The sequence below is a fragment of the Oreochromis aureus genome, linkage group 4, assembly GCF_013358895.1.
Source record: "Oreochromis aureus strain Israel breed Guangdong linkage group 4, ZZ_aureus, whole genome shotgun sequence".
NCBI classification, from domain to species: domain Eukaryota; kingdom Metazoa; phylum Chordata; class Actinopteri; order Cichliformes; family Cichlidae; genus Oreochromis; species Oreochromis aureus.
The window spans coordinates 1,335,586-1,404,976 of NC_052945.1; the positions used below are offsets into that span (position 1 = coordinate 1,335,586).

The 69,391-nt window shown below is 45.1% G+C and overlaps 5 protein-coding genes across 13 annotated transcripts; 1 reads left to right on the forward strand and 4 right to left on the reverse strand.

The window, feature by feature from the left end:
• Positions 1-4,024: 4,024 nt before the first annotated feature.
• thoc6 (THO complex 6) lies at positions 4,025-8,588 on the forward strand. Its single transcript, XM_031743609.2, has 13 exons — positions 4,025-4,182; positions 4,718-4,809; positions 4,897-4,961; positions 5,689-5,792; positions 5,873-5,910; positions 6,002-6,050; positions 6,461-6,532; positions 6,838-6,940; positions 7,108-7,157; positions 7,238-7,300; positions 7,655-7,765; positions 7,848-7,976; positions 8,332-8,588. The coding sequence occupies exons 1-13, from the start codon at positions 4,168-4,170 to the stop codon at positions 8,410-8,412; spliced, it is 972 nt and encodes a 323-aa protein (XP_031599469.1). The 5' UTR covers positions 4,025-4,167; the 3' UTR covers positions 8,413-8,588.
• A 1,687-nt stretch (positions 8,589-10,275) lies between these two features.
• On the reverse strand, positions 10,276-19,967 carry med15 (mediator complex subunit 15). 7 transcript variants are annotated; one of them, XM_031743575.2, is made up of 18 exons: positions 19,772-19,967; positions 17,723-17,816; positions 17,197-17,248; positions 16,626-16,649; positions 16,294-16,458; positions 15,809-16,089; positions 14,554-14,886; positions 14,082-14,189; positions 13,618-13,740; positions 13,314-13,414; positions 12,994-13,121; positions 12,623-12,757; positions 12,070-12,133; positions 11,710-11,776; positions 11,457-11,614; positions 11,217-11,383; positions 11,025-11,123; positions 10,276-10,629 (listed from the first exon to the last, which is right to left on the reverse strand). In XM_031743575.2, the coding sequence occupies exons 1-18, from the start codon at positions 19,837-19,839 to the stop codon at positions 10,493-10,495; spliced, it is 2,304 nt and encodes a 767-aa protein (XP_031599435.2). In that variant the 5' UTR covers positions 19,840-19,967; the 3' UTR covers positions 10,276-10,492. The 7 variants fall into 7 exon arrangements, with proteins under 7 accessions (XP_031599435.2, XP_031599434.2, XP_031599436.2 ...); XM_031743574.2 differs by having other exon boundaries at positions 13,314-13,417; XM_031743576.2 differs by lacking the exon at positions 16,294-16,458 and having other exon boundaries at positions 13,314-13,417; positions 19,772-19,966.
• Positions 19,968-21,503: 1,536 nt separating this feature from the next.
• On the reverse strand, positions 21,504-30,728 carry casc3 (casc3 exon junction complex subunit). Of its 2 annotated transcripts, none has more exons than XM_039611310.1 (12): positions 30,448-30,728; positions 27,967-27,991; positions 27,818-27,873; positions 27,496-27,726; positions 27,142-27,290; positions 26,671-26,844; positions 25,566-26,500; positions 24,955-25,128; positions 24,647-24,745; positions 24,402-24,568; positions 24,020-24,227; positions 21,504-23,357 (listed from the first exon to the last, which is right to left on the reverse strand). In XM_039611310.1, the coding sequence occupies exons 1-11, from the start codon at positions 30,631-30,633 to the stop codon at positions 24,081-24,083; spliced, it is 2,343 nt and encodes a 780-aa protein (XP_039467244.1). In that variant the 5' UTR covers positions 30,634-30,728; the 3' UTR covers positions 21,504-23,357; positions 24,020-24,080. The 2 variants fall into 2 exon arrangements, with proteins under 2 accessions (XP_039467244.1, XP_039467245.1); XM_039611311.1 differs by lacking the exon at positions 21,504-23,357 and adding an exon at positions 23,384-23,601.
• Positions 30,729-45,991: 15,263 nt separating this feature from the next.
• LOC120439932 (receptor-type tyrosine-protein phosphatase-like) lies at positions 45,992-50,527 on the reverse strand. The gene is made up of 4 exons (XM_039611319.1): positions 50,311-50,527; positions 49,565-49,927; positions 48,548-48,661; positions 45,992-46,150 (listed from the first exon to the last, which is right to left on the reverse strand). The coding sequence occupies exons 1-4, from the start codon at positions 50,366-50,368 to the stop codon at positions 46,065-46,067; spliced, it is 621 nt and encodes a 206-aa protein (XP_039467253.1). The 5' UTR covers positions 50,369-50,527; the 3' UTR covers positions 45,992-46,064.
• Positions 50,528-60,329: 9,802 nt separating this feature from the next.
• Positions 60,330-63,380, reverse strand: LOC116313209. Of its 2 annotated transcripts, none has more exons than XM_039611318.1 (4): positions 63,225-63,380; positions 62,559-62,921; positions 61,589-61,702; positions 60,330-60,948 (listed from the first exon to the last, which is right to left on the reverse strand). In XM_039611318.1, exons 2-4 carry the CDS (start codon positions 62,905-62,907, stop codon positions 60,857-60,859), a joined length of 555 nt encoding a protein of 184 aa, XP_039467252.1. In that variant the 5' UTR covers positions 62,908-62,921; positions 63,225-63,380; the 3' UTR covers positions 60,330-60,856. The 2 variants fall into 2 exon arrangements, with proteins under 2 accessions (XP_039467252.1, XP_031586684.1); XM_031730824.2 differs by having other exon boundaries at positions 63,160-63,238.
• Between the last annotated feature and the right edge of the window lie 6,011 nt (positions 63,381-69,391).

Genomic DNA, 69,391 nt, shown 5'->3' on the forward strand with positions numbered 1-69,391 from the left:
TTCCTGAGCCTTACCTGTGAATTTACACAGCAACATCACCCCCCCACACGTCTTGAGGCCACTGCAGTGCAGTTGCTATGCGTTCAAATACACTGAAAAAGCTTTGAACACTGGATTCACAGAAAATTGGAACCAGGTGGATGTTATTGCTCACGAATGAGCCTCTAGACACCTGTGCACTGATAGCTGTATCATCCGTTTTGGGGGCGGAGAAGGCTTAGCTAACACACCCTAATTAGGACACCACCACACCCCTCTGCCAACTCACTCAGAGACTACCCAACAATTAACGGTGAATTACACAACCTACTTTGACCAACTTACCTTTTGCTGCGCGCACACACACACACACACACCTTACCCAGTTTTCTAAGCACACCAAACTATACCTACCTATCTTCTGGAGCGTGCTGGGCTCGAGGCAACTTGAAAGGCACAACTTCAGTGACCGGGGCCCTGAATTGCCTACCCCCAACAGGGAACTTATCCCCGCCCAGGATTACTCCAAAAGTAAAAAAGGCAAAACAACAAAAGAGTGCCCAATGGGAGAACTTCAAAAGCTCTGCTGGACACTCACCTAACTTAACTGGGAAGTTGTGGTTCTCTAAAGGTGACAAAGCAAGATAATCAAAAACCAAATGCCACCAATTTGAAACTCCCTTTTCAAAGATCCCAGACGAGCCCCCACTTGTTACGTTCCCCTAAGGGGTCTAGACGGTGAGGGGGAAGTAACAAAAAGTGTCCGGGTAAGAAAAAGGAGACAAGGAGGCAAAAGGGTTCAATTAAAGAGTTTTATTAAAGTTTCTATTAATACTAACTAAAAGAGACGGACAAGCCACTATCACCATTTAAAGAAACAAAAGAAAAACCCAAGCGTTGGTCGATGAACTGAAAGGTAAGTCCAAAAAAAAAAAAGAGCAGCTCAGTAGCTGTAACCATTCACATGGCACTCTGGCCCAGAGCTCACCTGTTCCTGGGCTTAAATCCCCTTAATTACTGATGTGAGTCAGCAGTGTAAAAGAGAAAGGCAATCCTCAGCTGGTCCATTCATCAGTCAGCTGACTGTCAGAAAAAACAAACTTATACCAAAATAAAAGAAGATAAAGTAATCCCAAAAATCCCATCAAGTAATACTTCACAATAAAAGTCTAATCAGATCTAATCGACATGATTCAGCTGCACTGGTGAGATGGTGGCAAATACCAAAATGTTTTAAACTGAAACAACATTTTATCGGCACTTTTTCCCTTTTTTGTACAAAATTTCCCACATTATGAAGATTGAACACTGTTTATCTCCCTTTTGTTGTCTTATATTTATTATTTTTCAAAATATCACAATGTCTCCCAGCCACACGGGGACCACAAGCCAGTGTAGTCCTGGTTCAGATAAACTAGGAGGGTTTTATCAGGAAGTCCATCTGATGTCAGAGCAAACATGCACATCGTAAAGATGAGATGGTCAGGTTAACGAGCACCTGTGGTAAGGTGAAGATAGAGACGGAAAGATGGAAGGAGCTCTGTGTGGAGCTGATGAATGAAGCAAGAGAGCAGGATGGAGGAAGTGAGGTCAGCCGAGGTTATCACAGCTAACTGAAGCCAAGTGTGAAAAATCATTTTAATCAACTCAAGTAAAAATTGAATTATTTTGTAAACTTGCAAAACAAAATAAAACAATAATAGAGAAGAAATGTGTTTGTAAGTTTGGTAAAAAAAATAAATAAAAATCCTGTTTTATTTTAATACCTGCACTGACTCATGCCAATAATAATACTTAGAAAGACCAAAACTAAGAAAAACTTGAATTGAATTGAAAGCCTTTATTGTCATTATACATAGTATAATGAGATTAGAAACAGTGCTATAAAAGTGCACAAGTGCTTTAGCACATTATAAAAACTATACAATAATTTAACTATACACTTAATATAAATATAAATATGTGTATTTATATTTATATTAAGTGTATAGTTAAATTATTGTACAGTACTAGATGACAGAGACAGACAGGCAGAGAATTGATGATATTTCAGTGCAGATCACTTTTGTGCAAGTTTGAGTTGAGTATGCTGATGGCTGCCCCTGAGTCTGTTTGTCCTGGCCTGAATGGATCTGAAGCGCCTGCCAGACGGCAGTAGGTTGAAAAGATGGTAGCCGGATGGGTAGTGTCCTTTGAGATGTTTCTGGCCCTGCTGAGACAACAGGAGTTGTAGACAGCAGACAAGGAGGGCAGGGGGCAGCTCATGATTTTTTGTGCTGTGAACCGAACTGAACCGACACAAGAAAATGTGCTCTGGAAACTAAAGTGAATTAAAAACTCAAAATGAAATAAAAATACAAAATCATTTGAGAGTATAAAACTATGATAACTCTGAGAGCAGCTAAGACGAGGGTGGAGAGTGGAAAGAGACTGGTCCGGATGAGATCCATCGTTCTGCCATGAACTCCAGTGAATATGTCTGTGTGCAGCTGTGCGTCTCCTGGAAGGATTTCCTCAGGTTCAGGAGTGTTTATGGGAAGTGTTGATCGTTCTTCCAGAAGCACATGTGTGAGGTCACAGTGATGTTGGAGGAGAAGGCCTGGCTCACAGTCTCCGCTCTGATTGGTCCCAAAGGTGTTGGATCAGGCTGAGGTCAGGACTCTGTGCAGCCCAGTCCGGTTCTCCCACACCAAACCGGCTCGTCCATGTCTTTATGGACTTTTCTTCGTGCACTGGTGTGCAGTCATGTGGGAACAGGAAGGAGCCATCCCCACACTGTTCCCACATACTGGGAACATGAAGGTGTCCACAGTGTCTCGGTCTGCTGAAGCACGAAGACTGCTGAAGAACACCCCACACCATAACCCCCCCTCCACCAAACTTTACACAGTGCAGTCAGACAAGTACCGTTGTCCTGGCAACCGCCAAACCCAGACTCGTCCATCAGATGGCCAGATGGAGAAGCATGATTGGTCAGTCCGGGGAACACGCCGCCATTGTTCTAGAGTCCAGTAGTGGCGTGGTTTACACCACTGCATTCAGATGTTAAGCTCATCTGAAGGCCACATGACATTTGGAGGTCTGTAGTGACTGACTCTGCAGAGAGTCAGCGACCCCTGTGCGCTCTGCGCCTCGCATCCTCGCACCACGGTTGACCACTTCATGGCTGAGCTGTTGGTGTTCCCAGTTGTTTCCACTTTGTTATAATTCCACTAACAGCTGACTGTGGAATGTTAAGTTGTGAGGAAATTCCACAGCTGGACCTGTTGCACAGGTGGCATCCTATGATAGCGCCACGATGGAGTTCCCTGAGCTCCTGAGAGCGAGCCATGCTTTCACACATTCTTTCTGCATGCCTAGCTGCTGACTTTAAACACCTGTGGTCATGGAGGTGACTGGGACACCTGAATTCAATGATTTGGCGAGTGAATACTTTTGGCAGTACAGTGTACCTGTGCAGGTGTGGAGACGTCTAGGAGAGAGGATGACACTGGTGAGCCACACCACCAACATGTGCAACAGAGATGTTGAAGCTAGGTGATGATTGTCGAGCAGCAGTGTGGCTTCATGCTGAGGAAGAGCTGTGATGTTAGTGCTGATGGAGAATTTTAGATGAGAAGGAGCTTCTGTGTGTTTGTGGATCAGAGGAAGCAGATGATTGACGGTACTGCACGAGGAACCATGAAGAAGTATGTGAGGGTGGTGCAGCACACGTATGAGGACAGCGGTGAGGCGGTTGAAGGTGGAGGTGAGAGTAGATCAGGGATCTGCTCTGACCCGCTGCTTGTTTGCAATGCTGATCGACGGGATGGCTGATGAGACCAGGCAGGCGTCTCTGTGATCTGCAGGAGGGAGGAGGGAGGCTGAGACAGTCTGTACGTGTGCAGAGGAGGGAGAACGATGATGATGAAGCTGATGACAGGAAGAGAAGAGGAAGAGCTCAGTGATGGTTCGTGGATGCAGTGAAGGAGGATGTGCAGAGGAGGACAAGCCGCTGAGGAGAAGAAGAGGCTTGTCGCTTCTAAAATACATCTCCCAGAATCCTCGGGGCTAGGGTTGGTGACGTCACATTCCTTCGCCCTGGTCCGCTCTTTCCCTCCTCTGTTTGAGTTTTGGTTCCTTTGCTTCTGTTTCGGTATTTTGTGCCGTGTTCGCCTTAAAGGAGCTCGGAGAGTTTGTGTGAGCAGCATGGGTCCCGTGGAGGTGAGGCTTACAACGTTTATCTCAGCGGAAACAGGAAATAGAGAAACCGGCTGATGTTTGAGAGTAAAGCGAGCTTCGTGCTGAACGATAGAAAAATCAACAAAGAAGTGAACGAGCTCGGATTAGTTTCAGGTTTTCTCTGTTTTACCGGAAAACGGACTCAAAACGAACTCCGTTTAAAATTCCACTGAACTTAAATTCGAGTCTTTAACTAAAATTTAAGAATTTAAATTTTAGTCGCTTTTTAAAAAGTTGAGGTGAATGTGATGTGCGATAGATTTACTGACCGGAAGTGATCAGTATTAGTAACAACCTTTGTTGCGAGTCATCTGTTTATAGATACATGCACGTTTATTCACAAACTGCTTATTTAAAGCTGATTGGAATGTTTACACTCAGGTGAATAAAGGTGACGTCACATGACTGAATGTCCTGTACCACGTGGTAACTTTAAGTTACCCAGATGTCCCTGCACAGGTGTGGTTGTTCACCTGTGTTGTGGTGCTTGGACTAACGCACCTGTCTGTGTCTGCAGCTGCTGCACATGTCCGTGTTCTCTCAGAGTTTCTCTCCCTGCGGTCGCTTCCTGGCAGCTGGAAACAACTACGGCGAGATCGCAGTGTTCAGGTGAGTCAAACGCATCTGGTTCGACTCGCCTGCGCTCACTCGCACTGAAGGGCCACACCTCTCATTTCTCAATGCTGTTTTTTCCAGTTTGTCTGCAGCTCTGAGTCCAGACTCCACCGCGCTCAACCAGAAACCCGTTCTGACCTTCACAGGTGAGTGTTCGGGTCAAAGGTCACCCTAAACCCACGAAGCCTCTGCAGGATGGCGAGGACATCACAGGCGTACCTGTTGGTGTTTACACCTGCACTTGAACAGTGGCAGAAAAAACAACAACGTGATTAGAACCGAGGAAGTCTGAGCTCACTCACATGAAAACACACTCACCTTTCCAGCCTTTTGTTTCTGCGATAGAACCAAACATTTATCTGTTTCCTGCACATGAGCGCTAAACGTCCTGTCACACTGGACGCTCTTGTGAGGTGCTGAAGCGTCGTTCAGTCCTTTTGGTGACAAACATCTGCGTCATGCTGAAGACACTAGAAATAAAGAATCAGTGAAAACGTGAAGGTTCCAGCTGATTTTAAACCAAAACTCAGGATTAAGCCTGCGTCTGACCAGGTGAGGGCTTCAGCATCAGTTACCATGGTGATTTAGACAGGTAGAAAGAGAAACCTCTGAGTCTAAGCTCGACGCAGCTCACCAACAGTAAAAATATGACACACTGTAAAAAATAATGCTGTAGTTCCTGTTTACACCACCAGGTGGAGTTCCAGGTGTGTTTGTGAGTCAATATTTTTGAGGCTCATTTTATTGTGATTTTTATTGCAGCTTTGTGGGGAGTTATGGTTTCATTGGGACTTTAGTGGCCGTTTATTGTGTCCGTGTTGATTTTGGACACACTGTCCTCACAGATTCCTTTTTGGTCTTGTTGTCCTGCAGCTCATGAGGGGCCGGTCTTTTCCCTTCTGTCCACTGACTGCCATCTGCTGAGCGCGGGAAATGGAGAGATCAGCGCCTGGAGCTGGAGCGAGCTCACCAAGAAGGTAACCTAGAACGCCTTCAGGGACACACAGACGGAGAGAAAAAACGAGTTTGCCTGATTATTGTGTTTCTGCTTCCTCAGAACGTCAAACCTCTGTGGACCCGAAGACCGAACTACAAGTGAGAACCAGCCTTCCACCCCTGCCTCCTGTCTGCTTCCCGTCTGCTTCCTGTCTCCTTCCTCACTCACACTTCTGCTGTCTCCTTACAGATCCAGCCTGGAGATCCCAGAGATCAACTCCATGACCATCAACCTCAGAGTGAGTACACCTCCACCTCTCTCCTCTGCTTTTCTTCATCGCATTAAAGCTGGCCCACCTTTACGAACAGAAAAGACTGGAACCTGAAGTAAAACACAAACCTGTGACAGTATGAAGAGTATCCTCCTCATTGTCATCGTCAGAGCCGCTGGTTTACTAAACCCCTTTGTTTGTTTTTGTATTTTTTATTGAAGTCCTTTTATTATTCTGACTTTTTAAACACTTCTTTTTACTCTTTACTCTTTTTTAAGTTTGAATGTTATTTAATTTGGTGTTTTTAGAAGGGATGGAGCATGCACTGGGGGGCTAGTTCCATTTTTGGGCCTTTTTTCTGATGATAATGAGGATATTTGTGTTTCTGTCAGACGTGTCACTCCAATGTGTCATAAGGAGTTGTGTTTCTGTGTCAGGATAACAGCCTGGTGGTTGGAGGAGGCGATAACAACATCCATGTCATGGACCTGGAAAACGGTGTGTTCAAGGTGAGTGGGGAACAAAACTGACTCCACGTTTCATGTTATAACTGCTGAGGTATTTTTCTCCTTACAGCATGTCACTGTCATCCGTGTGTGTGTGTGAATGATGACTTCTGCTGTTAACGTGTGAGTTTGTGGGGACCGATTCACTGCTGGAGCCTCTGCTGGACGTCAGAGGAACTGCAGTTTTTTTACTTGGACGTCCGTGTGTGCACTGAACTGTTTCACACCTGTTCAATCTGATTTTCATGGCAGCATCTGTTGGGGGAGTTCTGTGTTTCCATGGTGACGGGTTTGTGTTGTGTCTTCAGACCGTCCTTCAGGGTCACTCGGACTACGTCCACTGCGTGACTGTAAGAGAGAGGGAGGCGGAGATCCTGTCGGGGGGAGAGGACGGAGCAGTGAGGGTGTGGGGTGAGTTCACAGGAAACATGGGACTGTGAGGAGGATGGTGAGGATGGTGATGGTGAGGATGAGGACGATGATGGTGAGGATGATGGTGATGGTGATGTGATGACATTAGTGATGATGAGGATTATGGTGATGGAAGTGATGATGAAGGTGATGTGTTGCTGTTACAGACAGCAGGACGGGTCAGTGCGTTCACTGCATCGAGGTCTACAAGTACGAGGTGAGTGCCAGAAAGGACAGACGTCCTGTGGTGGTGTAATTTCCTGTTTATCTGAGGATAAACAGAGGTGTGTGTTTCAGGTGTGTGCGCGGCCTCAGTACGGTAAATGGATCAGCTGCGTGACCACCGACTCCGACTGGATGGTGAGAAAACGTTTCCTCGCATCACTGTGACTCCTCCCCCTCCTTCCCTCAAAGTTTACTTTGATGAAAACGATGTCATCTTTTATCTTTGAAACAGCGTCACAGCTTTAACCGTTTAAACCTCTAAAGATGAAAGTCTTCCTTATTTTTGAGTCAGACTCTGACTTTAGTCTGCGAGGAGTCGTGTTGCTGTGTTAGAAACAGGTGATGGACTCCAGGTGAGTTCAGGTGACGTTAAACTGCGAGATGAAACGTTCTCCTTCGTTCTGGTTCTGAGGTGTGTTGTTTTGCAGATGTTTCCTTTGATTCCAGATGTGCAGGATTCTGAACATGTCTGACTTCCTGTCCCCACAGCTGTGTGGTGGCGGACCGTCTCTGTCTCTGTGGCACCTCCGCTCGCTGTCACCGACCTCCATCTTTAACCTGAGCGGGTGCCAACGACAGGCCGCCTTCCACCAGGACTTGGTGAGTAAGACACTTCAGTCAGCGTTTGTCCATCCGTGCTGGTGCTCACTCTGGTTCACTTCCTGTGATGCATTTGCTGTAGATCCTAACGGTGGGTGAAGGTGCGTTCGTGTCGCACTGCCTGCTGGGTGGCGAGGTCAAAGCTCAGATTCCCTGCACGCCACAGAGCCTGAACACGCTGCAGCTCAACAACAACAGCACCGAGCACCGGGTGAGACCCTGAATGCAGCACGCACATCCTCACGCAAACACGGAGGTCACATGACACGATAGGTTCACGAGTGAAGTTAAACGCATTTCACAGATCGCTGGTTCAAAATCCGATTTCTAAAGTCCACATATCAGACCTGAGCCATGATAAACCGAGCGCGTGCAAACACGGCGGGACAGTACAATATGGCTCAGTGCTGATTGGTTAAAGCTGGAGAAAACAACCAGAACAATCAACAGATTAAAAGTAAAGTCAGAAAGGGGTGTGGCCAGAAGAGAGAGGATGTGAATGACAACAGAGCAACATCAGGTTTCTTTTTTCCAGTGTGTTAGTGAACGTGTCGTGTGTGTTTCAGGTGCTGACAGTCGGCGGCAGCAGCGACCACATCGACGTGTTCACCAACCTCTCCTACAGAGCCTTCTCCCTCAGATTCTGAACTTCATGAGACCCCCCCCCCACACACACACACACACACAATGAACTGTCTGTTCACATTTTCCATATTTTTATTCATTTCTGACATTTTGGGGGATTTTGTATCTGCTGTCTGTGAGCTTCTTTAAAGAATAAACGTATGAAAATAAAAGCACGCCACGTTGCGTCTTCACTGTTCTTCACCAGCTGAGCTCTGATTGGTTAAACCAGGGGTCTGCAACCTTTAACACTCAAAGAGCCACTTGGACCCGGTTTCCAAGCAAAAGAAAACACTGGGAGCCGCAAATACTTTTTGAAATCTAAAATGAAGATAACACTGTATATACTGTTTTTTGTGCTTTGTGTGAACAACTAAAGTAAGTAAAGTTTATTTATTAAGAGCTTTTCACAGACAGGCAGTCACAAAGCGCTGTACACAAAGATTAAAATAAACAATACAATCAATAGACATTATACACAATGTAAAAGATCAAAATGTGAATAATGTAAAGAATATAAAATTCGTAGATCAACAAAAGGCTTGTTTGAACAAAAGTTTTTAACTGCTTTTTAAAAGAATCCACAGAGAAACTAAAGTGTGTTGCTTATGAAATCCATGAAGTGCTACAGAGAAAATTACATTTATTACATCTATTTATTTAATTAACACATTTTGAACTCTTAAAGAAATATAACAAAAGCAAAGACACCCAGCTGAACTAAAATGATCCATGTAGCAAACAAAGACTGCTGTGAGCCGCCACCCTTATATCACCTTTGGGCTGTTGGAGCCTTGACCTGACTTTTAAAAAGTAATTGGAAAAAAGCACTATGCTGCTAAAAGATGAAAAATAGATATTTGCAAAATTCTGCCTAAATATGTATTTTACCTGGTTAATGTGTGTGGCGGGGGGTGGTCTGCAGTGCCGCTGCAGGGGAGTCGGACGCACCTGAGCGGCACCCGCAATCACGCGTCGCGCCCTTAAAGCCTGTGCTCTCTCTGCTGTTGTGGTGTCGGGCTGTGAGCTGAAAAGCAACCGTGTGTGAAAAGTGGTCAATAAAGAGATGCTGAAAAGCAGCGGGTCTGCCGTGGTATGAAGTCACTTTCATCTTTACGCAGGACTGTAAGCTGTCGTCTGTGAGGCGTGTTCACGGTGGAGAACAGCTGCTGACATAATGTGGATCCGAAGATCCATAACTGGCATATCTGGGGTTGAAAGTCTCGATAGATGCACAGCGTTTCGGCGGGTACACCAGCTTCCGCGAGTGTGACGCTTATTTTGAGCGATGGAAAATAAAGTATAATTTTATTTATATATTTTAATATCACAATAACTTTCCAATTTAAACTACAAGTTAAAAAAAGAACTAAACACAAATAAAATACACTTCTGCTAAATACTTCTAATTTATTTTCCCAAACCACCCAGAGCCGCAGGTTGCCGACCCCTGGGTTAAACCAACCAGCAAAGTGCCTCCCCTGTGGTGAACTTTGATGTTCTGATCACAGGTGTGTGCTCATGAAAGTGTTCCCAACTGAAACTGAAATCAGCTGATTTTAATGACTTGAGATGATTTTGACATGAAACGATGATTTTTATCATTTGAGGATTTGTTGGTGCTAAACAGCACTGTGACGCTCCTATGAAAGCTTTCAAATAAACTTTATTAACACAGCAGCTGTTCTCCAGTCTGAGTGAAACACACACATTGCTGTCATTTCACCTGTTTGTTTCTGATTGGTCACATGCTGGAAACTCCGCCTCTTTCACTGACACAGAGATGAACCTGTGAGTGAGACAGACTCCTGAACAGGAAGTAAACGGCTGATTGACAGGTGTGTGTTAACACCTGCAGCAGGTAAACAGGAAACAGCTGATCGGACTGAAGTGAACACATTTTATTTAATACAAAAAGACGTCATACAAAACAGGAACTAAAACTTTATTTAAACTAACAGAAACAGACTCATGACGCATTCAAGGAGCAGCAGAGAAATCGGTAATGGGTTTCGGCTCCGATGATGCCCATCTGCAGGTTTTACCCAGCATGCACAAGGAGTACAGTCCCACATGTCTGAGAGGGGAGCAGTGGGCGGGGTCTCAGGCCGCAGACAGGCAGGCCTGCTGGACGCTGCGAGCCCAGGTGTTGAGCAGCTCGGTCACCGAGTGTTTGTCGGGCAGCTGCAGCAGTTTGGACGTCATGTTCCTGTGAACCGTCTGAAGGAAGCTGTTCGCACCTGAAACACACACACAGTCGATGATGTCATCACTACACGCCCCCTTATCGTTTCCTCTTACAAAAGAAGTCACAGTTCCCAGATTTACGTTTGAAGACAAAATGTCCGACGGCCATCTGATGGAAACGTTTCTACTCTGACTCTATCCTCCCTCTTCAAGGCCACGCCTCCGTGTGGCATCCTGATTGGCTGCCCCTCACAAACGGTCTTATTTCCTGCTCTAATTTAGACTTTTATGAATTTATGCTTGTTTATGTTTATTTATGCTTATGAGTGTTTTCACCGACTCATCTGTGCATTTTGTTTATTAATATTTTTATTGAGCTTGTGGACGTCTCCGGTGGATGCGCAGCTCTATTGGGTGATAAAAGACGGCGGTGGTGGGCGCGTCTTACCGTACTGCTCTCCGTCGTCGGCCCAGTGCGGACTCTGGTCGGGATAATCAGCGGGAACACTGAGCTGCAGCGGAGGAACGCTGGGAAGGTTTTTATCGTCTGAAAGAGAAAAATCAAACACCAATCAAGTTTCACTGTGTGATCTGAAGTGGGCGGAGCTGTGGGCGGAGTAGTGGGCAGCGGCGCTCTCACCCAGCTTGCAGATGAGGTGCACGGTGCCGTTGTTGCTGCAGTACGAGGGGTCGAGGTTGACGAGGAACTTGACGTCGAGGCGCGCCACCTCGCCCTGCAGGATGTTGGGGATCGTCTGCCGCTCGTCCTCTTCGTGCTTCCTCTTGCGCCCGGAGATGTTCGGGCCCCTGAGGAGGACGTGAGGCTGTGAATATGACCTCTGACCTGTAAAGTGTAGCGTGACGTGTGTGTGGTACCTACATGATGGGTGGCCCGTGGATGGCACTCATGGCGGGGGCGAAGGATCGGTAGAGAGAGTGGTTGAAGACGGGCGAGCGGATGTTGGCCATGACGGCGTCCAGCAGCGGCTGACACAAGTACTGTTTGTTGGTGGCCACGGGCGGGGGAGGGGGCGTTGGCTGAAAGGACAGGAAACACAAACAGACGCTCAGACCGGCGTCGACCCTCTGAAGATTAGAAATGAGAGAGCAGGGGGAGGAGAAGCTCGCCTTACCACCGCCATGTCGTTCTTCAGCTTCTCCAAAGCGATCTCACATTTCTGCAGCGTCTTCAGGGGACACCTATAGGTCAAAGGTCAGGAAAAGGAGGTCAGGAAGTGTAGCGAGGAGCAGCAGCAGCTTCAGCTGTGAGCTTGGAGGCGTGCATCATGTCCATGTGGCTGACATCACTTCCCGTATCTACAGTGTTTGTGTTTTCCAGCTGTGATCATGTGACCACAGCTGGAAAATGCCGGACTCCTCGTGTCTGATGTGAAGACGTGGAGCAGGCTCTGGGTGGAGTTGGCTAACCACGTCAGCTGAGTTTGGATTGTTTCACGCAAAAATCGAAACTGAAAGGCTTAAATCAATCCCACCTGGTGCTGGGGTCGGTCAGGATGTTCAGCAAGCTCTTCATCTTACTCAGGTCCTTCTTCCTGTCTGAAAACACAGAAGAAAGCAGCTGAACTTTAACCCCGCGGACGCTTCGATGTGTTCAGGAGCAGAAGCGGTTTTTATTCTTTCAAGCGATCTGCTGATTCGGTGACTTTGAAGTGGACTCGTGTTTGAACGTCATCAACATGGATGACTTGATCATGTGTCTCGTCTTGTCCTCACTTCTTGTCACATGACTGCCGTTCCTGTGTTAGTTGTCTGTAATCATGAGCTCATCACCCCCGCCCCCCCCTTACCTCGACGTCGTCTTCCTGTTTATGTTTCCTATCAGAACATTTTTCCTTTCTGACTCTTTCAGCCATGATCATCGTGCTTTTGTTTCTTTAGTAAGAAGAGGAATTATCCTTTAAATCTCCAATTGTACCATTATCAATAAAAGACGACCAAAGATTAACTCCACGAGCCTCAGTTTGGGAACCTGTGCACGTGTGTGCTGTGGCGTCTCGTAAGGAGGTTGTGATGTCAGCGTCTCACCTTCGTTTTTGTCGATCTTGTTGATCATGCGGCGCAGCGGCTCGATGTACTTGGAGAGCTGTTTGAGCTTCTCCATGTACTGCTGGTCCTCCAGAGACGTGGGCCCCGCCGGACTCATCACCGAGTTCGGGTTCACTGAAACAGTTTCACAATAAAAGCTGAAACACTTTCACAATAAAAGCCGGTGAAACTGAGGAGGGAAAACAGACATGTGTTTCACCTTCTCTGACCTCAGCGTGTGTGTAGCTGTAAGCTGTGATCGAGGTGCACATGACTGTGCCGCTCAGCGGTGTAGTCAGTGAGTGTGACGGAGCTGCTGTGTTCACGTTATTCTGAGCTCTGTGAAAAGTTTCAGATGTTTGTGAGGTTACCTGGAGTACTGAGTGGCCCGGGGGAGGGCACGCCGTAGTTCTGGGGGGTTCTGGAGTTGGCGGGGCTCGGCGAGGGCTGAGGAGACGGGCTGGGCTGGAAACCCCCCGGAGACGGAGTGGGACCGGAGCTGTGGGAGGAGCCAGAAGGAGTTAGACTCGCTCACAGACATGTAAACAGCGCTGATTCTGTCCTGTGAAACTGAGCGGGTTAGAGACCAGACGCAGACGTGAATCTGAACTCGCCTCACCCAGCGGCTGACAACTGGCCGACCCACTGCTGTCCTGAAAGGTCAGCGGTGCAGTCTATTTACTGGACGTACCTGGCTGAGTTGGGCTGTGAGGTCGGGGGTTGGGGTGACGGCTGCGGAGGAGGCGGCATCGACTGAGGAGTCGGGACCTGCACCGGTGAGGGCGATGACATCTGCTGGAGGTGATTGGACAGACAAGGGAAGGCAAACTAGCCAATCAGAGCACAGAGAGGAAGGCACGATGTTTGTGTGTGTGAAGCAGCTCCATGAGGTCGTTAGAAACTGTCTCCACCTCATGAAGCTGCTTCAGACTGAATGGCTGAAGAAGCAGGAGGACGAGCAGGTGAAGGTCAGAGGTCACACTGGGGATAAATACCTGCGGTGTCATGGCCTGCACTCCCACCACGCCAGCTGCAGCAGTGGTGGCGTTTTGAGGAGGGATGGGGTTCAGAGGTGCTCGAGGTAGGCGGGCTGGAATCTGCATCCCAGGACGAACCAGCTTCAGAAGAAATAAAGCACAGGTGAGCAGACAGGACAGGTGAGACATCCGTCTTTCCACACCTGTGAGGACCAGGTCAGATGTTCCTGCAGGTTCAGTTTTGTGACTTGAGCAGTGAGAATGTCAGGTGTGGACAGTTTAACCTACAGTTAATATTTTGACCCGTTTCCACACAGAAGGTGGAAGCGGTCGCCCTGGAGCAGGCCAACCTGTCAGTTTAAGTTTCCTGTTTCTGCTGCAGTGAAGTGTACTCCGACACCTGCTCTACAATTTCCTGCCGTTTGTCTGATCGTCTAAATAACTCAGAGCTGATGAACCTGAGTTTGTGGCGGCGTCCTCACCTGTCCAGGCACGGCGGCTGCAGCGGCGGCTGCGTTGAGCTGTGCTTGCGCTGCGGCCTGCTGAGCTTGCTGCGCTGCCTGCTGCTGCTGCTGCAAGGCTGCACGGGCCTGTTCTCACACACACACACAGAGCAAAGCATGCAAGCAGAGGGAGGGAGCACTGAGCTGTGAAATCTCAGACCACTGGAGCAGGAACTGCAGACTGATCACAGCCTCTGGTCGGATTTTCATTGCAGACTTCCTGTTTTATTTTGAAAATCTGATTCGCTGCTTTTTCAGACGTCAGCGTGTCAGTCCAGTCCTTTAAATGACAGCACTGAGTGAAACTGTGCTGACTTATGTTATGAATTACAATCTTAAAAACAATTTCTCTGACTCAATTTGGACTTTCGTGCAGGAACGCTGAGATGCACCGACTGTCTGGCTGTGATTCAGTCGCAGTTACAGACCCAAACCTGCAGCTCTGTCTCACCTGGAAGGCCTGCAGCCTCTGCTGCTGCTGCTGCTGGTTCAGAGAGACGTGCTGGGATGGGATCTGTCCGGTCAGAGACTGAGGCACCATGCCCGACTGCTGCTGCTGCTGCTGCTGCTGCTGGGAGTGAGGAGGCATCTGAACCGGCTGCGTCTGAGCCTGGACCTGCTGCTGCTGCTGCTGCACCATCTGCTGGATGGACTGGGCCTGGGCCTGGGCCTGAGCCTGGGCCTGAGCCTGGGCCTGGGCCTGGGCCTGAGCCTGGGCCTGGGCCTGAGCCTGAGCCTGAGCGTGCTGCTGGAGCTGCATAAGCTGCAGCCTGGACTGGTGCATCTGTAAACATCAGACAAACACAGCTAATGAGTAATGAGAGGAAAGCCACTCGTCTCCCCTCACAGCCATCAGCGATCAGAGCGGTGGTTTCAGGGTGGACAGATCGCAGCTGTGAGCTCGGGGCATTAAACTTATCCTCTGTAAGGCAAGTTAAGGCACTGCTGGAAGGTTAGCTTTAAGTCGATTTTGCAGAAACTGTTGATCACTGAAAGTCAGATTATTTCTTTTGTCTTTAAGACATTCCTGCAGTTTAACTAATTGGTGTGTGTTACCTGGCTTCATGGACAGATAGAGCTGCGTGTCATCTGCATAGCAGTGAAAATGTATGCTATGTCTTCTAATGATGCTGCCTAAGGGAAGCATGTATAATGTAAACAGAATTGGTCCTAGCACTGAACCCTGTGGAACTCCATAATTGACCTTAGTGTGTGAAGAGGACTCTCCATTTACATGAACAAATTAGAGTCTATTAGATAGATATGATACAAACCACTGCAGTACAGTACCTGTAATACCTACAGCATGTTCTAATCGCTCTAATAGGATATTATGGTCAACAGTATCGAACGCTGCACTGAGGTCTAGCAGGACAAGCACAGAGATGAGTCCACTGTCAGAGGCCATAAGAAGATCATTTGTAACCTTCACTAAAGCTGTTTCTGTGCTGTGATGAGCTCTGAAACCTGACTGAAACTCTTCAAATAAGCCATTCCTCTGCAGATGATCTGTTAGCTGTTTATTTGCTCTTACAGTTTACAATAACTCATCCCATCTCTGGATAGAGCTGATTTATGCAGAGATCGTGCACACGCCTCACATCAGAACAAATGCTGCCGCTGAATTACTGCAGAGAGGATCAGACTTTAATCCCCGCACCTACGCAGCATTCACTCTGCCTGCAGGGTGTATGACCTGGTCTCACCTGGTTCTGCTGCTGCTGGTTCTGGGCCTGCTGCTGCTGCTGTTGGAGCTGCTGCTGCATCTGTTGCTGCTGTGCCCTCAGCTGTTGCTGCACCTGGAACTGCTGCTGCTGCTGCTGCTGGATGGCGTTCTGCTGCTGCTGCTGCTGTTGGATGGCGTTCTGCTGCTGCTGCATGGCGTTCTGCTGCTGTTGCTGGAACTGCTGGAACTGCATGGCATTCTGCTGCTGCTGTTGCTGCTGCTGCACCAACTGCTGCATGGGCATAGGTCCCGGTCCGCCGACTGCAGGGGGAAAGAGGGGGAGATGAAGCAGCGGGCCAGCGTCCGAGGCCAGCTCTGGACTCTCAGACACACACCGTGCTAAAGCAGAGACTGAAAATCAGGCCGGCTCTGACGCCGAAACGTGGCATGTAGACGCAGCCAGCCTCCACCGAACACTCGGAAGATGTGCATTTACAGCAAACACCACATGGAGGAAACACTCACTGGCTTGTGGGTTTCCAGCCACCCCTGCCATGGCATGCTGGCCTATCTGCATCGGCCCCATGGCCCCCATGCCACCCACTGGAGCACCGGCGGGGCGAGGCCCCATGCCAATGGCGCCAGGACCCCCTCCAACCCCTGTCAGGGTATTCAGGGCATTCATGGGATCTAGCAGAAGGGTAGACAACAGACCATATTAAGCAGCTCCAACATGCACAGCAGAAATCATGAACGCCATGAGCCCGGTACAGACCGGTCCAGCAGAGGACAGAACACAGCAAAGAAAACAAATGGGGTGGGGGAGGGGAGACCAGAGAGACACGAAGCCCACCTACCTGAACCTCCAAGAGCCTTCTTATCTGCAGAGAGGACACAGTCGTCAATAACTATGATCAAGGATTCACAACAGGGCTGAGCAGCAGATCCACTCAGCAAAATACACAAGCATCTCATTTATATGAATGTGGAGACAAGCTCCGCCCCCTCTCTGAACAGAACAGGTCTGAATAAAAAGCAGACATTTACAGGTTACTGTATGAGTGATCTGAGTCAAAGTCACGTTTGCTGATTTGAAAAACTGTTTGTACCCACAGGAACGAAACTTCCTGCTCACTCTGTTTTTGTGAATGGAATCTGTAAAGACTCACTTCCTGCCTGCCGGCAGGTAAAGCAGTGAGAGTGTTCTGCTCTCAGACCGACTGCTGAGCACATTTTCTTTCTAACATGAAATATAAAATTGCATTTCTTGTTTTTCCTGAATTTGATGCTCAAATGAATCAAAAGCAACAAATGACCAGATTAGGGCGTGACTGTGACCTGCAGTCCAACGCCAGCTTCACCCATAAGATCGGCGACAGGTCATTGATCTGAGATCAATAAGGCACAATGCGCTCCTCGGATACTCACGGATGTCTCTGAAGTGAATGATCAGCCGGGCCACCAGAGATAAATACTCCTCCTGAGGAAAAACCAGACACATGGTGCAGATTTTACATCGCAGTTTCTGCTGCATTCCCTGAACGACGTTCGAGGACATTTCAGGAGAACGGCGACACATTCACGGCTTCATTTAAATACTTCAGTGTCTGCATTAAACCTCTTTGTGCTTCTGTTATTATGCATTTTATCGTGATATAAAAATGCAGCTCTCTAGCTTCAAACAACCTCTAAAACCAGTGTGGAAGCAGATCATTTTGTCACAGGCTGATCAAATAACTCATAAACTCTCCCAGTTTGTAGTTTAATAACCAGTCTGCTGGTGCAATCTGGCTTTCCTGTGTTTGTTTTGTCCCCTCAAACCTCCCCAGCAGGTGGCGCTATCACTGATCAGTAACAACAACTTTCACTTCTTTTGTAAGCCAATCATTTTCAGAAAGCAGCGTCAGCAGCAACTGCAGTGAATCCAGACGCCGCGGCGGTGGGCGGGACTCACCCTGGATTTGGCTTTGACGTAGACGTGGTTCTCCATGTCCGTGCCCGACTTGTGCGTGGTGTTCGAGGTTCCTGCCTTCCTTATGGCTTCTTCGCTGCAGGAATCACACTCATCGTCACAAACACACTTTGATATCTTCATTGGTCTCTGCATCCACCCCCACCTCCCCAGTTACATTCATTCATTCACCGTGAGCATCACATACATAATTTAAAACCACGACGCTGCACATGAACCGAACCTCTGGGAAGACACGACAGAAACGACTCTAAGCAGCGAACACGTTAAATTAACACGGCTCAAATCAAATGTTTTCTGCAACGCTGAACCATTTTAACCTCCGGGAATCCTGGAACACCACAATGTGGATGTGGATAAGGATCATGACAGATAAAGACTGTATGGGGACCGTCAGGATCACTGAGCCGGGGGAAACGTAGCTGAACGGGACAGGTGTTTTACAATAAGTTATTAACGTATTAAAATGTGTTTATTTTGTTACAGCTGTGAGGTCAGGTTTTATATCTTCTTTATTTAAATAAAAGCACTTGTTATCCAAATAGCGATCTTCTTCTACAACAGTTAAATTAGTCACACGTGTCAGCTGTTTGCTGGAATCTTTGTATATTACAGGATTCTAATACCTAATAATGAAAAAAAAAAAATCAAAATCATTTCTAAAACTAAAACTTCATCTTCAATCCTTTTTATTATTTTAGTTCAAATCTTGATGAAAAATAACAACATAGCTTCTATAAATGACATGTTAACTGTTAATTCTGCTGCTGTAGGACAGGTGGAGGTTCCCATGCTCGTATATTTTGGTCCAATGTTACTTGTTTAAGACCTCACTAACTTTTTGATTATTGGCAGAAAGGAGATGTCACGTCTTTCCCTAAATGCAACAAAAGCTTTCAGATCTTTCCCACCGTCAACAATAACGTTCCCTGCTCTGCATAAAGGAAAAACGGCACAGGTGGAAAACAGCAGTGGACCTAAAGCAGAGCCTTGTGGTACACCACGAGGAGCTGTTGTTTACATCGACATACAGATTTCTTTCCACCAGAAATGACACGAACGACCTCACAGACTCCACAGCACTGAGTTTGGATGAAGACTATGATGTGATCTTTACTTACAGAGCCGCTCTGCTGAGCTCTATTGCTTCTGTTTTTACTTGGACAGTACATTGATGCACTGTATCAGAAGCCTTTGGAGGACAGTTCAAACAGTGTGCCCACTTTAAACCCTAATCTGAACCCAGGATCAGCAGAGTATCCGGATTCAAACTGATCATAACACCTCTTTCAGATTATTTAGATTCAGGTCTGCCTTTTTTCAGCGTCCCTGATGGACTGAATGGAACCTTGTGACAGTGGATTTAAACCCATTCAGCCTGATGAGCAGCATTTCTCTCTATAAAGACGGGAAGAGTTTAATCTTTATTAAAGGACCTCACTGCTGTAATATGCCGCTTTCAGGGATTAATCCGCACATTTGATATGACATATTCACGACCCTCCTGAAGAAATCCTCCGGTTTCGAACCAACGACCTTTCCCGTGTTAAACCAAAGCAGCACTGAGCTCATTTTTTTAATATAAACCGTTTACTTTCCTGACTGTGTACGGGCAGAAGAGCGGGAGCATCATGTGAACTCACGCTGACTGTATCCGCCTACTCACACTAGACAGCCTGACTTTCAGTCATGCAGGTTAACGTTCCCACAGCGCAGATAACTGTAACTCATTAGCTTCAGCAGCTAATGGTGCTAACAATGAAAGTTGACAGAAATTCTCTGTTAACGTCATTTTGTCCATTTTCTCTTCGCCGAATAGAAGCCACCATCCGGACCTTTCGTTCTCTGTGTCCCATCGTGTCATCAGATCCGAGCTCGCTTTGCTTTTTTACCGGTTTTTCTTAATTTAACGTTTTTTAAACGCTCGCTCAGACATGACGCATTTTCTAACAGCGCCGCCTTTAGCTTAGCCTGAGCGGCTAACACAAACCAAAACAGTGACTTTAAACAGAAAAACAGAGACATTCTCACATCTGAGCCACGACTTTCTGTCGGAACTGCGGGCTCCTCCAGTCGCTGTCCGCTCCCGACATTTCCATGGCGCAGAGGAGGTTTTTCAGGAGAACTGTGGCAGAATTCCTGGATGCTTCCCCTCTGTTCTTCCTCCTTCTGCTACGGGATAATGGCGGCTTGAGTCAATACGCGCTGCCGCCGCCTGCTGGACGGAATGGTTACTGCATCGAGGAAAACTGGGGCGGCCACGAGGACACAAAGAGCCCAACGAGAACCCCCAAACTCCCACTGAGGTGCCTGAACCCCAGACTGCAGAGGGACTGCTGTGATGTCCATTTTGATCATTTGTCATTTTGTCTTCATTTTTCACATTCTTTTGCTTCTATCTGAGATGTTTACCTCTTTACAGGTGCTGATTGACACCTGACTCACTGTATTGCTCTCATCATCATCATCGTTGTTATTCATAGAAAACAAAAATCTAATTAAATGAAACAAAATATGTGAATGTTGGCTGCAGCAAACAAAAGACAAACACTGAGGCTTCAGAATAATTAGAGTCAAAAACTGACAGCATGCTGGGTAATTTTTATATAGTCTGTGATTTTATGATTCTGTCTGCCTCATTGTGGCTCCGCCCATCAGTCACTCAGTGTCCTGAACACCTCAGTGACACCTGGTGACACCAGAGTGGAGCAACGGGATGTGAGCAGACGGCCCAGGAGGCGTCCTGCTCAGATGCTAAATGATGTGGTTTCAATACATCTGAAGAGCTGTTGGTGCTGAACCCAAATTCCTCCTGAAGCTTCTGCTTGATTTAAGGGGAAAAAAAAACTAAATAGTGAGCAAAAACATGTTTTAGGTTCTTTATTGACCCTCTGCGTGGACGACGATGTTCTCCACATAGAAACAGAACCAAATCAATGCAGTCATCATCATCATCACTGTAAAATAACAGCCCTGCGGTCACAAGGCATGTCCCCATTCATAGGCTGCATTTGTAGGCCGATTACATCACAGCCAGGTGACGAAGGCTGTCCCGATTCGAAGACCCCTCCAAATGCGTCCTCCTTTTCCCCAGATTTGAAGGATGGGTCGGGTGTATCCTTTGTGGCCCACCATATCCCAGAATTCATAGCGTGGCCCAGCCAATTCCAGTTTCCAACAATGGCGGCAGCCTTTAGCATTAATATTACTCTTATTACTCTTTCTGGGTCACAAAATAAACTTTTAACATATTTTCAGGCGAGAATGTAGCTGTGTAAACATCAAATATCTGCTCGGTTTATCAAGATATCACATATTTGTAAAAGTGCTCCCACGTTTTCGGAGACGTCTGTTACCCACCAGCTCGGCTTTTTTCAGTGTTTTATTTGTTCCTGAGTAAATCGGTTTGGCTGAGATTAAAGTTATAGTTTTCACACAGCTGAATAAACGTCAGAGAACTGATTAAACAGAAGCGTGAGACGGTCGAGTTTACACCAGTGTCCTGTTATATTTAGATAGCAAGGAGCAGACGGCTGAGTTTATTAAACTCCACCAAGACAGCGGTGACGCAAATCTGAAGGTTAGACCGTCCCATTTCACAGTGCTCACTTCCGGCCTCCTCCGAAGGATGCAGCCTATGAATTGGGACATAGCTACAGTGAACAGTGTGGGCGGCTCGGGTCAAAGGTCACACAGTAGTCAGCCCAACTCCAGCTCTGCAGGATTTATTTGAGAGAAGAAAACAAAGAGGAAGACCCAGAGAACAGGAAACGTCTTTAAACTTTATTGAAACATTAGTGGACATTAACGGTTGGAGCTGAAGTGAGCTGAAGCTACGGTCACAGCTGAAGGCCTCCTCTGATAAAGGTGAACGAAGATCAGAGCGGTGTCGTTTCTGATGGCGAGCACCAAAACCCCAACCTCCTCCCACTGAAGACGAGCCCCACCATCAGAGGAATCCCCCCAATCAAACATCAGCACGGGGATCAGGAACGATTAATGTTCCTGTTAAATTCAACCTGTTTTCTCCTGATGATTCTGCTAACGGGCTGAACGGCAGGCGTTTCTAACGGCAACGCGCTTCTGTCCTCACCCATCAGTCAAACAACTCCCCGACTTTAACGAGAGGAGGAGGAACGCTAACGTCCAACCACGAGCTCCCAGAACACAGAGCGCAAACAAACAAACATGACAGTCTGGTGTTCTTCATCAAGTTTTAGTTCGAGCTTCCTGCGTGCAGAAAACAAAGACACGAGGCGGCACGCACCAACAACAACAATGATAATAAACCCAAAGAAACAGACGTGAGAACAGAGGAAACCAAACCCACACGGCCGCTCTCCATCATCCATCCATCGATTCGCTCGAGGTCCCTGCCGAAGCTCCTCTATGCCTATTAGAATATGTTTCTACTCTGCAGCTTCTATTTACACATACGCCTGTACAGCAACATGAACCGCCTCCACCTGCCCCAACTCCCCATCTCAACAGGAAGTGACACGTGTACACTCAGGAGGGCAGACAGCCGCACGTTAAAGGGACGCGGCTGTTCAGCTTAATTCAACTTAAACTATCTGATGTTTAATCTGCTAATTATTCTCTTCATTTATCACAAAATACATAAAACTCTTCTTTTAATGCTGAACCCTAAACCCCGCCCCCTGTCACAGGTCTGCAGTTTGAATCTTTATGATTATAAGGAAAACCGAGAAGCTGGAAATTTTTTCCTGAAGTTGCTCAAAAACACTCAGAAATGTCAAAACAATCTGTTTAAACAGAAACAAGTCGTTACACTCAGTTTGTTCACGAGTTTCACACGTCTGTTTGTGTGTGTCGCACGTGTGAGACGGTTCTTCTGATGAAACAACACAGCAAAATATTCCGGATTAGGAACATTCAGGAATGTTTGAGTGCGTTTAGCTGCAGTGATGCTGTCAGAGAGAAGTACTCGCTCTGGATTTTATTTTAGTTGTTTTTGTTTCCTCCAGGTTTTAAGTCTTGTTTCATCTTTAAAGTTTGAACTGCAGTTTAACTGAACGCTGAAACAAACGTGACGTCTCGCTAAACTACGGCCGTCCGAACACGGAGGAAGCGATTTTTGCTCTACCTGCACCTCTGAGCGCCCACATGAGTTACCGCGCCTTTATAAAGTGTTATTAACCGTTTATTACATGTTTATCTGCTGATTACACATTTAGAGTTAGAGGAATGAGCACTGAGCAGAAGCCAAAACAAGCCGAGCTGCATTCAAACTCTGTAACTGCGACGGATGGATGACGACGTGTCCTCCTGCAGGAAGAGCGCCTGACGCAGAAAACCGTTTCCAGGATTCAACAGAAAATGTGAAAACAAATAAAAATACTCTGAGAGCACCGACGGCGCCGAGGTCAACTCCTCGTGAACTTGTCAGTCCCATTTTGCTCAAAGATACAGCATCGACCCGCTGGACTGCTACACGGGCTAAACAAAGAAAAGAAAAAAAAAAAAAAAGAAGGGGGAGAAAGTCTGAATCCACCAGTGATGCTGTGGGCGGAGCCCGTCTCCATCCCACCCTCCCTCCTTTACCATGGTGGTTGTTTTTGGACCGCAGCTCCTCACCGACCCGCCCACCCCGCTCCTGCGGACAGAGGGACACACAGAACATCAAAGAACAGCGAGTCCAGTTTTTGAGAAACAAAAATCATGTTTGTTTTTTTTTAAACGACTTCATTAGTTTCAAGTATGAAACTTTAATTATGAGTCCTGGATCAGTTCTGTGCCTGCAGATCGTTTCGCTCGTTTCTCCTCCATCAGCCGCAGAGTTCTTACTGAGGCTACGTCCACACGTACAGTTTGGGGAACAAAAAGATCTGCGTCCACATCTAAACACAAAAAACGAAGTCAAACGCTGTGAAGAACACGCCACAGCAACAGGTGGCGATATAATGCAAACCATGTCGAAATGTTGGCCAATCAGAAGGCTATGTAAATTTGATCTGAATCAGTGGCGCACATGTTTGACGATGTGTGACTAAATCTACGTTTTCCTCGTCAACACGTAAACGTAAAAACTGGCAGCAGTTTTGAAGACTCCAAAACGCCGTTTACGTGTGGACGAAAGGCCCAAATGCATAGAAAACGCTTTGTTTTCAGAAATACCTGTGTGGACGTAGCCTGAGCCTACAAAGAGCGACCTGTGCACTTCCTGCGTCCACCTGTAGGGGGCGGTGTTCCTCGTTCGCATTAGCCTCCTAAAAACACCCACTACAATCCTATCACTCCCCCTCAGCTGTTACTCACCTACAGTTTTTGGACCAGAGTGAGGCTGAGATGGAGTGGCAGGGAGGGGTGAGGGGCGGAGTCACTCTGAGGCAAAGGGCACCTCTGGAGGGGGGGGCTTGACGGTGACGGGCTGGGATGTGCGGCGGGGAGGCGAAGGCTTGGGCTGGGCCTGCTGCTGCACCGTGTCGTAGTACGTCACGCCTCCGTAGGTCACCTGAGTCTGACCCTGCAACCAATCAGAAAGCTCCTGGATCACACACTTTCAAACTGTCACTCTATTGTTCCTGCACAGAACACGACACTGTCCACAAACTGAGGCTCAAAGACAGGAAAACAAACAACAGAACCAATCAGAGTGAATTTCACGTGACCTTTTGACCTTTTAAACTGACATCAGTACCTGTGGGTTTGGGTACATGGTGGGGTAGGGGAAGGTCATGACCCCCGGTGGAGGGTAGAAAGGCGGTGGCAGCAGTTGCTGTGGTTGCCCTGGTGACAGAGACACTGGTGGGCCTCCGTATAGGGCAGGGTTAGCGATGGGGCCTCCTGATTGGTGGGGATGGAGACCTTAACAGAGACGAAGACATGAGGTCACTGCATGAAAACATCCATTAAACTCCAAAATTAAAACCAAACTCCACCCACCAGGATGCGGGATGTGCATCTCAGGCTGCACCAGCATGCCCTGTGGTGGCATGGGGGCGGGGCTATCCCCGTGGGCATAGATTGGTCCCTGGTACGACACTGAGACAGAAAATGACAGCAGGTTAATCACAGAGAGGTGACGTTTTCTTCTCCAGCAGCTCGTTTTCATAAAAGGACGCTGCGGTGTTCCAGAACAGCTGGAAACGTTTCAGTCACGAGAGCTCATTGAGCCTGGCGACTTCGTCCCAAACCGTGTCTAACTGATGTGATGTAGCCATGTGGTGCTGGTCATGTGATCTTAGGCTTACTGGGCTCATAGTAGTGTCCCTCCATCACTCCCAGGTGCATAGGCGGCGCCGGCTCGGGCACGGCTCTCTGTCGCTGGGAGGAGTAGCGTTTGGCCCGGTTGTTGCCGACACCCATCTCCTCGATGCCGGAGAACTGCGGCGGGCCGCTGGGCATGTGCAGGGGGTTAGGAAGGCCTGTGCACAGAGAGACTGGTTTAACGACAGACAATCACAGGGGCCAAATAACAGGAGCCACATTTATCATCAACAACATTCAAATGTTGATTTTTATGGAACACGTAAGATTTAGTCTGCATGAGAATGAACAATGAAAAAGTTAGAAAAAGCAAAACATCTGCAGAGAGCAGGCTTCATATGAGACGTCACATTAGGAAGCTTAACAGGTTTAGGCCCCTCTACACACAAACAAACTGGACTGCATGTGTTAAAGCCTCATAAGGACCAAAGATCACTGAGGTGGTAATAACGCTGTAGATATTTGGGTGTAGCTGCGCTTTACAGCCTCAGTTTTAGCTCCGCCTCAGGTGAACCTGTTCAGTCGACATTTAGCATGAACCACCTGACTCTGCTCGTGAGCGCCACCTGTGAGGTGATTTTGTAAAAGCCCTCACCTCTCATCTCAGACCGCATGTACGAGGTCGGGCTCCAGCTCTGCCTGGCCAGATTGAGCCGGGCCACGTCCTGGTCCAGCTCCGTCACGCCTCCTCCCGCCTGGCTCGGTGCGTCGCCTCCACCCGACCAGCTCTTTCCCCCCACATTGCTAGGAGAAGAGTTGTTGCCCCCAGCAACGGACTCCTCCACAGACGCCTGTTTACTGCCCAGGTCTGCGGGACGCGAGCGAGTCCTGCGAGCCAGTGAGTAAGACTTGCGCTCCACTGGCCGCTCGGCGGGAGGGGAAGCTTCCCGATTGGTCGCTCCTGCTGACGACTGAAGGGAAGGGTCGGAGCCAGAAGAGGAAGCGGCCAGTCCTGACGCAGATCTGTCCATGCCGCCTCGCTGCTCCTGCTGACGTCTCGGTGAAGTGGACTGGTAACCGCCCGGCTGTGGCGACGCTGCCGGCGTCACGGCGCCAACGCTCAATTCCTGCTCCGTGACCCCTCCCTGACTGACTGTAATGTCCTCAATGACCACAGAGGGCGCCCTTCCTCCTCGCCCTCCTCTGACACCTCCCTTTTCCCCTGTAGGCTCCGCCTGAGCCCGAGGACCCGTCCGCTCTCGGTGGTGCACCAGGGGTGCGTTTGATTCATTGTTCCTGTAGTGAGACGGAGGTGGGGGGTGCAGGTTACTCTGGGGTGGTCTGGTACGGGAGGGAGGCGGTCTGGAGGGGATGCCGCTTCGCTGTGCAGAGGATGACGACGAAGAGGAGGGGTGGACAGATGAAGAGGAGGGGTGGACAGATGAAGAGGAGGGGTGGACAGATGAAGGTGGAGGAGCTCCTCCTCGGTTCAGACCTCCTCCCCCTCCTCCCCTGTTCTGCCAGGACCGGACGGGCCGCTCTCCTCCTCCATCTCTCCACCGTTTGTCTCTGCTGGGAGACGAAGTCGGTCTGCAGGAGACACAGAGACGAAGGTTAAACATCAAACCAACAGCGGCTACGCTCGTTACAGGAAGTACGATGACCTCACTCAAAGTGACTTTATTTAGCGTGGTGACCCGCAGGCGTCCCAAAGCTCGCAGCTCCGGAGACGTTCAACGTTCAGCTGACACGCCGCTCACCTGGGCCTCCGCTGTCTGTACCCTCGGTCTCCGGGGCCGCCACCATTTCGGATGTCGTAACCATAGATTGCGATCAGCTCCTCGCGGCTCTTCGGCGCCTGCTCCTCCTCCCTGAACTTGTCGTGCTCCCAGCGGCCCTCGTCTTTCCACAACTTCCTGTTTCTGCCTTTTGGCCTGAAGACACAGACGGAGAGGAAATTCAAGGTCATAACAACAAGCACGTGCGCATCACATCGATGAGGTAAGAGCAGAGAGGCTTTAAAAACGAGCTCTAACCTGCTCAGAGTTTACGACTGACCCGTGCAAGCAGTGACGCAAATCTGTGGGCGCATTGTTTCAGCCCGTCTAACTCCTCCCTAAACTCTTATCGCTTCAGTTTGTCAGCGTGCAGCACGTAGCAGACACCTTCCTTCACTTTACTTTACTTTAAATGTCTCGGAGCTGATCTGGAGGCGGTGCTGTGACGGTTACCTCTCCTCCTCCTGAGCGTGCCCCCTGACGTCGTGTTCGAAGAACAGACCCTTCCTTGGGATGTACGCCGGGTTCTTCCTGTCCTCGTCGTCGTCCAGCTGCTGCCCCGGTTTGCCCCCCGCCTTCGTCTCCGGGTCGTCCGTCGACTCCTGTATGAAAGTTCAGATCAGACCAATCAGATGGCAGCAGGTACCATCTTTAAACCCTGTCTGCACTCCCCTCATTGCTTTGGATGGTTGACCTCAGGTATTCAAACTCATCCACCTGCTCTGATCACCTGTGTCAGCTCCGTCACATGTCTGAGCAGAGGCTCACTGTGGCACACGGACGACTCACTTCCTGTGCCTGTCTCACCTGTCCGTCTCCGCTCTGTCGCTCTCCTGCTAGGTTTCCCTTCTCCTCTGCTTTGCTCTCCTCTTTGCTCCGCCCTACAGCCTCTTCTTCCTCCTCAGCTTCTCCGCCCTCCTCCTCCTCTCCCTGCGCTCCCTCCACAGGGCCATCTGTAGTGGGGGGCTGGGGCTCGCTGGCTGCTGCTGGAGCTTCCTCGTCGCTGTACTGCTCTGCTTCCTCTTCCTCCTCCACTCCCTGAGGAGGACACAGTTTTAGGAGAAACACTCCCTAAAGAGGCTAAACAAGACGTCACAGCCGAGAGAAAGCATCGAGTCGGCGGTCGTACCTCTGAATGCGATCCGTTGTCCTCGGGGTCGGCGCTGTCGTAATCTGAGAGGACGGCTGAAAAACAAAGAGGAGGAGTGAAATCACCCAACAGCAGCCTGATTTCCCAGATTGTGACTTCAGTGTGGTGCTCACGAAGAAGCCGCTTACCTTCTCCAACGCCGTCTTCGCTCTCCTGCAACGACAAAGAAGAAAACCAGCGTTAAGCTCCTGCAGCTCCAAAGCGCCGAGGATCAGACGCGTCTGTGTGTCAGAGCCTGAGCTCTGCTGCGAGTATGTCACAGAGCGCCGTGCACATTATTCAGCTTCCACCTTTAACTGTACAGACCACCAACAGCACAGCTCGGATTACTTCAGCAGAGTCTGAACGCAGCTCAAAGATCCGAGTTTATCAAACGTCTCACTAGGGCTGTTCAATATAACGATATATATCGGATGACGATATAAAAACGTCTATCGTTTCATTTTACGCTATCGTTTGTTTCGTGGTGTCGCAAAATAAACTGTTTACGGCAATATTTTTTCATTATTTTGATGGTCACTGTAGTGGCTATATGAATTTCCTAAAGTTCTCTCTTTCTCTTATATTTAATATAACCACACTACAGACGGACAAGCGCTTGTTTTTATGCGTTGTCGTTAGCAACAACGACGGTAAAACCACCTCGTGTCTGCTTGTTTATTTTCCACATAAACCTTTCACAATAAAGCTCAAGATCCTGTTGAGACTTTTCAAAATAAACTGAATCACGTGAAAGATGCAGAGTATTTACGGATGAGAAGTAAAAAAGAGCCGTCAGGTGCTAAAAAATAAACCTTAGACTCAAACGTTAGAACAGCCTTTTCCCCGCAGCACGCTGTGTAATAAATACAAAGAAAACGGCGGCCATTACAACCTATGTCTAAAAATGTATCGTTTCATGCATCAGTTAAAACACTCGACTCCAGGTACGCGACGCCCAGCTGGAAACACTTCCCGCAAGTCGAGCTGCCCGACATTCACAGAATTTACAGAAAATGTTACATTTTTGTGATTTATATCGTTATCGGACGATAGATGTCTTAATATCGGGATATGAGATTTTGGTCATATCGCACAGCCCTACGTCTCACAGAGTCAGTCTCTTTAAACCTCTTTACAGATGAGCTCGGTCTGATCTCACGCTAACAGCTGGATTCACTTTGTGTCTGTGTTTTTCAGCAGCAGCGCTGATACAGCAGGGTGGAGCGTTCTCACCTGTAACACCAGCACAGCTCCTCTGGGAGTTTGAACAGTTAATTTACCTGCAAACGGTCGAGTGAGTTTATACCAGCGCAAAGAACCAATATTTAAAATATGTGAAGAAATCATGACGAGGTGCCGTCAGCTCGCCTGTGTGAGTGAGCGACTGAGACAGAAAGACTCTCACAGACCAAGAAAGATCAGCGTCTTCCTCACAGTGAAGACCAGCCACAGGCCACCGCCCTCCAAGTGCCGTCCCAAGCACAGACACATGGGAAGGGTCGTGTCAGGAAGTGCATCCGGATTAAAAACAGGATTTACAAGAGTGAAAAGGAAGGTTTATGAGAAGGTCGCGAGACCTGCTGTGATGTTTGATTTGTGGACAGCGACTGAGCGTCAGAAATGAGTGACAACTCTGAGTCACAGAGGGTCTGAGCATGTGCAGAGGAGGGAGGGCGGATGATAAAAAAAAGTGAGCTGCCAGGCAGGGGGAGACTAAGAGGACCTCAGAGGAGGTTCATGGATGTTGTGAAGGAGGACATACAGAGGGGTGGAGTGACAGAGGAGGATGCTGGGACAGGAGGAGGTGGAGGCAGATGAGCTGCCGTGACGACCCAAACAAGAGCAGAGATCAGATGAAGCAGAAGCCTGTAAACTGGGAACCAAAGTAACAGAGCTTAAACACAGCAAACGTCTGAAATCACAGGCAGGACTCACATTTCACTTCAGCACACTTATCAACAAGCCTGCTGCTGATTGGTTCTTACTAATCTGCCGTTTCATGTTTGTTGTCATGTAAACAGCCTGGAGCCAATAAACCCGCCTCAGCCTGCACTGCGGTCGGACCGAATCAGTCATGTTTCCCCACGCTGCGGGGACCAAAAACGGCAGCTAAACACCACCACAGGGGCCCAGGATGATCTCAGACAGATCCACGGCCACAAAATGGAGGCTCAGCCCAGAGCCTCTCTCAGACCTCGGGTCACGCGGAGGTGCGTGATGCAGCCAGCCCGGGGGTCCCGGACATCACTCTCACGCCTCGGTGTTGTGTCACGTTTGGTGTCCGTGTTAGTTTGAGCCTTTCCGGCTCGGACACAAGCGCTACAACGAGCTACTCGGTCTGTTCCAGCTCGAACCGCCAGGCTGGCCGGGGTCATGGACCAGAACCGTCCGACGGAGCCGTTACAGAGCGGAGCCGTTACCAGTTTCCTTCGAGCTAACGCCGAACAAACACCGAGCTGTCTGTGCGACTCGAACACGTCACCCGCTGTTTTATCCAGGGTTCATTTTACACAGTGACCCCGGGCCCGGAGCGGGTAATGCTCTAACGCCCGAAAGCTCGGCTCTGATCTCCCGCCCGGGACCGGGTGAGCTCTGGGAGCTAACGTTAGCTGCTAGCTGGTACTCACACACTCGGACTCCACGTCGCTCTTCGCCGGGACCCGGCTCGCGGTCGGCTCCGCCGGGTCGGGCTCCCGTCCCCGGGGCTTCGAGGACGGGGACCCGGACCTCCCGCTGTCCGAACCCGACCCGGACTCATCGTCATCCTCGCTGTCCTGGGACGCGCGCCTCCTCCTTCGCCGCCGGTCCGCCATCTTAGGACTCGAATGGTTGGAAACGGAAGAAGCAGAGGATTATGGGTATCCGAGTTCTTCTTCAGTGAGATGATTAAGAGCTCCTTTTTCTCTCTACCGCCATCTACTGTTTGTAAACTTTTACTAACACGCTTGAAAATGTGACAAAATAAATAAATAAATAGAAAATAAAACATAACTTGTACAACAGAAATGAAACAAAATGGGTAATAAAAATCAAAACAGAAACAATAAACAGAGTTTCTCCAAAAGTTGAATCTGTTCATCTGGACGTAGCGTTTTGTGGGAGAAACGTTTCGTCACTCATCCAAGTGACTTCTTCAGTCTCAGCTGACTGCAGGTTTCCCCAAACCTTATAAACAGTACATTTGCATAATGACTGAAACCAGCCCACTGAAGGAACAATGGGCTGTGAGGTCAGTTCCTTAATCATAATTATGCAAATTCCCATGACCATTGATCAACAATCACTGACCAAAACCCACTGATCAAAGAACACTGATCAATGGCCATGAGTACCATTCACAGAAATAAACAGAGTTCTGCAGGTCTGACTTTAGTAAAGTAAATGTCCTGACATGCAGAATGTATTCAGGTAAAAGTACTTAAAGTATTTAAAGTATCTGGATGTGCAGCTGATGGACGATGCACCAAAGCTTCAGCAGCATGTTTCTGCAGACAGGCGGTGGATCTGAAACGTGAGCGTCTCCCTCCAAACCAACAAAGAAGTCTGTTTTCATTTTATTTTATTTTATTTTATTTTATTTTATTTTATTTTATTTTATTTTATTTTATTTTATTTTATTTTATTTTAACGTTTTGGTCAAGCTTACATCACGTTTGGATTAATGCTGATCTCTGAGTTTCAGTGTGGTTGTATTGCAGTAAAAGCTACATGTTTGTAGTTCGACACAGCAACAGGTGACGAGAAAAAGGTGATATTTTACAGGTATGTACCTGAACCTGAGGAACAGGTAAGACGTCAGAGTAGCGCATTTCCGTCGGTCACCACTAGACGGCGCTGCTGACTACATTCAGAGCTGCAGAGATGCCGAGCTCAGAGCAGAATAACCTGTCTCCACAGTGAGTCTGAGGCCTCAGGTGAGCACCATCGGTTAAACCCTCCACCAAGTCGCTCTCTGAAGAGCCCAGCACTGCATCTGTGCTGTTTAAGGATCTGCCTGTTCCAGACAGCAGCTTTAAGTTTGTTTTAGTTTGACTTCCTGTATGTCTTCACCTGCGTGCTGTTCCCTGTCTGTTTCCATTTTGAAGCACCCCCAAAGATTTCTTACTTTTTTTTGGACAATATTTGCTGTTTGTGGGACACGCTACTAAAAATATAAAAAGCACACAGTACTTAATTGAGATGGAACATTTTAACAACACAAGTATAGATACCCCCCCCCCCTCCCAAAATGGTTTGTTCCAGCTCGCCTCTCCCCTACTCTGGCTCTGGCGCCTGAGACGCAGCGGAGCGGAGGTGTGAGTGCCTGGCTTAAAACAGGACATGTTAGCTGCATTTAACCTTCAGTTACTCTTTATATAGTTAGGTAGGAGTCAGGCCATGTTTCTTTTTAACTGAAAAACATTACACCCAGGTAACCTGCTGTGTTGAAAACGTGTTTTCCAATGATGTTTGCTACCCTACAATCCGTCCTGCTCTGTAGTAAAATCGGCGATATTTGACCGTCCTGTTGCTCTCATTGAAATGTATACAGCCTATTTAAAATCTAAAACTTAACATTGTCTGTAGCCTGCTGTTGTTACCACTGTCCTGTTTGAAATGTAATGAGAGAAACTGGTTATTTTGTCATATGTGCCGATATTGAACGCAAGGTACTAACAGCTGACTGACTGGATGCCCATTAACCTTATAACTCCTGCTGTGTGTGTGTGTGTGTGTGTGTGTGTGTGTGTGTGTGTGTGTTTGTGTACAGAGAGACAGCCAGGTTCATAATGGATATGAGGAACTTTTTTTTCCAAAAAAAAGGAGCCACATCCAGGTAAAAGTGTAAGATCAATAAAGGATAATGTTGGATCAGTGTTTCAATATTTATATCTTTTATTAGATGTACACGTGGTTTGGTTATTTGCCTTTTGGTTGAAAGTACACTGAGAGAGGAGTTTTTTATTAGTGATCTTTATAGTATTTTTTTTTTTTAAATCTAATTGAATACAATCTATTTGTGTATGATTGTCAGTCCAAAGAGGGAGAGAGGAAAGAGGAGAACATGAGGAGAAAGTACAAGGTCAGGAAGAATCAGGTAAGAAAACAGACAGGGAACAGTGACAGGCAAAACAAACTGTTAAACTGGCAAATAAAAAAACAACAACTAATTTTACTCATGCAATCTGAAAGCTGTGTTCTCCCTATATTAAAGCTGCTATACAGAATCTGCAAAACAAACTGGGTTGTCAGCCCTGGCACTGCATTACCATATTGAGCTTCAGTCAGAGGAAGTCACAGTTGCCAAAAATGTTTTGAAGCTCAAGAGTGAGGCTGGTGCCATCCCAGATATGTTAACATTGTACAATCTTCTGGATAAACAGTGATGTCATGTTTTGTGACGAGGACCCAGGCACAGAGAGACTTGATGAATTTAAGAATCTTATGATTTAATAAAGAAATTTGCAGACTTGCACACAGAGGGTAAAATTATGATGACTGATAATGGAGACAAAGACAACAGAGGACGAGGACAGGGAGGAACAGGTTTAAATGCACCAAGGAGACAGTCAGAGGGAACTCGGGACAACTGGAGACATTTAAGGATGCAGGGACTGACAGAGACGGGGAAGAAGTCTCATCGTGACGTGTAAAGTTTATCTTGCTTGGCTGGGCAGCTCTCTGGGTGCTCAGCACCCCCAAAGCTCTGATCCTAGAATCACCCCTGTGTAGGACACTTCTGCTGTTGTTTCTACAGTTGAGTTTATTAGGAGAGTAAACACATTTATCCTCATGCTAATAAGCTGAAGGGAGACAACAGTTTCACAGCTTTAGATCATTGATAACATCCAACAGGTAATCGAAGGCTATTGTTTTGCAAAAGTGTAGCGTTAAAGGATCCTGACCATTTCCTATAATTGCCTTTTCCCCATATGTAACAGAACCTTTACTTTGAAAATTAGGAATTTCCTGACACTCTGTTCCTCAATTAAGAAAATAATTGGCCCCCAGAATACATGTTGGTGTTTATCACCTGGTGTGGCCACAGACAGATACACAGACACTGACAGACTCGTGGATAACTGGCTTTAAATGTGAGCAAGTTAACTTCAGTCTGATAATCATAATTAACCACATATCTGAGAAAGAGACACGTTCCCGAAAACACATGAAAACTATCAACCAATCAGAGGGAGACAGAGGAGATGATGACCTTAGCAGCAGTTATTTGTTCTTTAACAGACAAACTGAGTGAAATCACGAATCAGGTGAACTCCGACACACTCAGGTGACCCCTCTGACTGACCAGCTGTGGCAGATCCTCTCTGACTTTGCTGAAGTGCTGCTCAATCTGCTTCTTCTGGCTGTCGTAATTTTCCTCATAATAAATCTTTAACCTTTTAGAAAGTGGGACAAGGCTAACAGCAATAGCTGTACGTGAACCCTCTTCTGAAATAAATTTGTTAAAACGTTCATTGTCCAGTTCGTATTTATTCTCCATCTTGTGCTTTTCGAACAGCAGCTCAAGCTCGCGTTCATACACAGAGATGAGTGTCCACAGGTCCGCAGGTCTGTAGCCCTCCCAGTCTCACCAGGTGGATCCGCACCTGGATGTGGAAGGCGGCTCCGTTCACCCAGGCCCTCAGAGCTCGTGACGACATCTGTCCGTCCCTCATCATGGAGCTCTTCAGCTTGGTGAGCACGGCGCCCAGCTGGTGCTCGATCCGTCTGATGTTGTTTATGAGCTCTGCATCATCATTTGTGTGCATCATGCATCTCTTCAGACACTCGTCAATCTGATGCCACACCTCAGAGGCCTTCTGCTCTGCAAAGACGCACCGCAGAGCCTCCTTTGTGCTCTCTGAGCTTGAAATGATGTCGATGAAGATGGTGAAGGCCAGCGCTCCAAGCCCCGCCAGCTTGACACTACCTGACAGATCAGCCAGCTTCTCAGCGAGATCCTTGAGCCAATCATCAACGGGATAGCTCTGCTGTTTGGTCTTGCTGAGGTGCTGGTCGAGGGCATCTGATGAAGACGTGCTGCAGAGCTTCACTATGGCTTCATTCACCGTCAAATCTGGACATTTCACGCACGTCTTCATCATTTTTCTCAGAGCCTCCTCTGTATTCTTCTTCTTCATCTCTCTAGACATTCTCAGATCCATTCTGCTGCTTCGCTCTGAAACATGCAAAAAGTGAGACTGGTGAAACATCTGTGAAATGTCTGAACCCTGGAGGCTTCTGGGTCGTCCCTGGGCCTCTGCAGGATTTGACCTCTAACAGCAAACACAGGAGCTCTGTGTCGTGAGCTAATGTGCTGTTTGATAAAAATCTTTTGGCTAGCTGTACGCTGTCCTGTCATAATGAGCTGCCTGATCCATGAAGCTCAGGTGGTTGTTTTTTAGATTTAGCTTCACCTTAAATAACAAATAAAGCTGCAGCAGCTTTGTGCTCTCGGCTTCCTGCGGATCTTTGTCTATTGCGAGTCTGAAACATGATCCATCTTTGAAAAAGGTCGTTAGAGACGGCTTGCTGCTTCTCTGCTCATTTTCATCTGAGTAAAATACACAGAGCTTCGATCAGATTATCAATATTACCTGAGAGGATGAGCAGACTGCTGCTCGGTGTTTATCAGGATCCTCGATGTGGACTCAGAGGTTTCAGCTGCTGAGTCAGACTCACAGAGGAGGAGCTGCTGCTCTCGTTCCCTCCTTGTTTCCTCTCCATCATCATATCCAGGACTGATACAGCACTGATCACAGGTCAGCTGAGTCTGTGCTTAAATATAGGCTTTGGATAACGTTCACATCACTGCATCTGTTACACCTGAAGGTCTGATTGTTGACCTCACTGACAGTAAATCTCTCATACCTGATTACAGATAAACATCCTATATGTTATTACATAATGATGTAAATGTGTCATCATTTAAAATAATGATTCATTTTAATGATTTCACTGTTTCATGACTCGACAGTCCAAACTGTACGAACAGTTCTGACGTGCTCGTGTGTGTGAATGTTGTGGCTTAAGTCAAATTTCTGGTCTGTTCAGTATCAAAAAGCCTCTTTGTAACATCGAGCTGATGTTTTCAGATGAGTCAGGTCCTGTTAGCCTAACAGCCAGCTCACCTCAGCAGCTGCCAGCAGAACCAGACCAGAGCTGGTTAGCTTATGTGCTATTTTCATCTTAAATATTAATCAGCCTCTTAAATGGACGGACTGCTGCTTTGCTGTACTGTTAGGGTTACACTCATGTGTACTCCTGTAATCACCTCCTTATGGGTGTCTGCCCTCCTGCTCTCAGCAGAGACTTTGACTTTAACCACACTTCTAATTTTCTTTGTCTTGGTTTAACTTAGCATCCAAATTGGACCCAGTCAGATTATTATTTTGTTGGTCTGTGCTGAAGTGATGCTGATTAATGGCCTCACTGTTGCTGAATAAGACTTTCTTTTAAATAACTTGTTCCATTGTGAGAAACTGGATTTCATGCTTAAAACTTGGCAGGGTGAGAATAAAGTTTCACATCTTTTAGAGAATTTGTTTGATGATCTGAAGCATTAATATGTAAAAATATTCACACCTTTTTATGTCCTGGAGACTTTATTTTTGCGCATGATCTCTCCCATCTTCAGTGACCATGACTCAGTCTTTTTCTCAACTTTGTATTTGTCATTTTCTTCTCAATTATTTTCAGTTTTCGTCTGACGTCAATGCTGAGCTCCGTGTTTCTTCTTCTAATCAGTACTGGACTGTAATAAGGGAGTGCACATTGCTAATATTTTATATTCTCCTAAATATATATTCATTTAAACATTCTCATGCTTATGTAAAGCACTACATGGGTTACAGTGTAAAATATTTCACTCTACAATCACAAATACATCAGCTTTGTGCTTTTCACGTGGCTCTGAAAAGGTTCCCGAACAACAAAGCTGAAGGTTGTGATACATCTTAACAGTAATAAGACAAAGCTGTGTGTTTGTCTGACTGATCTGATGTGGTCACAGAGCGTGGAGCTTATGCGCTGTCCATGGTGCTGAAATTATAACGCTTTATTCTGAGTGCAATATAACTTTCTGTTTTATGAAACTGTATTAAGACAAATGCATGATGAGAAAAAAACAAGCAGCTCATTCAGAGCAGTTCAAATCATCAAAATATCAAATGTCCCTGTGCCGGACATCCACGCCTGTATTTATACGACCTGTGGGGTTCAGAGTGTTTCAGTCTGTGGCACCAAGGCTGTGGACTTGAAAATGTTTCTGTTTAACGAGGCTTCCCGTTGATATTCTTATTGATTATAACTTTCTTTCTTTTTACCATCTGTTCTTTCATTGTTTTCTTGCGTGTTTAAACTCAGTTTGTATTGCTATCGATTGTATTTTCATGTTTTATGATCTTTTACTGTGATTATTCCTAGCCTTTATTTCTTTGTACAGTGCTTTGTTATGTAACAGTGTAAAAATACTTTATAAAAACTTTACTTAGTAAATGTGCTGAAATTGTTCTAAATATAATATAATATCAACAAATTTATGTCACTGACTCACTGAAGCTCATCTTTGGAAACGCACAGTTCTGATGTAGTTCAGCAAAAAAATATAATAAATATTAACCATAAAGATGAAAAACAAACCAGGTGATAGTGAAACAGGACTTTTACAGGTTTGTTCCCCTGAACCTGAAGAACAGGAGCACACAAAGACGTGACACTTAATTTTGGTCACCCACCACTAGAGCTGGGCGATAGAACGATAACGATATGTGTTGCAAAATAACTTTTTCTCGATAGAAAAATTAAACTATTGTGATAGACCTCATCTCTCTTGTCCTCTTAAAAAAAGAAGAAGAACAGCCAATCCAAATTAAGTAGCGCAGAGCCGAACCAATCACAGCCGCAGTGTCACGCCACGTGACTTGTTACGTACAGCACAAGTTCCAAGCCGCACATGTGTATTTGTTTGGGAAGCAGCCAGCAGCCGTGCAGCCCGGGTAATGGAGGAAATGAGTTTGCCGACTAGAGAAAAATCAACTGAGAGCGTGAGCGAAGGTTACCGAAGAAAAAACAGATGATGGTTCCAATGCCGGAGAGATTGTCGAACAGAAGGGCCACAGAAGTTCCGTAGTGTGAAGGTATTTCGGCTATTTCAAGTCTGACAAAAAACAGAGTAGCGCGCACTGTAAATTGTGCCGAAAGCAAGTCTGGAAATACAATAAAGCGGTGCACGCTCAGTCTCTGACTGAAAGCGCTAATTCGTCATTCGGCTTTTGTCAGACTAAAGTAACTGTTAAAACTGTTTGAAAAGCTAAGCTATACAACAAGGAGAGATTGAGAATTTCCTTTTAGTTCTCAGTTTATTTGATATTGACAAAAGTTAGTCAATTTTGTCTGTTCTTCTGTAAAACAAACTAAGATTTATTTTTAGAATTAATATTTTGTTTCTAAGTGGAATTGACAATTTAGTCTGTTTTGTTTGTTCTATTTTGAAACTTAAACGCTTTAGCGGCTGCCTTTTGTGTAGTTTGCAATATTTGCCTTTATTTATCTGAAACTGAAGTCTCATGTTCCTTAAGTACATCTGCCCTGTTGAACTTATTATGGGAAATAAATATTTTAATTAAAACAAGCTGCTGATTATTTCACATTTTACTTGTGAGCAACGGCACATTTAAATCTTACAAATATAGTTATTTGGCTTATATCGTGATATATATCGTTATCGCCTGAAATGAAAAAAACATATCGTGATATGAAAAAATCTTATATCGCCCAGCTCTACCCACCACTAGATGGTGCTGTGGCGGCACTGGTGCTATTTTAGACCGAATAAATCCATGAGAGCAGCAGAGAAGCTGCAGACTTCAGACAAACAGCTCAGAGTTCTGCAGTTTAGTGTAAAAGTCAGTTTGACATTTAACAGATTTTTTCTTTTAACTACTGATCAATTATTCTTTGTTCATTGCCCATTAAATCACCTGCTGAATAGAAAAGTGCAGCCCAGTTCAACCATCAATATTAAACAAAAACAGTTTAACACTGAAATTATCCAATAATTTTTGCAACATCTATATAAACTAACATTATGGTGCAATAGAGTCTCCTAACAAAAGCCTCAATATTCAGGAAAATGAAGAAGTGCTTTAAACTGTGCAGAAAAATGTTTGACAAACTCATCACAGTGTAACTTAGAGCACAGTGCTGGCTCTCACTGAGGGAAATTTGCAGCCAGCATTTTAAACTCTGGGTGAAATGGGGTCCATGCAGTTCTTACGCATGCATGCAAATGTTCGTTAGTCAGTTGTGAGCGAAGTTTGTTTTTAGATCATCCTAACAGTTGAGAAGGCTGATTCACAACTGCATGTGGATCAAGGTTTACACTGCAGCTTTGGTAAGTCCTGGAAACGTAGTCTTTGGCACAGTCTGCATCCAGAAGGATCAGACGCAACACATTGCTCCTGTATATCAGCTTGTAAATACACAAGTTCCATTTGCAGAGAACCTACATCCACCCAGACATGCACATCCTCCTGTGACAATGCAGTGATAAAAAGGGATTCTTCATGAAAAGGTGGAGCTGACCTTCCAAAGCGAAGCCATCAAAGTGATCCTTAAAGTTTTCAGTCAGTTTTTGTACAAATGCAGCATGTGAGGTAATGTTAGCACCCTGGATTTCTTTCAGTGAGGGAAAACGTGCACAGTCCTGCTGAAGATCCTGTTTTAAAATGTCAAGTTTTCTCTGAGAAGACTGGACAGCTGTTATCACCCACAGAGCTGTTCTTTCATGATAGTCACAAATGGAAATCATTGAGGTGTGATGTCGACAACAAGAAAATTCTATCCATGTTCTTCTTGTCCTCCAGAAACCGCACGAGCACACTGGCCTTGTGACTTTGTTGTTGTGACAAACATGGACTTTACATGTTTTACCTCTTTAGTAAACGTTTGCAACGTTACGGGTTGTGTGAACACTGTGTGTCATGTTTGATAAGCAGCAGTTGTTCAACTGGGCCTTGTATGGTTGACGAAGAGAAGGTGCATTAAAGGATACGCGGAGAATTCCCAATACCAGTGTGATCTTGCTCAGGATTTTCTACGAGTCTGTTGTGGCCAGTGCGATCCTCTCTGCTGTTGCATGCTGGGGGAGCAGGCTGAAGGTCGCAGATGCCAACAGACTCGATAAACTGATCCGTAAGGCCAGCAATTTAGAATTAGAATTAGAATTAGAATTCAACTTTATTGTCATTGCACATGCACAGGTACAGGGCAACGAAATGCAGTTTGCATCCATCCAGAAAGTGCTTTAGTCGTGATATAGATATATTACAATATAAATTAGCAATAATAGAGATGTGTAAGTATATTACAGAAATGGGTCTATTATGGTATGTTATAATGTACACAGTGTGAAGTATGTTATGAATATTCTATAACTATAAGTATGTACAGGCTGTAGTGAGTACAAGCTATGTACAGGCTATGAACAGGATATAAATATGAAATAAAAACTATACAGAAATCTGAGATATACAGTTACACAGAATGTGAACTATGTAAGTTATAAACAGTTGTGGGATTAAAAAAATTATCGTATGTACAGAATGATTATCTACACAGAACTATACAGTAGTGGTAAAGTGCTAGGTGGTTGTGGGTGTGTGTATGTTCAGTCCATGAGTTTAACGTGGGTCAGATGTCAGGAGGCAGAGTTCAGGAGTCTGACAGCTGTGGGGAAGAAGCTGTTCCGGTACCTGGTGGTCTTAGTCCGGAGGCTCCTGTAGCGCCTCCCAGAGGGCAGGAGGGTGAAGAGTCCATGTGATGGGTGACTGGGGTCTCTGATGATTTTCCCAGCCCTTTTCAGACACCGCTTCCTGTAGATGTCCTTTATGGCAGGAAGTGGTGCTCCGGCGATGCGCTGGGCAGTTTTCACAACCCTCTGCAACGCCTTCCGGTCCGAGGCAGAGCAGTTCCCGTACCAGACTGTTATACAGTTGGTCAGGATGCTCTCGATGGTGCAGCGATAGAAGTTCACCAGGATGTCTGAGGACAGGTGGTTCTTCCTCAGAGTCCTCAAGAAGAAGAGGCGCTGGTGAGCCTTCTTGACCAGCTTGGAGCAGTTGATCGTCTAGATGAGATCCTCGGAGATGTGGACTCCCAGGAACTTGAAGCTGCTCACACGCTCCACAGCCATCCCCTTAATGTGGATGGGTGGATGTGGGTCAGCATTCCTCCTGTAGTCCACGATGAGCTCCTTAGTCTTCTCGGTGTTAAGCAGCAGGTTGTTTGTGTCGCACCACTCAGCCAGACGATCCACCTCCTCCCTGTAGGCGGCCTCATCGTTGTCGCTGATGAGGCCAATCACCGTGGTGTCATCTGCAAACTTAATGATGGTGTTGGAACCATCAGCAGGTCTGCAGTCGTGGGTGAAGAGGGAGTAGAGGAAAGGGCTCATCACACAGCCCTGTGGTACACCGGTGTTCATTGTGATTGTTGATGAGCAGCGGTTATCCAGTCGGACATGTTGGGGGCGGTTGGTCAGGAAGTCCAGTAACCATTTGCAGATGAGGGAACTGATGCCCAGGTCTGTCAGTTTCCTGATGAGTTGTGAGGGGTGGATTGTATTGAACGCTGAACTGAAGTCTATAAACAGCATTCTGGCGTAGGTGTTGTTGTTGTCCAGGTGTGAGAGGACAGAGTGCAGTGCGATGGAGACTACATCCTCTGTGCTCCTGTTCTGGCGGTATGCAAATTGGTGGGGGTCCAGGGTGGGGGGGAGACAGGATTTGAAGTGTGCTAAGACCAGCTGCTCTAAGCACTTAGTGATGATGGGGGTGAGGGCTACTGGGCGGTAGTCATTGAGGCTAGATGGGTTGGAGTTTTTGGGTATCGGGACGATGGAGGTGGATTTGAAGCAGGCCGGTACCACAGCGTGGGCCAAGGAATATGGTTGAATATGTCTGTGAGCACTCCTGCAAGCTCCCCAGAACACGCTCTGAGAACACGCCCGGGGATACCATCAGGACCTGCAGCCTTGTGGACATTGATCCTGCTCAGCACCGCTCCTACATCGGTGGGGAGAGAGTCAGAGGTTGGTGGTCTGGCGTCACGTCTGCTTTGGTTGTGGTTGTGGGGTTCCCTCGCTCAAAACGAGCATAAAAGTTGTTGAGCTCGTTGAGGAAGGAGACATCAGAGGATGCGGGGGAGGGTTTGGTGGTCCTGTAGTCTGTAATGGTCTGGAGTCCTTGCCACATGCGTCGGGGGTTGGAGTTGGAGAAGTGTTCTTCTACCTTCTTTTTGTAATGGTGTTTGGCTTTTTTGATGCCCTTCTTTAGATTAGCCCTGGCTGTACTGTAGGCGTGTGCATCTCCTGACCTAAAGGCGGTGTTGCGGGCCTTCAGGAGGAGACGAACATCCCGGTTCATCCAAGGCTTCTGGTTGGGGTACATGGTGATCCGTTTCTGGGTGGTGACACTGTCTTCCTATTGTCAGGAGATTTCCTGTTTTGCAACTCAGGTCAGAATAAAAACGCTCAGACAGGTTTAACGTGTACACGGGTGAGACTCAGGGAGACTCGCACCCTGCAATAAAAGCAGCCTTTATTCATAGCTTTTTCATAGCACGTACAGGAAGAGATAAAATAGAACTGTGCTGCGTGCAGGCTTCCTGTGGAGTCTGCACAGAGTGTGACTTCCCCATTTAAGCTGAATACTGAAAGAGCAAACACATTTAGATAATGAAATGTACTTTTAAGCATAACATAATAAAAATCCCAAAATCCTGAAATCCCTTGACACCTAATGTTGTAAATCTGCTCAACATTTGGCATTAAAACCCTTTCTGATTCTGATTCTGATTCTAATGTTGTGGGGATGGAGCTGGACTCCCTCAAGGTGGTGTCGGAGAGGCGGATGTTGTCCAAGATAAAGACAATGTTGGATAACACCTCCCACCCACTCCATGACATGCTGGTCAGTCACAGGAGCACGGTGAGTGAGAGACTGAGATTACCCATAATGCACCACTGAACGACACAGGAAATCATTCCTGCGTGTGGCCATCTCCCTGTACAACTCATCCACTTAACACACTGTTTACTGCAACAGCTACACCCTTCTTGCACATGTTCTTTTTCAGCTATTTATTAATAAGTGACTTTTATGTATATATATGCCTGTATATATTGTGCTATTCTTAGTTAGTGTATTGTCTGTCTTTGTTAATGTTTGTTTATAATGGAGCACTGTAACCAAAAATAATTTCCCCTGGGGATCAATAAAGTATTCTGATTCTGATCGTGTATTCTTCCTACTATCCTGCTGAAGTTTCTACCGCCTCCTCTCAGCCACCGAACACAAGCCAACGTCACAAGACCACAAGCTGAAACGCGTTGGTCCTCTTTACTTTTAAGTGTTGCTGGAGTCCCTGCGTTGGAAACCTCCACCCGCCCCACTCCTGCTAAAAAGGGTTGTGTATCATGGTTTTAAAAAGTAACTAAGTAACTAATTACTTCTGAAAATAAGTAATCAGTAAAGTAATGGGATTACTTTTTTGGAGAAGTAATCAGTAATTACTAACTAATTACTTTTTTCAAGTAACTTGACCAACACTGGCTGTAGCCCCAGCACTCGGCCTTTGCTTAGTTACCTGACATTGCAGTGCAAGAGTAAGTCTGTACCTGTGCTAAAAATTCACGAAGCAGGCGAAGCTGATTGGATGAAGAAGCACAGAGAAAGTTAACAAGTTCAGTGACTGTATTCATTTCCTCTCTGTATTCCTCTGAGGGTGAGGAGCATAGAACAGGCTTGTGGATAACACAGTGATATGGTAACAGGTTCGGGTTGTCCTCTTTTAGTCGAGTAACTGCTCCTTTGCCCCATCAGTGGTAATAGAGACAACATTTTTCAGATTGATCTCTCTTTCAGTTAACATTTCTTTTGTGGCTGAGTAAATGTCCTCTCCTCTGCTGAGTGATGTGACGCTTAAAACATCCTCCACAAAAGCTTTACTCTCTTTAATCCGACATATACCAAAAGCTGGGCATTCACATCTGTTGATTCATCAGCTGCTAACGCTGTGCATGGAGCACTTTGAATAGCACAGTCCAGCTGGGTCTGTTCATTTTGGGATGACAGTTCTGCTCGCCATTTTGTGTTTGTGGCAGACACGGGAATTTGCTTCACCTTTTCCTAAAGTTGTTTTCTTACTTTTCCATCTAAAAGTGTTTCTGCTGCAGCTTCCATTCACTCTTTATCATTTTCGAGTCAGTGAAAGTCTTTTTGTGTTCTCCTAAAATCCACCGTACTCACAGTGAACACTCGTATGCTCACTGTTGTGCTGTAACAGACTGTGTTACAGCTCGCTCATACTGTCCCCTCAGTTCATTTATTCTTCTTGTTCTACCGTCAGACCCAGGCGGACAGCTTTGGTTGAAGTTCTTATGTTTGGTTTCATAACAGCTCTTCAGATTTCCACTCTTCATAACTTTATAAGTATTTTTGACAAATCCATCCACTCAGCAAGCGCAAGCTCCCACGCTAGTAACCTATCAACCCGCATACCCACATAGCTTGTTCTTCTTTGTCGTTTTATTGGCAGTGGGTGGTGCATTACCGCCAACAGCTGGCTGGGAGAGTGGACCAGCATGTCGCTAACCTGCATAGCTGCATGTCACGCCAGTTCAAAAGTCAGCCACGGCAGCCAGCAGGAATAAAATATCTAACTACACAGTAAATGAGAAACTGCTTTGTGGTCCGGACAAAATCCCCGATTTGGACCGGAGTCCAGGAGTTGGGGACCCCTGTTGTAGTACCATATCACCCTATTAGAGCACTTCGCTCTCACACTGCAGGCCTACTTGTTGTTCCCAGAGTATTTAAAAGTAGAATGGGAGGCAGAGCCTTCAGTTTTCATTTGCACTTACATTCATGGGTAGTTTAGAATCACCAATTAACCCAACTCTAATTACACACTGCAAACCAGCCAGATTGTGGATTTGAACCCAGACCCTTCTTGCTGTGAGGCAACAGCACTAACCACCACACCACCACACTGTCACTGCAGGCTTAACAAAACTAGGAAAGCTATGATTACCAGGCTTGATGCAGAATTTTCTGTACGTTTTAGTCCTTGACAGGTTAAACCACAATAAATAGCGATAGCAAACACGTGGTGTGGGTGCAGCTGTCTGCCTCTTATAACTCCAGCGATTTTCCTGCAATTCTAATGTGATCTTGTGAATTTCGTGAGTCCAGGCAACTAACCACTGTTACTAGATTGTATCCTGTCATCTCAACAAGAACAAATTAAGTTGCTGAATTTCATGCAGATGCTACATGATTTAATTATGTTCTCCATAGAAACATGAAATTATTTAGATCAAATTACAAGTTTGAATCTTGTACATGTAACAACCACCCAATTTCATTTTTTTGAGTGTATGCTGTAATAGGTGTAGGCTGCTGGGGGCCTCCCATGATGCACTGGGTGTTTATTCTTCACTCACTGTGTTAATATACCTCTAGGTGTTTAATCATTAGTTATTATTCATATATGTCTCTTCCACAGCACGTCTCTGATGTCTTCTTTCTCTCACCTGAACTGGTCACATGGCTGCCCCTCCCTGAGGCTTGGACGGCACATCCTGTGGCTGCAGAATGAGCAGCAGCTCAGGAAACAACACCTACAAAGTGTTTTCAGTTTTACCCACAGAGCTGCAGAGCATGATAGGACCCGGTGATACACTGGGGCAAAGGTCATGCTAATATCACACACAGCAAAGAGCACATGTTTAACAGGGAGGACGGTAACAGAGGGAATGATCAGGACAGTGAGCTGCGGTCATCACAGAAACACTGTTTACACAGACTCACAAACATTTTGTCAGTGTTGTGTAATCTGTGCCTAACACAGAACAGAGACGTGATAAGAAAACCTCTGATCAAACATGATGAATCCTCAAGAGTCAGTGAGAATAAAAGAAAGGGAAAAAGACATCATTTGTCATGAGAAGTGGGGCTCAGGAGGTGGAGCAGGTCACCTGACAACAGAAAGGTCGGTGGTTTGATCCCTGGCTGCTCCATCTACATGCCAAAGCATCTTTGCTGGTCATGTTGCTATGGTAACCCAGAGGAGTTTAATATGATAAGTATTCATTTATTTATTAAATGAGACAATCACTCAAAAGTCAGTCATTTTTAATTAGCAACCTTTTTGGAATCAATTTAAAACAAAACCAAAAACACTGAACAAGTCTGTAAAGTTTCTACAGCCGTGTTTCCACTTTTCCTCTCTCACTTCTTCCTCCTTCTTCTTCTCCTCTCTGGGCAGACATGCTTTCACTCCCAGCAGCTGAAACATGAATGAGGCCATGAGCTACACTTTGCATGTTCACAGTGATGCACCTGTTTGTAATCTTACAGGATTATAACTGATGATGCTGTGACAACATGTTCTGTTGTTGTAAAATAACTTCACCACAGAACAATAAAAACACGTATTTTAAAGCTAGAAGTTTATAACTGAATGTTATCAACAGTAACAGAGTTACAGTGTAAATGAAACACATTCACAGCGCTGTTTGCTACGATGAGTCACCGTCCTGTACTTCATGAGTGTTTAAGTTCTTTGAGTCGTTAAGTTTACGTCTCACGGATTATTCTGGAACTCCTGCAGGTCGACTCCTGGTCTTTGTGCACTGCTGCTTCCTGTTTTATTTTGGTGAGCTTGTGCTCCTTGTGTAGTGTCTTAAGTTTTACTTCCTTTGTCTCTTAATCAGTTCAGCTGTGTTCCAGTGTGTCTCCACTGCCTGTTTTCCTCTGTTCCTCGTCAGAGCATCTGTTGAGCTGTCCTTGTGTCTATATGGCATTATTTTTGTGCCTGTATTCTGAGTGCATGTAAAAAAAAATTTGCAAGCGCAAATGTTGAATTTTGAGGAGAAAATTATTTTGAGTGAAGAAAAGTTTAATTTGAGTGAAAAAAAAAATCATTTCTGCGTGCAAGAAATGCATTTCAGTGTTTGCTGTTATCCATATACACACACACACACACACACACACACACAATAACAGCCCCTCTCACTCAGGTCTCTACTCTGTGTGCTCACAGACATCTGCTGACCTGCTCTCAGTGCGTCGTTCGCACTCACAACATCTCTGCTCCCTGCACACTTAATAAATGTGCCACAGAACCAACCAATCACAGACTTGAATGCAAGAATTCTGATTGGCTGTTACGGTCTCCAATCAGCTTGCTAGCTACTGCATTCCGCAAACACGGTCCCGAATGTAGCTAAATCCATTGGAGTGGTTTGGTTTAAACTAGATTAAAACCAACAATGGTCTTAAAAAATGATATATTTTAAAATAAAATAAGGAAACATACTAACCAAAGATCTTTACCTTACAATACAAAAAACACCATTAGTACAACTACTAATGTTAGCCACCTTAAGCTAGCCTGTTACTGTCAGGTTAAGGCTGTGTGCAGGCAGGAGTGGTGGTAAGGAGGACCCAAAGTGCAGACGCACGGAGGCAAAGGTGTATTTCAAAACTCAGCTTTAATGCTGGAAGGCAAAAAGTAACAACCCCCCCCCCAAAATACAAAATAAACTTACACAGACAGGTAGACAGAACACACAGCAAAATGAACAGTAGACCACAACACAGACACGGAGAAACACAGGACTTAAATACATAGAGGGAGCAATCAGGGAATGGGTAACAGGAGGGAAACACAGCTGGGACAAATCAAGGCCTAACGAGACAAAGGAAGCAAAACCAGACGCATATACATGAGACACGGACTTTCAAAGTAAAACAGGAAACATAACACAGACTGAAGACACAGACTCACACGCAGGCACTGCAACCAGGGCAGACAGACACTGACTGGACACGGGGACATAGTAACTAAGGACACACAAAGAAGTCACTAATCAGAAGGTCGGTGGTTCGATCCCAGGCTGCCTCCTGGCTGCATGCCAAATATCCTTGGGCAAGATACTAGCCCCATGTTTGCCTATTGGTGGTGGTCAGAGGGCCCGGTGGCGCCAGTGTCCGGCAGCCTCGCCTCTGTCAGTGCGCCCCAGGGCAGCTGTGGCTACAATGTAGCTTGCCATTGCCAGTGTGTGAATGTGTGCGTGAATGGGTGAATGACTGAATGTAGTGTAAAGCGCTTTGGGGTCCTTAGGGACTGAGTAAAGCGCTATACAAATGCAGTCCATTTACAAAGACGCGAACTAGACAAGGGGATAGAGCCGACAGGGGAGACAGCAACTAAGGATCACACCGAGACATAAACCAAAAGACAGAACTCAAAGAAACCCAGAAATGATAAATCATATAATAAACTCAAAAACCCTGGGTCAACAACCCAGGCATCCTAACAGTTACCTTGGTAACATCTGTCTTGTCTTTAGTAATTAGCTTTAAACATGAATAAATTAAAGTTTGATGGTACCTTTAAGATATTTAGTCAAACGTTTCTCTATGAAGAAAAGTTTCAGACGATCTCATTGGGAACATAATCCGTAGTTTTCAGTACTAAAAGTTGTAGTCGTCACTAAAACCCCCCAAACCTCAGGGACAGGGTTATCCTCTGAGGAGCATGAATATAAAATCCCATTGTTGGTACCTCACTCTGCACCAAAGCCACACGCCAACAAACACCAACTCACACCTACAAACTACAAGAACCACAAAACACATGAACTGTAACAGAGTCTGGTTAAGATGTGTTGTAGTGCACCTGGGTCGTGATGCTGTGATGTGGTCCACTTGTTTCTAAAGCAGCAGAAGATGAGAACAAGAAGAATGAAGGGCAGACTCCTCAGGATGAAGATGACAGTCGATGATGAAGGAGCTGAAAGACGGAGGAGCACGGCTAAAGACTTTTAAATATTACTCTTTCTGGGTCACAAAATAAACTTTTAAGTTATTTTCAAGTGAGAATGTAGCTGTGTAAACTTCAAATATCTGCTCGATTTATCAAGATATCATATATTTCCAAACGCGCTCCGATGTTTTCGGAGACGTCTGTGACCCGCCAGCTCCATAGCAGGCAGCGAGGTCGAGGATTACTAGAGCCGGCGAGAACAGCGAACTCCCGGCACATAGTTTTCAAGCCCCCGCGGTCTTCTCACTACTCAGGTTAAAGAAACCCCAGCAGCTGTCTATAGTATTGAGTGTCCACTAAAATAAAAATAAAAGCGTTCTAACATCTCACCTGCTTGTTTTTATTAAGACATACATGTACACTATTTTTATTAATAGAGGTTTCACTACTGAGGTTAAAAATGATATATAAGTCACTTAGATCACTTCTAAATGTTAATGTTTGGTTTATTTCAGTGTTTTATTTGTTCCTGAGTAAACCGGTTTGGCTGTGATTACAGTTAAGCTTCATAACATGTTACTCACAGTTAAATTAGGAGGGGACGGCAGTAAAAACTCCGGACCTGTGACATCATCAAGTATGCTGGTGTTCCAATTGTACAAATCGGGAGTCCGTGCTCGCGTTCTTGGCAAGTCCGGTCTCGCTGAGAACGCGAGTACGGACTCGCGTACTTAGAATTGAGAAAGGGCCAAGGTTTATTAATCGTCCCGTCAGACGACCAAAGGCTGCCACATGTGCGGTAACAGCACAGACACGTAACAGACTAAACTTTTATGTGACAGTGTTTAATCTGTAAAAGGTGACACGTTCACATATTTTGGAGGCGTGTTGGTCACCAAACTGAACTTTGTGTATCAGCTGTTCACTTACTGGAGTCTGTGTGGTTGTTGTAGTCAGTGTCACTGGTCTTCTCTCTGACTGTGATGATGGTCCCACTTCCTTTAGACTCAAATAAAGATGGAATCTCCACAGTCACTTTACAGATGTATGTTCCTGAATCCTCTGTTCTGATGTTTGAAATGTTCAAAGATGAGCAAGTCTTCGCCTCCTTTTTCAGAGACCCGTGAGATTGAAAGAATTTGGCCTCTCTCTTAATGACTGTTTGATTTTTCAACCAGGCCACTCCAGCTCTTTCAAACATTCCTGTCCAGCAGCAGGTGATGTTTACTGTCTCTCCCTCCATGACAGAAACATCTGGACTCTGGGTCACAACAAACATGCCCGATGAAACAGCTGCAAGAGACACAAAACTGTGAGTCAGTACAAGAGAGTAGCATTTAAATGCATTACAGTGACTTAATGAGTGTTTTGTCATAAAAAAAAGAATTAAAGATCATAAATAAAGATGACCATGTCTTCAGGTTTTCTTTTAAACCAACATTTTTTTTTTTTAAAAAGCAGCTGTTGTCACGTCTGATTTCAAGTCATAAGTTCGTCCTGCTGCTTAGTGCTCTGAGCACTGACAAAATGAGGGGAGAATTACAGACTTCCTACATACATTAATTTATCACTTATCAATAAAAAGTTGCATTACTTTTCAGCAAAGAAATTAAAAAGAACATAAGTATGAATAATATAAATATGTTGTTAAGTTCTTAGGCTGTGTTTCGACTCACTCCAAGATGAGATGGTGCAGAACGAGGTGAGAAGCAGACTTCTTAGCACCAGCTTCATGTTTGTGGTTTCATTACCGTCACTTCATCTCTGAGTCCCACCCACTCAAACATACGTCCACAGCAGAAACATCCTGTGTGCTGTTATCTCTAAAACATGTCTGAAGACCCACAGCTTCTGTTCCTCCCACAGACAGCACTCAGCTATAGAGAAGTTGTGGTTTAAACCACAACTTCTCTCTTCTCACGGCTGATAGGTTTGTAGCATCAACCTATTCGCTGGAACGTTGAAGACAATGTAATTACACAGCAAAAGCATCGAACACCAAGTAGGCAAAGTTCGTACTCATGCATGAGGGAAACCAGACCGGAGCCAGATGTCGTTCCGCCCACTTGGCCTCCGTCAGACTCTCAGCCAGGTTCCCCATAGCACTCCTTTTATTGTGGTTACATGAATATGCATAGGGTCATTAGCATATAACATCTTACATAGGTATACATGTGAACAAAGAATACCCTGTGTGTGTGTGTGTGTGTGTGTGTGTGTGTGTGTGTGTGTGTGTGTGTGTGTGTGTGTGTATATGTGTATGTGTGGGGTCAAAGCATGACCCCATATATGACTTCCCTAAACCTGCTGGCCTGGAAGTCCAGCAGTTCATTTAAACAAAAGGCACTTAGACTAAAACAGTTTATCCTACCATAAAACAATAAGACAAGGTACGACCTCTCCCATGCTCCTAAAATGTGGGTGTGAAAGTCAGAGAGCTCTGGAATGCACACAAAGCCTTTTACAGCCTACTAAAGATCACACATCCTATCACTACACAATCGATTATACACCTCTAAGCATATATGGGTAGATATTTCTAAGCATAAATGACAATCACAATACAAAACCTAACAACGGCTGATGAAGGTGATTCAAAAATCCACTTTTATTCTGTTCCTAATACAGAACATAAAATCTGATCTCAGTAAAGTATAAGACCAGAAAAGAATGAGTAAAAATATATTTATGATAAAGAAGTCTCATTAAAGCTGACTGTGAGTTGGTCTTTGTAGGAGCAACAGCAGGAGATATGATCTTGGTTGATTCTGTTACCTTGGTCATTGATGGCTTCAGACACTATGAGTGACGTCATTCACCATTAATGAAGTGAGCCGGACTCTTTCAGACTCAGGACTCACCATCTGATCAGTGTCCCAAATAAGTGAGTTTCTCCAAAGCCCGCTGTCATCTTGCCTGCTTAAAAGAGAGCTGAAAATAAATCTATTCATCTCCTCTCTCCTCCATCTCTCTCTGATTTGGCCCAGATCACCATCTCCGTGTCTCAGATCTTCTTCCTCCCTGTCTCTCTCTGTCCCCTCCCCCCATCTTGCCACCATGGGGCGCATTCAGCTGCTCTGCTCCTTGACTCTGGATTTCCCTTCCTCCTGATATAAGGAATATCACTTCCTTCTCTCTTTTTTAAGTCTAGACTCAAAACTCACCTGTTCAAAATAGCTCATCCCACACAACCTCTGCACTCTGCTATTAGAAATCTGTTTTACGATTTTATGATTGTGTAAACTTCTTAGTTTGATGTTGCTTTTATTATTCTGCTGTGTACAGTGTCATCGAGTGTACTGAAAGGCGCTTCCAAATAAAATGTATAATAACAACAACAACAATAATAATAATGATACATCATAAACACAAAAAATATCACCCCTGCAGGAATGACACCTGACAGGTTTTCTTTAAGTGCACTGTTCCATAAATAAATAAATATTAGTCCTGGTTTAGCATATGTCCAAGCACAAAGGCCGTCTTTCTCTTAGAAAGACAAAACAAACAAAACTAACCGGCAGGATCAACCTAAGAACACAAGAAACCATCAGACAGATAAACAACGCTGAAGTTTCCCATCCTGGTGAAACAATATCAGAACTTCGGGTGTCATGACGGCGCTGCATTCACTGTTTCTGGCTTTAACTAGTTACTGATGTTTACTTGGTCTGAACTCAGACCTAAGAGTCACTACCCCCGCTCATTTCCCCCACATCATATCTACTGGTTGCCCACAAGCGCTCCGAGTATCATAGTAGATATCATACTTCCACCTGCTGAATGCACAGAGAAATGTTCTTGTTGGCAGCTGCACAGTTCACACAACACTAATGTTTCCTGTCAGATGAAACATCTCAGTGCTTTATTCCTGGAGTGTGAGTTTCTTCCTCAGGTCTGTACTGTTACTCTCAGTGTGTGTGTGTGTGTGTGTGTGTGTGTGTGTGTGTGTGTGTGTGTGTGTGTGTCTGTGTGTCCGTGTGTGTGTGTGTGTGTGTGTGTGTGTGTGTGTGTGTGTGTCTGTGTGTCCGTGTGTGTGTGTGTGTGTGTGTGTGTCTGTGTGTCCGTGTGTGTGTGTGTGTGTGTGTGTGTGTGTGTGTTTGTGTGTGTGTGAGAGTGTGAGTGTGTGTGTCTGTGTGTGTGTGTGTGTGTGCGCGTGTGTGCGTTTGTGTGTGTGTGTGTGCGCGTGTGTGTGCGTTTGTGTGTGTGTGTGCTTGTGTGTGAGTGTGTGTCTGTGTGTGTGAGTGTGTGTCTGTGTGTGTGAGTGTGTGTCTGTGTGTGAGTGTGTGTCTGTGTCTGTGTGTGTGTGTGTCTGTGCCTGTGTGTGTGTGTGTCTGTGTCTGTGTGTGTCTGTGTCTGTGTGTAAGTTTCACATACATCAGAAACAGGAAACTCAGTCTGTGGGAGTCTTCACTCATTTGCAGCATTTTGTTCACTTGTGTTATAATCAAGTGATCTTTCGCTGATATAAAAACAATCAGCTGGTCTACATATCAATTCATCACACACTAAGTTGACACGACAAGATGATGACAACTGGTTCGCAACCAGTTGTCATCATCCACATCATATTCAGACGAGGCCCACAGGCTGTCAGCACCTCTGTGAGCCTGGATGAGAGGAGTCTGCACGGGTGTGACCTGCACTAAACAATGATCAGCAGTGAGATCCACCAGTTTCATCTGAGCCAGGGGTGTCCAAACTCCGGCCCGCAACAATCCTCGTTTGGCACAATATGCTCCACTGTTTGTTTAGTTCAGGTCCACATACAGTCAGGTAAACGAGGTCCTTCACAACAGATACATTCACAAACTTTCTCCCAGAACATACAGGTCCTCCTGCACAGATGGAGAAAGAAGATGAGCTTCAGTCATGAGCACAAACTAAACCAAAGGTCAGCTACACTAACGCTGCTAATTCAACAATCAATGAAAGACGTACCTCCAGCAGAGGCAGTGGAATCAGAAAATGGTGCACAGGTGTGCTTATAAACTCCAGGTGTGCTGGAACGAAGGGCGGGAATCCTGGAGAGATCCCGCCCCTGCAAACAGAGGCGTGGTTAACATAAGCACACAGAGAAAGGTGAGTAGGACCAGGATGATGGTGACATGTTTATCAGCTGCAGGTGCAGGAACTTTTACCTGAAAATATTCTGCACTTCTTTACACATACTGCCAGGCATTCCCAGCACGCCTTCACAATATGTTTAGGTGTGCCAAACATCTTACCTGCTGTTAGAGTGAATTGTTAAATGTTTGTCATTTTTATTCTTACCATTTGTACTTTACAAACTTCCTGCCCTTTGTATGGCTTCACTGTGTTATCTAGGGTGAACCATAGATTGGGTGTGGGGAGATTACCCTCTTTATGACCTAGGATGTTGTTCCTGCTTTATGACCCTTTTGGTCAGCAGCTTCCACACACACACACACACACACACACACACACACACACACACACACACACACACACACACACACACACACACACACACACACACACACACACACACACGCACTTACAAAACCACAGGCAGTGTATTCCTTGTTCACATGTATACCCATGTAAGCCGTTATATGTTAATGACCCTATGCATATTCAAGTAACCACAATAAAAGGAGTGCTATGGGGAACCTGTCCGATGGAGGTCATGTAGGTGAAACGACACTTGGCTCCAGGCAGGCCTCCCTCATGCATGAGTAACACAAAGAACGTTGCCTACTTGTGTCTTGTTCTTGCTGTGTAGCAAATTGTCCTGAACGTTCCAGTGAATAGCTTTACGCTACAAACCTATCACCTGCCACCAGGTGGTGATCAGTTCACAGTTCAGCTCTTCTCTACCTGAATGTCCAGAATATGCAGCTGCAGATCTGACTCACACTATGGTGTGCTGGAGCTGCGTGCACTCACAGACGAACTTAGAGGACAACACGAAGTTCATTACAGACAAACTGTGATTTTCACAGAAGTCCAATAATCAAACACACTGGGGTTCAGATCAGGACGGTCATTCCCACCAATCGCGCCTCCAGGTGTCACTGTCATTGCCCATGTGAGTGTTGAAGTTTTCTAGTAGGACCACTGAGTTACCAGATGGGACACATTCGAGTACTCCTTATCAAGCCGAGGGCATACAAGGACACTACCTCAGCTGTCTCTCATGGACGGCATCTGTAGACTGGAACAGAGTCCAGGCCTTTTCCAGAAAACTGGTTCTGGGGCCCAGCATGCACTGGGGCCCGGGGTCAGCCTGACTGTATCTAGCTTCCATCTCTCCACCTCAGGCTCTTTCTCCAACATGGAGGTGACACATAGGGGTGGGTTTTGATTATTGATTTATCGATTAAAATCGATTCTAGCTTGGATAACGTAAAATTGATTCATTAAAATCCTGAATCGATTTTTTTTAAATATAAATTTATTTTTCCCGAAACGCCAGAATCTCAGGTTAAACATCACAACATTTCAACAACCACCAAAGAGCTAAAACAGTGAATGAGAGCAGGAACAGGGATTCTGCACAAAGACGTAAACACAAAGCGCAGACCCGCCAACGCATCAGAATCAGTGAGATGTGACTTTCTCACCCGACGGCACGGACACGGTCGGGGCTGAAAGCCGACAGCTCGCTGATTCTGATGTTTCGTGTTCACGCCCTTTTTGCGCTGATTCTAAAGCTGTTAGTTTGATCTCTCTCCAAACAATATTGACTGAACCAGCAGCAAAAGAAGATCCAAACTACGCTTCACATAAACATCGTCATGAATTCACTCTGACTTTTGCTGTTTTGCTTCCACCAGGATAAAATCACACTTCATGCACAGCTCTCTCTCTCTCTCTCTCTCTCTCTCTGTACTTCAAGAACAGTTTCCTGTCTAAAAATCTGTTTTCTGCATTATTCGCTTGCTTGTTACGCACAAGTCTACTGTTGTTTACAGCGCTGTCCGCTGCTGTTTTTTCCTTTTACTTACTTCCGAAAAGAAAATCTCATTTCTGCAGTTCAATACTGAACAAATGTAAACTTTAAATTTACATTTGTTCAGTATTGCAAAATACTTAGCTGTGTCTCTAATCAAACCTCTGTAACTTTGCTCTGCTTCACTTCAGCAGCATCAGGTAATGTTCAGATGTTGATTGATGATTTTCTTTTGTTTTTGATCGACTGCAGAATATTTTTATAAATCCCAGGCCAGGAAAATCTCCTTCATGTTTTTCTGTGTTTTATCCTCAGTTACTTTGACACAAAGGCATCTGCTGTGATGCTCACACCTTTGATAAAGTCTCACAAGTATCATATTTCTTTTTATAGATATAAAAATACGAAAATGTACTAATATGTGATCAGAATTATACAATTTCTGACTGTCTGAGGCAAAATTTCCACGATTCAAAACGAATCGAATTGAATTGAATCGTGGATCGAATCGATTCTAGAAATCAGTGATAGTACCCAGCCCTAGTGACACAGCCACGTCTCATAGTTGGCCTTGATAGCTGGGGATCAAACTGCCACGCCTCCATCCTTGACCACCATCGGGCACACATTGCACCAGACTGCTCCTGTGGGTGGGGGCCTACGGAAGGCTGGGCTCATCTCTCCTGATCACATGTCTGACTTTAGGGTGGGTGCTACTTACCCAAGCAGGGCATAGTGGTTCCCTCCATCATGGTAAGGTGGTTTTAACGTTTAAATAATTACAATTTGGACATATGTAATAATATATAGAATACATAAATTCATATATTATGTAAATAATATATGAATTTATATTGTGGATGGATGAAACAACATTACATATCCTATAGCTGCTATAGTACGAGTACATTTCACAATGTTTTAAGAGTACTTAGGAGAAGGTCCCAACAATCCAGTGGAAAGGACGACCCAGATATAACTGCTGCAAACGACACTTTATTTTCGTCTGCTTGTACTTTTCAGCGTCTCTCCGTCAGCTGATCCGATCCACTGCTCTCTCCTTCGGTGTGATTAGGTGATGCTCACTGGCTGTGACACCCTGAAACCACACCCTAAACTTGCTGCTTCACCCATCCAGGGGAATGTTGTCAATGTTCTCGAGCAGTTCAAATTTTATTTGTAAAGAAGTTCATGAAGTCATTACTAGTTAATGTTAAAGGGATGGTTGGCTCAACAGAGCTCTGACTGTTTGTCAGCCTGGCTACAGTGCTGAAGAGAAACCTGGGGTTGTTCTTCATTGCCCATCAGTGATTTATTATAAGATGTTCTAGTTTTATGGAGAGCTTTTTTATAGAGTAAGACACTCCTATTACCTGCTGCTCTATAAAAGCAACAGAAAACAGAGATTTTATTAATAAATTAAAGTCAACAGAAAGAACTTTGTATGAAAATGGAATATTGTTTGAATTTACGTCAGTTGTCACCACAAACCAACAGAGTTTGTTTAGTTCTCTTTTGGTACTTCTGCATATTTGATGAAGCTGAAATCTGTGGTTAGTTTTCATAATGGGACATTTGTGTAAACCTCTCCCACACAGGCCTTTTTCAAACATGTAGCCTGAAGCAGATAACTCGTAAGCTGGAGAGGAAATGGCGTGTCACAAATTTAGAGGATCATCATTTAGCCTGGAGAAATAGTTTGCTGCTTTATAAGAAAGCCCTCCACAAAGCCAGAACATGAGTTAACTTCAATAATTACTTCCTCCAAACCATCAACGTGTCTTTTAGACCCCATTCCTACAAAACTGCTCAAAGAAGTCCTGCCATTAATTAATTCTTCGATCTTAAATATGATCAACCTATCTCTAATAATTGGCTATGTACCACAGGCCTTCAAGCTGGCTGTAGTTAAACCTTTACTTAAAAAGCATCTCTAGACCCAGCTGTCTTAGCTAATTATAGGCCAATCTCCAACCTTCCTTTCATATCAAAAATCCTTGAAAGAGTAGTTGTCAAACAGCTAACAGATCATCTGCAGAGGAATGGCTTATTTGAAGAGTGTCAGTCAGGTTTCAGAGCTCATCACAGAAACAACACAACAAACTCATGACAAACATTTAGGAAGGACATTTCCAAGCTTGTTCCGTCTGTACCAGCTCCAACTTTACATTTTTATGCAGTTTTAAAAACTCTTCTGTTTGGTGGCACCCTGATGTTTCTCCTTGTGTGTTTTATCGTTCTATGATTTATGAAAGTTATGATGTTAATCTACTAATAAATGTTCTCAGTGTTGGAAAGGTTACTTTTCAAATGTATTCCACTACAGATTACAGATTACATGCCCCAAAATGTATTTTGTATCATATTCCATTATGTTACTCAATGAGAGTAACTATTCTGAATACTTTGGATTACTTAATATATTATCAAGCTTTTTACAACTACATCAATGTACTATTGCTGTGTGATTTATTACTATTACTGAAGGTTACTCACCATACCAACACCAACTAGATGTTTAAATCTTAATATAAATGAGTAACAGTAGGTGGACATTAGGTAAGGCTGCACGTTTTGCAGCGATCTCATAGAAAACTATTTCTGCATCAGTGATATGTTTTCTTTCTGCTTTTAGAACTTCACATGATTATTTGCTGCTAGCAGGTTGTAATGCAGCCTTCAGTAATAGTAATAAATCACACAGCAGTAGTTCATCGGAGATACTGAAGTGGCACATAACCCAGGTAGCTACCACAACTAAAACAAGCCATCTGCAGCAGGCTAACGTTAGTTTACAGCCTAACAGAAAATAGTTTTGATCTCTTCCTTAATAACAACTGTACCGGGGGGGAAGGTTTTTATAAACCCATTAAGGCTTAAAGTTTGCATTATTAGGGGCGTGGTCTCTTTGACTGACAGGATGGCAACACAGACGACTGTAGCTGCTACGTGCCTGCAGGAGGAGACGGAGGTGATCGAGCCCAACCCAGAAAGTGTGACAGTGTCGCTCCACCGTAAGGTTTACTGATCAAACATGTCCAGAGCTCCAGTCACTGAATAAAGCTTTTCTGTTCTTCTCATTATCCTGACCACAACCGTGACTGAGCCTAATTATGTCCGAGGTTTCTTCCTGTTAAAAGGGAGTTTTTCCTTCTCACTGTCGCCAAACCTCTTCCTCACCGGGGGGCGTCTGATTGTTGGGGTTTTGTCTGTATTATCGTAGAGCCTTTACTTTACAATGTAAAGTGCTTTGAGGTGACTGCTCTTGTTATTTGGTGCTATATGAATAAAACTGAATGGGCTGAGCTGCTGTTGCTGATTCACACCCCTAAAGCAGCACAAAGGTGGAATTCAGTGAGTGATTCAACAGCTTAAATTTAAATTTGATATCTGCTGACTGGTTACACTGACCATGAATAACATCACTGTAAACATCACCACGGTGCAGCAAACCGACCATTTTAGCATTAAACTACATGCATTTTCATGGAACCCTTTAATAACTCAGAGATAGTGTACATCAAAATGTTTAGCAGGATGTTTCACGATGTGAAACAACAACAGGATGCAGCATGTGTAGATCCAGTGTGTTCACAAAACTCTAAAAGACAGACATGTAAACTTTAATGTAAGCTTAAATTTTCAGTCTATTTAATGCTTCTTGCAGTCCTTATTTTCAAACATAACCTCTGTTCTTCCTCTCATGTCCGTCTTTCTCACGTCGTTCTTCATCTCCGAGTGATCTCAGTCTGCTCAGAGCGTTAAAAGAATCTGTGAAAACTTTAAACTCTGAACAGAACCTGCTCTGCACCAGCTGATGGGCCCAGCATGAGTTACCATGGCGATCTAACAAATCACAACAGGCAAAACACAAACAGGTCATCAGCAACATGTGGCTGCTGTACTCCATGCTGTTTTACTGTTTAAAGTTAAAGTTAGATGCCATGCTAAAACCTCACATCCTGTGTCTGCAGAACAAACAACAGCTACACAGTTTTACCACAGACCTGCAGAGTAGAGCTCCAAAGGTCACGCTAACATGACGCACAGCAAAGAGCACATGTTTAACAGGGGGGGCGGCAGCCAAGGGAAGGATCAGCACAGTTAGCTGGGGTCATCAAACACTGTTTACATAGAAGAAAACCGCTGATTGGACATGATACAGCAGCTTGTACACTCACAGTGTGAGAGATGCATTGAACTCTGGCCCAGGGATGCTTCAACAACACGGCTGGAGTACTTGGGGATCAAACCACCGACTCTTCAACCACCCGCTCCACCTCCTGAGCCGCAGCCGCCCAAAACACCTAAAGATCAACATCATCTAACAATGCCACCATGAAGTTGATCCAAACTGGCAGTGATAATTATCTGTAGTTTCAGTTATATTGTATTCATAAATGATACTTTGTAGACAAGTTCCTGCTAATTCAGTTCAGTTTTATTTATATAGTGCAAAATCACAACAACAGTCTCCCCAGGGCACTTTATACTGTGAGGTAAAGACCCAACAGTAATACAGAGGAAAACACAACAATCAGATGACCCTGTGTGAGCGAGCGCTTTGGCGACAGTGGGAAGGAAAAACTCTGTTTTAAACACTTTACGAGAACCACGCCATGAATAAGTGATCTGCAGTTAATAGATGATTTCTTACTTTTCTTTCTTTGTTAATACTGTCATGTCCTCGAGGGCATGAGGCAGGTAACAATAGTAAGACTGCAAAAGAAAAGGCCAAACAGAGTAGTTTGTGACATTAATACACATTTATTAAAAATGATGAACTCACAGAGAAAGCTACACAAACATATGAGCTAAACAAAAGGACACAAACTAAAATATCGTGAAAAAACAAAGAGATGGTTCAACAAACCAAAGGAAGAAACTTCTGCTGCCAGCTAACTGCTCAGTAGTAGAAACAGAAACACCACAAACCTCAAAGTCAACCCACACGAACAGCTCAACACTGACCAGGCAGCTCTTCATCAGCTCTTACACTTTGTTATATTTGCTGGGTGGAAAGTTTGTGTGTGTGCAGCACGGGGAACGGGTCAGAGTGAGGATGAGGTTAGAGCTGGAAATCAGGCGCTTTCTGTTCAGATGACTTAATGAGCAATCATTCAAACAAGCTCATATTTATTATTGAATTACACTCTGGATGTGTTTAAGTGAGTGAATAACCTGTTGTTGGGAACTATTTCAGCTTCAGTTTGACATTATGTGGGACAGTTGTTCATTATGTTTATGGAATAATCAAATATAAATTGAACACAAAACCAAAAACACTGAACAAGTTTGTAAAGTTTCTACAGCCGTGTTTCCACTTTTCCTCTCTCACTGCTTCCTTCTTCTTCTTCTTGGTCTCCTCTGTGGGCAGAAATGCTTTCACTCCCAGCAGCTGAAACATGAACGACACCATGAGCTACAAACACTTTGATACAGAACAATAAATGCCTGCATGTGTGTACACCGTCTCAGACGGCCTTCTTGTGCGTCCCGTGTAGTTTCCTCATTAATAAGTTCCTAATATCTGCCCATTGGTTTGTATTACTGATCCCTGTGAGTCCAGCGGTGTCGCTGTTTACTGAGTTCAGTGCTGCTTCCGAGTCCTGCATGTTGGATCCTAATCATGCCAGCCACACAGCAACATTTGACTGTTAGCTACCTTAAGCTAGCCTGTTACCTTGGTAACATCTGTCTTGTCTTTAGTAATTAGCTTTAAACATGAATAAATTAAAGTTTGATGGTACCTTTAAGATATTTAGTCAAACGTTTCTCTATGAAGAAAAGTTTCAGACGATCTCATTGGGAACATAATCCGTAGTTTTCAGTACTAAAAGTTGTAGTCGTCACTAAAACCCCCCAAACCTCAGGGACAGGGTTATCCTCTGAGGAGCATGAATATAAAATCCCATCGTTGGTACCTCACTCTGCACCAAAGCCACACGCCAACAAACACCAACTCACACCTACAAACTACAAGAACCACAAAACACATGAACTGTAACAGAGTCTGGTTAAGATGTGTTGTAGTGCACCTGGGTCGTGATGCTGTGATGTGGTCCACTTGTTTCTAAAGCAGCAGAAGATGAGAACAAGAAGAATGAAGGGCAGACTCCTCAGGATGAAGATGACAGTCGATGATGAAGGAGCTGAAATTCACACAAAACAAAGCTCAGCTCTTCATTTGTTGCACGGCAGCAATCAGAATTATTGTCTGAAGGCCAAGAAAAATGCCTAAAAGATTTTTGCATCGAGGAGCCTGCAGTCTCTGCTGGCAGCCAGTTATGCTAGAGTGGACTAAGCCCCCGGGCCCAGAGAAACTGAGGTCCGAGGGCCCTCCACGCCCCAGAAGGTGCCCTACCGAGCCATGTAGCCAACAAGCCTCTGCCAGATAACAGCTGGTGTCAGCACGGCCCCTTTCAGGACCCTCGATGTCGACATGTATTTAAAATGGAGATGTGGGCACCGGCACCAGAGGTGAGGCTGAGTGAACACGCTGTTCAGTCAGCCCAGCCCCAAGGCACAGTCCCAACTGAAGTTAATGTTTAGTGATGTCACAAGTGTGCACCACTGCCCTCTGTGGCGTGTGGGAGACACGCCACAGAGGGCGGTGTCCATGCTCACACACGGACTGAGATGGACCTCATATCTTTACCTCCCTAACTCAGAGTAATGTTATGGGTTGTATGAACACTGCTTGATTCATGTATGATAAGACAGCAGCCGTTCAGCCGAGCCTTGAAACGTTGGTGAAGAGTGTGTTCATTAAAGGATGAGCACTGTGGAGGTTCCAGTACCAGTGTGGTCGTGAGTGTGTCACCTCCTCTCAAACAGTCCAACCCACGTTACAGTGTGTTATGGCTTCATTCATTCTTTATCAGCACCGGCAAAGTTTCACTACAACAAATTTGTGACAGTGTTTAATCTGTAAAAGGTGACACGTTCATATATTTTGGAGGCGTGTTGGTCACCAAACTGAACTTTGTGTATCAGCTGTTCACTTACTGGAGTCTGTGTGGTTGTTGTAGTCAGTGTCATTGGTCTTCTCTCTGACTGTGATGATGGTCCCACTTCCTTTAGACTCAAATAAAGATGGAATCTCCACAGTCACTTTACAGATGTATGTTCCTGAATCCTCTGTTCTGATGTTTGAAATGTTGAAATATGAGAAGTTCTTCGCCTCCTTTTTCAGAGACCCGTGAGATTGAAAGATGTTGATCTCGCTCTTAATGACTGTTTGATTTTTCAGCCAGTTCACTCTGACTCTTTCAAACGTTCCTGTCCAGCAGCAGGTGATGTTTACTGTCTCTCCCTCCATGACAGAAACATCTGGACTCTGGGTCACAACAAACATGCCCGATGAAACAGCTGCAAGAGACACAAAACTGTGAGTCATTATCATAAATAAAGACGCCATGGTCTTTTACACTGATCATTTCACAAAATGTAGCATGAAAAATATCACACCCAAACTTACAGACATTAATTCATCACTCACGACCAAAGAAATTGATGAGAAAGAAATTTCAGAAACAACTTAGCTTTGCATGTTTTAGCGTAATGAGATAAATACGATATTAAATCAATAAGCTGTGTTTCTACTCACGCCAACATGAGGTGCAGACAGAGGTGAAAAGCAGACTTCTTAGTAAGAGCTTAATGTTTTCACACCTTTTCATTACCGTTGCTTCATCTCTCACAGCTCCTCTGTGGAGACCCACAGCTTCTGTTCCTCCCTCAGACAGCACTCAGCTGTAGAGAAGTTGTGGTTTAGATGACACATCTCTCTCTTCTCACGGCTGATGAAGGCGATTCAAACATCCACTTTTACATATATATAAGTATAACATCAGAAAAGAATGAGTACAAATATATTTATGATAAAAAAGCCTGATAAAAGCTGACTGTGAGTTGGCCTTTGTATCATACAGATTTGTGTCGTGGTTTCCAAACAGTCTGACACAGCGAGCTCCACAGCGGCACCTGCTGGCCACTTTTAATGCTATTCAGCGGCACAGACGAGCACTGCAGCGTTCTGAACAAGACTACTCGTTATACCACATTATCAATCATTATGATCAACACGTGTTGGAACAATCCCAAAGGAAGAAAGAAAGACGCTGAGATGAGGAACAGCGATGGCCAGATGGAGCTTTGAAGCATCGTAGCAAAAAAAGAAAAGAAAAAAAAAGCACCACCTACCGTTCTTTATGCAACTTCAAATGTCGGACAAAGTTGGAAGTTGTTCCATCTCCGTCTGTGATTCTCTTCTTGCATGTTTTGCATATTGCATTTCGTTTTTTGTTGACTACTTCGTAGTTTATGTACCCGAAAGAAATTACTCTTGGAAGCATTTTTGGCTCGAGCGTTTTTGTTCTTGTTTTTTTCAAATCTGGTTAATTTGATTGGCTGTGCTACAGCCCACGCTCACATACATACGGAGTGTGGTAAGAATGAATGAATGAATAAAGTGAATTAATGGTCCGCACTTTTTATATAATATGTATGTTAAATTTTAGATTTGGGTAAAATATCAAGTCTTTTCAAGTAAACAGGTTCAAGTCCAATTCAAGTCCCAAGTCACTGGTGTAAAAGTCCAAGTCAAGTCACAAGTCTTACAACCTTTTTTCAAGTCAAGTCTAAAGTCATAAAATTAATGACTCGAGTCTGACTCGAGTCCAAGTCATGTGACTCGAGTCCACACCTCTGCAAGTATCCCACAGCGAGCGTGTAGAGACCAGCATTCAAACCATTTCCTGAACCAGGGAGGCTTCAGGTGTCATCAGTGATGTCACTCACCATTAATGAAGCGAACCTCGATACGTGCATCATAAAAGACGTCCTGGATTTGATACAGGTTTCCAGTATAACCCAGCAGCTGAAACACTGAGGTGATGATATGTTACCTGAACCTGAAGAACCAAACCTCAGAGTACAGAGGTGCAATTCTACCACATTTTTTTGTCATTCACCACTAGATGGCGCTGCTGTTTTGGTCAAACTATGTTGACAGCAGAGAAGCTGCAGACTACACAGAGAGTAACAGGTGATTATTTTCTCAGTGTCATGTTAAACAGGTTCATTGGTTCTTCGGAGAACCTCTGATGCATCTTTGGATTTTCAGCCTAATGATCCTCTTCACTCTTCACTCGGGAAGCTATCAAAAGTGGTCCAAGGAAGAAACAGCAGGGAGAGGGTCATGGGTGGCCAAGGCTCAGTGATGTAGTTTGAGAGTGAAGGATGGCCAACAGATGAGCTACTATAGCTCAAACTACTGAAAAAGTTAATGTTGGTTCTCCCCAGTGAGACCCGACCAGCACACCTGACTCCTTTTTACAGCAGAATCGGCAACAATAAGCACATGAGCATCAGAACTGGACCAAGCAGCAACGAAAGAGGGTGGCCTGATCTGATGTATGTATGTAACCTTGCTCCAGCACATGCACTATAGGAAGAAGGAAAGCCAGTGGAGGCTTTGGGGAATGTCCTCGAGTGGTTCAAATTTTATTTGTGAAGAAGTTCATGAAGTCATGCTTAGCTCCACAGAGCTCTGACTCTTTGTGGGCCTGGCTACAGTGCTGAAGAGAAACCTGGGATTATTATTTTTTTGTGATCAGTGATTTATTATAAGACGTTCTAGTTTTATGGAGAGCTTTTTTATAGAGTAAGACACTCCTGTTACCTGCTGCTCTATAAAAGTGAAGGAAAACAGAGATTTTATTGATAAATTAAAGTCAACAGAAAGAACTTTGTATGAAAATGGAATATTGTTTGAATTTACGTCAGTTGTCACCACAAACCAACAGAGTTTGTTTAGTTCTCTTTTGGTACTTCTGCATATTTGATGAAGCTGAAATCTGTGGTTAGTTTTCATAATGGGACATTTGTGTAAACCTCTCCCACACAGGCCTTTTTCAAACACATATCTTAAAACAGATAACTTGTAAGGTGGAAAGAAATGGCATCTCACTAATTTAGATTTTGTTCATTCAGCCTAGAAAAGAAATTTGCTGCTTTATTCATAAAAAATTTGGGAATCCAAATCAATAAATGTAAAGAAACAAGCTTTAGTGAAGGTTACAAATGATCTTCTTATGGCCTCTGACAGTGGACTCATCTCTGTGCTTGTCCTGCTAGACCTCAGTGCTGCGTTCGATACTGTTGACCATAATATCCTATTAGAGCGATTAGAACATGCTGTAGGTATTACAGGTACTGCACTGCAGTGGTTTGTATCATATCTATCTAATAGACTCCAATTTGTGCATGTAAATGGAGAGTCCTCTTCACACACTGAGGTTAATTATGGTGTTCCACAGGGTTCAGTGCTAGGACCAATTCTGTTTACATTAAACATGCTTCCCTTAGGACAGGGGTGGGAAACTCCAGGCCTCGAGGGCCGGTGTCCTGCAGGCTTTAGATGTGTCCTTGATCCAACACAGCTGATTTAAATGGCTAAAGTACCTCCTCAGTTCTGCAGAGGCCAGGTAATGAACTAATCATTTGATTCATGTGTGTTGACCAGAGATGGGCAGTAACGCGTTACTTGTAACGCGTTACTGTAATCTGATTACTTTTTTCAAGTAACGAGTAATGTAAGGGATTACTATTGCAAAAACGGTAATTAGATTACCGTTACTTTCACGTAGGAACGCTGCGTTACTGCGTTACTAAAACCGTGAGTTTTTTTGCGAGAATGTCTCAACAGCTGTCTGCAGATCAACAATGGATAATATATCAAGTATGGGAGAGAGTATGAGCATGCAGCGTTTAAAGCGTGGAAGTACTGACCTTATTTTGAGTTTGATTCCATAAAAAGTGACAAAAACATTAGTGTCCGTTGTGCGTGGGAAGAAAACTTTTTACAGTGAAAAAAACCCCTAAACTTCCAAGCAAGCACCGAGTGCGCTACGACGTAATGTGAAATTCACAGAGAAACTCGCGGATTCTTCCACTGACCGCTGTGGCACACCTGCACCAGGGTAAACCTCCGCCTACCCCAGTCCTGCTTTACAGGTGAAAATAGAGCAACAGGACCGCTAATCTTTGATTTTATTTATTTTCTGCTGTGTTTTACTTTCATCTATTTGAAAGAGTGAGTGTAAACACAAAAACATATTTTATTTTATGTGCTGGAATGTGCAGAAAATAGGTTTAAATGTTAAACAAATTTCTTCCAGTCAGAGAATGTTGCATATAATTAAGTTTTTGCTTCATGCATAAAGTTAAAAGATTTAAAGTTTAAAGTTTTAAAAAGAGACTTTTCCATTTGATTACATTTTGTATGATGGATTATGCAGAAAAAGTAGAATTGGGCTGAACGATCTATCGCTTTATCACCTATTCAGGTTGTAAATCGTGTTTTTAAAAAGTAACTAAGTAACTAAGTAATTAATTACTTTTGAAAATAAGTAATCAGTAAAGTAATGGGATTACTTTTGGGGGGAAGTAATCAGTAATTAGTAACTGATTACTTTTTTCAAGTAACTTGACCAACACTGGTGTTGACCCAGGTTGAGATCTAAAACCTGCGGGACACTGGCCTTAGAGGCCTTGGGGTTACCCACCCCTGTCTTAGGCAATATCATTAGAAGACATAGCATACGTTTTCGCTGCTGTGCAGATGACACCCAACTTTATCTATCCATGAAGATAGCACATATCAATTACTTAAGGTGTGCAAAAGTCTTAAAGATATAAAGACCTGGATGACCTGTAATTTCCTAGTTCTGAATTCAGACAGAACTGAGGTCATTGTATTTGACCCTAAATGTCTTAGAAACTTGGTTTCAGATATTTCTTTACCTTATCCACCTGGGACCTGGCGTCCACATATGTGGACATCACATTTTGGGTTGTCTAGACCAAAATACAAAATGTTGCTCGACAAGGGCCTGATATCCACTTTTGAGGACGTTATACTGCCACTGTTCTATCAAAATTTAAAACGAATGTCCTCATATGTGGATCTCATTTTTCTCAGAAACAAAAATTAGATAAAAAAAAAAAAAAAATCTGGTAATTGTTTGTTTTTACATTCATCAGGTCCAAATCAGCCCAAATAGCAAATGGAAATTAAAAATGCATGCCAGGAAAGAGTTTGGGTCTTAGGAGGTTAAAGCCCTTAAAAGACTGATCTAAAAATGGTTCATGCATGAACTGATTCTATGCTTTGAGTATTTACCATATTAGAGAAGCTACTGTGTGAACATTGGATTGTCACACTAAAACCTCACAACCATGGTTGCAAAACTAGCAGTGGAAACAGAAACAACTGCTACACGGTTCTTTCAATTTTAATTTGATTAAATTCACTTCAGTTGATTAAACTTGAATTGAATTTAACTGAACTGAATTGACAATGTTGCGTAGAGATCAGGGGCAGTACCCCTGGACCAGACAGATCGGGGTGGTGGTTTCCATCTTAAAGAAAGGAGACCGGAGGGTGTGTTCCAACTACAGGGAACTCACACTCCTCCTTCCTGGTGGGTGATGGGCTCCGCCAGGGCTGCCCTTTGTCACTGATTCTGTTTGTAATTTTTATGGACAGAATTTCTAGGCGTAGCCAAGTGGCAGAGGGCTTTCACCTGGGTGGTCTCAGGATCTCATCTCTGCTTTCTGCCGATGATGTGGTCCTGTCGGCTTCATCAGGTGATGGCCTCCAGCGCGCCTTGGAACAGTTCGCAGCTGAGTATGAAGCAGTGGGAATGAGAATCAGCACCTCCAAATCTGAGGCCATGGTTCTCAGCCGGAAAAGGGTGGAGTGCCCACTCCGGGTCAGGGACGAGTTCCTGCACCAAGCGGAGTTTAAGTATCTCGGGGTCTGGTTCACAAGTGATGGGAGAAGGGAGCGGGAGGTCGACAGACGGATTGGTGCAGTGGCTGCAGTGATGCAGACGCTGTACCGGCAGGGCTGGACTGGGACAAAAAATGGGCCCGGGCATTTTGACTAGAGACCGGCCCACCAGGTATTATGGGAAAAACCATAAAGCCTTTGAATTAGGGATGCAACGATACCAATTTTTTCAAACCGATCCGATACCGATACTTGGATCTGAGTACTTGCCGATACCGAGTACAAAAACCGATACTTCTACCACACACAAGTTAAACTTAACCAGTAGTAAAGAAACGACCCCAGACAACTCTTTAACACAAACGAAACGTTTACTGAACGTAAGGGCAGAGACAAATACTGTACAACACATCCCTTTTTTAAACTCAAATGATATTCCAATTCCTTAACCAAATGAAATACACTGTATAAATGACATAATTCCCTTTCAAATTATATTAAACAACCCAAATTATGTTATCACCTTTTGGTAAGTGACTCACTAATATACACTCCAAAACACGTTATATAACTCCACTAAACATACAATATTCACACATGGGCCCCACACACACTCACATTCACACTTGTTGCAGGCCTGTTTGTTGCTCACGCCGGACGATGGAGAAAAATCCTCTTCTCCCCAGTAAGAGCACAAAAGTCTGACTTACAGTTCAGCTGATCGGTAGGTCGCCGTTCACCAGTCCCACACTAAATCCACTCCCTGCGGACCCGATGCTGTCTCTGCTACAGCGCGTTAGCGAGTCACTGTCCAGCTCTCCGACAGTCCATAGCGGCTGCCTCCGAGGCGCAGCCAAGCAGTCCGGCTAGCCTGTAGCCTCGGCGGTCGTAGCTGGAAACACAGCACGGTGGTGCGACCATTGAAACAAAAAGTCACTTCACCCACACTCTGTTGTGAAGCTCTCACACGGTCAGCTTTCTAGCCACACACTCTTTTGTGCTGGTTAACCTCAGTAAAACTAGCCGAGTCTCTCACTTTGGT

What these genes read in the sequence shown, in the direction of transcription:
- LOC120439932 (XM_039611319.1), bottom strand. Translation starts at nt 50,368, where the DNA reads ATGAAGCTGGTGCTAAGAAGTCTGCTTCTCACCTCGTTCTGCACCATC. An exon ending in CTGCACCATCTCATCTTGGA is followed by an intron (nt 49,928 to 50,310) that starts GTGAGTCGAAAC and finishes TGTCTCTTGCAG; the next exon opens with CTGTTTCATCGGGCATGTTT. An exon ending in CAACAACCACACAGACTCCA is followed by an intron (nt 48,662 to 49,564) that starts GTAAGTGAACAG and finishes TCCGTCTTTCAG; the next exon opens with CTCCTTCATCATCGACTGTC.
- casc3 (XM_039611310.1), bottom strand. Translation starts at nt 30,633, where the DNA reads ATGGCGGACCGGCGGCGAAGGAGGAGGCGCGCGTCCCAGGACAGCGAG. An exon ending in CGAAGACGGCGTTGGAGAAG is followed by an intron (nt 27,874 to 27,966) that starts GTAAGCGGCTTC and finishes TTTGTTTTTCAG; the next exon opens with CCGTCCTCTCAGATTACGAC. An exon ending in TACAGACAGCGGAGGCCCAG is followed by an intron (nt 26,501 to 26,670) that starts GTGAGCGGCGTG and finishes TGTCTCCTGCAG; the next exon opens with ACCGACTTCGTCTCCCAGCA.
- thoc6 (XM_031743609.2), top strand. An exon ending in ACCCGTTCTGACCTTCACAG is followed by an intron (nt 4,962 to 5,688) that starts GTGAGTGTTCGG and finishes GTTGTCCTGCAG; the next exon opens with CTCATGAGGGGCCGGTCTTT. An exon ending in TCGAGGTCTACAAGTACGAG is followed by an intron (nt 7,158 to 7,237) that starts GTGAGTGCCAGA and finishes TGTGTGTTTCAG; the next exon opens with GTGTGTGCGCGGCCTCAGTA.
- med15 (XM_031743574.2), bottom strand. Translation starts at nt 19,839, where the DNA reads ATGGAAATGTCGGGAGCGGACAGCGACTGGAGGAGCCCGCAGTTCCGA. An exon ending in TCACAGCCCAACTCAGCCAG is followed by an intron (nt 13,122 to 13,313) that starts GTACGTCCAGTA and finishes CTCCTCCCACAG; the next exon opens with CTCCGGTCCCACTCCGTCTC. An exon ending in ATCCACGGGCCACCCATCAT is followed by an intron (nt 11,384 to 11,456) that starts GTAGGTACCACA and finishes CGTCCTCCTCAG; the next exon opens with GGGCCCGAACATCTCCGGGC.
- LOC116313209 (XM_031730824.2), bottom strand. Translation starts at nt 63,232, where the DNA reads ATGAAAAGGTGTGAAAACATTAAGCTCTTACTAAGAAGTCTGCTTTTC. An exon ending in TGTCTGCACCTCATGTTGGC is followed by an intron (nt 62,922 to 63,159) that starts GTGAGTAGAAAC and finishes TGTCTCTTGCAG; the next exon opens with CTGTTTCATCGGGCATGTTT. An exon ending in ATCACAGCATCACGACCCAG is followed by an intron (nt 60,949 to 61,588) that starts GTGCACTACAAC and finishes TTCATGTTTCAG; the next exon opens with CTGCTGGGAGTGAAAGCATT.